This window comes from Homarus americanus, unplaced genomic scaffold (assembly GCF_018991925.1).
Source record: "Homarus americanus isolate GMGI-L3 unplaced genomic scaffold, GMGI_Hamer_2.0 scaffold37666, whole genome shotgun sequence".
NCBI lineage: Eukaryota > Metazoa > Arthropoda > Malacostraca > Decapoda > Nephropidae > Homarus > Homarus americanus.
The window spans coordinates 1-58,854 of NW_024750399.1; the positions used below are offsets into that span (position 1 = coordinate 1).

Here is a 58,854-nt window from a genome sequence, read left to right on the forward strand (position 1 = left end):
TGTTGCTGCGTTCGGTGCGTATTGCTGACAGCAGTGAACCTGACTCAAACGACGGTCTACATATAGTTTGAGAATGTAACAGTTGAAGAATGACATACCACCAGCATTTGTTTTGGGTGTCGTTGATATGTGTTCTGTCATTGATTTATAGAAATTTGTTAAAATAGGTATATAACAATGTCTCAATGTATATGTGAAAATTTGTACTTCTCATAATGTCCTGCTCTCTTCATAATGTCCTGCTCTCTTCATAATGTTTCTGCTCTCTTCATAATGTTCTGCTCTCTTCTTAATGTCCTGCTCTCTTCATAATGTTCTGCTCTCTTCATAATGTCCTGCTCTCCTCATAATGTCCTGCTCTCTTCATAATGTTCTGCTCTCTTCAAAATGTTCGCCTCTTCACAATGTTTCTGCTCTCTTCGCAATGTCCTGCTCTCTTTCGCAATGTCCTGCTCTCTTCTTAATGTCCTGCTCTCTTTCACAATGTCCTGCTCTCTTCATGTCTGTCTCTTCTGTGTTCTTGCTCTCTTCATATGTTCTGCTCTCTTCATGGTTAATGTTCTGCTCTTCGCAATGTTCTGCTCTCTTCATAATGTCCCTGCTCTCTTGTTTTTTATGTTCTGCTCTCTTCATGTCTGCTCTCTTCATATGTTCTTGCTCTCTTCTATTTCTGCTCTCTTCCTTAATGTTTCTACTCTCTTCATACAATGTCCTGCTCTCTTCATAATGTCCTTCTCTTCATAATGTTCTGCTCTCTTCATAATGTTCTGCTCTCTTCATAATGTCTGCTCTCTTCTGTCATTTTTTCTGTTCTGCTCTCTTCATAATGTCCTGCTCTCTTCCATAATGTTCTGCTCTCTTCATCATGTTCTGCTCTCTTCATATTCCTGCTCTCTTCATTGTTTTAATGTCCTCTCTTCATGTTCTGCTCTCTTCATAATGTCCTGCTCTCTTCATGTCTGCTCTCTTCTGTGTTGCTCTCTTCTTAATGTCCTGCTCTCTTCATAATGTTCTGCTCTCTTCATAATGTTCTGCTCTCTTCTCCGCAATGTTCTCTTTCATAATGTTCTGCTCTCTTCAATGTCCTGCTCTCTTCATAATGTCCTGCTCTCTTCTAATGTCTCTGCTCTCTTCGAATGTTCTGCTCTCTTCATAATGTTCTGCTCTCTTCATATGTTCTGTCTCTTCATAATGTCCTGCTCTCTTCGCAATGTCCTGCTCTCTTCATAATGTTCTGCTCTCTTCATAATGTCCTGCTCTCTTCATGTCCTGCTCTCTTCTGTGTTCTGCTCTCTTCACAATGTTCTGCTCTCTTCCTGTGCCTGCTCTCTTCATAATGTTCTGCTCTCTTCTCAATGTTCTGCTCTCTTCATAATGTCCTGCTCTTCATAATGTTCTGCTCTCTTCCATAATGTTCTGCTCTCTTAATGTCCTGTCTCTCTTCATAATGTTCTGCTCTCTTCATAATGTTCTGCTTTCTTCATAATGTTTCTGCTCTCTTCTGTGTCCTGCTCTCTTCCTGTGTCCTGCTCTCTTCATAATGTTCTGCTCTCTTCATAATGTTCTGCTCTCTTCACAATGTTCTGCTCTCTTCTTAATGTTCTGCTCTCTTCTAATGTCCTGCTCTCTTCATAATGTTCTGCTCTCTTCATAATGTTCTGCTCTCAATGTCCTGCTCTCTTCATAATGTTCTGCTCTCTTCATAATGTTCACTCTCTTCATAATGTTCTGCTCTCTTCTGTCATCCTGCTCTTCAATGTCCTGCTCTCTTCTCAGTGTCCTGCTTTCTCTTCACAATGTCCTGCTCTCTTCCTAATGTTTCCTGTTCTGCTCTCTTTATGTCCTGCTCTCTTCATGTGTTCTGCTCTCTTCTGTGTTCTGCTCTCTTCATTGTCCTGCTCTCTTCATAATGTCCTGCTCTTCATAATGTCCTGCTCTCTTCCTTAATGTTCTGCTCTTCTCCAATGTCCTGCTCTCTTCATAATGTTTCTGCTCTCTTCATAATGTTCTTACTCTCTTTTAATGTTCTGCTCTCTTCTGTCTTCCTGCTCTCTTCATAATGTCCCAGCTCTCTTGCAATGTCCTGCTCTCTTTCTTATGTTCTGCTCTCTTCTGTGTCTGCTCTCTTCATATTCTGCTCTCTTCTGTCCTGCTCTCTTCAACAATGTCCTGCTCTCTTCTTAATGTCCTGCTCTCTTCACTAATGTCCTGCTCTCTTAATCCTGCTCTCTTCATAATGTCCTGCTCTCTTCATAATGTTCTGCTCTCTTCACAATGTCTTCTCCTCTTCATGTCTGCTCTCTTCATAATGTCCTGCTCTCTTCGTAATGTCTGCTCTCTTCATAATGTCCTGCTCTCTTCGTATGTCCTGCTCTCCTCATAATGTTCTGCTCTCTTCATAATGTTCTGCTCTCTTCATAATGTTGCTCTCTTCATTGTTCTGCTCTCTTCGCATGTCCTCTCTTCGCAATGTCCTGCTCTCTTCTGTGTCCTGCTCTCTTCATAATGTTCTTTCTCTTCTGTCCTGCTCTCTTCATAATGTTTCTGCTCTCTTCATAATGTTCTGCTCTCTTCACTGTTCGTAATGTCCTGCTCTCTTCATAATGTTCTTGCTCTCTTTATAATGTCCTTCTCTCTTCATAATGTTCTGCTCTCTTCATAATGTCCTGCTCTCTTCATAATGTCCTGCTCTCTTCATAATGTTCTACTCTCTTCCTTAATGTTCTTGCTCTCTTCTAATATTTGCTTTCCTTTCATAATGTATCTTTGTCCTGCTCTCTTCATAATGTCCAGCTCTCTTCATAATGTCCTGCTCTTCATAATGTCTGCTCTCTTCATAATGTTCTGCTCTCTTCATGTGTCCAGCTCTCTTCATAATGTCCTTCTCTCTTCTGTGTCCTGCTCTCTTCATAATGTCCTGCTCTCTTCACCATGTTCTGCTCTCTTCCTGTGTCTGCTCTCTTCATAATGTCCTGCTCTCTTCATATGTCCTGCTCTCTTCACGTTATAATGTCTGCTCTCTTCATAATGCCTCCTCTTTGTGTCCTGCTCTCTTCTATGTGTCCTGCTCTCTTCTATGTCCTGCTCTCTTCATAATGTCCTGCTCTCTTCATAATGTCTGCTCTCCTCCTGTGTCTGCTCTCTTCATAATGTCCTGCTCTCTTCACAATGTTCTGCTCTCTTCCTTGTGTCTGCTCTCTTCTGTGTCTGTCTTTCTTGTTCCTCTCTCTTAATGTCCTGCTCTCTTCTCAATGTCCTGCTCTCTTCATAATGTCCTCTCTCTTCTGTGTCCTGCTCTCCTCATAATGTTCTGCTCTCTTCGTGTTCTGCTCTCTTCCGTAATGTCCTGCTCTCTTCATAATGTCTGCTCACTTCATAATGTTCTGCTCTCTTCATAATGTTCTGCTCTCTTCATAATGTCTGCTCTCTTCATAATGTTCTGCTCTCTTCATAATGTCCTGCTCTCTTCATGTTCTGCTCTCTTCTGTTTAATGTCTGCTCTCTTCATAATGTCCTGCTCTCCTCTGTGTCTGCTCTCTTCATAATGTTCTGCTCTTCATAATGTCCTCTCTTCACTAATGTTTGTCCTGCTCTCTTCACCAATGTCCTGCTCTCTTCATAATGTCCTGCTCTCTTCATGTGTCCTGCTCTCTTCGCAATATCTGCTCTCTTCATGTCCTGCTCTCTTCCTTAATGTCCTGCTCTCTTCCTGTCCTGCTCTCTTCTGTGTCCCGCTCTTCATAATGTCCTGCTCTCTTCATAATGTCCCTCTCTTCCATCATCCTGCTCTCTTCATAATGTCCTGCTCTCTTCTGTCTTAAATGTCGCTCTCTTCATAATGTCCTGCTCTCTTCATGTCTGCTCTCTTCATAATGTCCTGCTCTTTTGTCTGCTCTCCTCTTAATGTCCTGCTCTCTTCATAATGTCTGCTCTCTTCCTAATGTCCTGCTCTCTTCATAATGTTCTGCTCTCTTCATAATGTCCTGCTCTCTTCATAATGTCCTGCTCTCTTCATAATGTCCTGCTCTCTTCTGTCATCCTGCTCTCTTCATAATGTTCTGCTCTCTTCATAATGTCCTGCTCTCTTGTGTCCTCTCTTCTGTGTTCTGCTCTCTTCATAATGTCCTGCTCTCTTCACCAATGTCCTGCTCTCTTCTTAATGTTTCTGCTCTCTTCATAATGTCCTGCTCTCTTCATGATGTCCTGCTCTCTTCATTGTCCTGCTCTCTTCTTTTTCATATTATTTTCAATGTCCTGCTCTCTTCGCAATGTCCTGCTCTCTTCTAATGTCCTGCTCTCTTCATAATGTTCTGCTCTCTTCATAATGTCCTGCTCTCTTCATAATGTTCTGCTCTCTTCATAATGTCCTGCTCTCTTCCAATGTCCCTCTCTTCACAATGTCTGCTCTCTTCATAATGTCCTGCTCTCCTCATAATGTCCTGCTCTCTTCTGTATGTCCTGCTCTCTTCATAATGTCCTGCTCTCTTCATAATGTCTCTCTCTTCAATGTCCTGCTCTCTTCGTAATGTCCTGCTCTCTTTATAATGTCTCTCTCTTCATGTTCTGCTCTCTTCACATGTTCTGCTCTCTTCTGTGTCTGCTCTCTTCATGTGTTCTGCTCTCTTCATAATGTTCTGCTCTCTTCATAATGTCCTCTCTTCATAATGTTCTGTCTCTTCATAATGTCCTGCTCTCTTCCTAATGTCCTGCTCTCTTCTGTGTTTCTCTTCATCTGTCCTGCTTTCTCATAATATTTCTTGCTCTCTTCTCCTGCTCTCTTCCATAATGTCCTGCTTTCCTCATAATGTTCTGCTCTCTTCATAATGTTCTGCTCTCTTCTGTGTTCTGCTCTCTTCATAATGTCCTGCTCTCTTCCATGTTCTGCTCTCTTCATAATGTCTGCTCTCTTTGTCTGCTCTCCTTCATGTGTTCTGCTCTCTTCACCAATGTCCTGCTCTCTCGTAATGTTCTCTTCTGTGTTCTTCTCTCTTCCTGTGTTCTGCTCTCTTCACCAATGTCTGCTCTCTTCTGTCTGCTCTCTTCATATGTCCTGCTCTCTTCTGTCTGCTCTTCGAATGTTCTGCTCTCTTCATAATGTTCTGCTCTCTTTCATAATGTCCTGCTCTCTTCATAATGTTCTGTCTCTCTTCATAATGTCTGCTCTCTTCGCAATGTCCTGCTCTCTTCATAATGTCTGCTCTCTTTCATGTCCTTTTGTCTTCATGTGTCCTGCTCTCTTCGCAATGTTCTGCTCCTCTTCGTAATGTTCTGTTCTTCACCAATGTTCTGCTCTCTTCATCATGTCATACTCTCTTCATAATGTCCTGCTCTTCATAATGTCCTTATATAATACTTAATGTTCTGCTCTCTTCATTAATGTCCTGCTCTCTTCTGTCATTCTGCTCTCTTCATAAATGTCCTGCTCTATTTCATGTGTCCTGCTCTCTTCATAATGTCCTGCTCTCTTCTATAAGTCTCCTGCTCTCACTCCATAATGTCCTGCTCTCTTCTGTCATCACTCTTCCATAATGCTGTCTCTTCATTATCTTGCTCTCTTCATAATGTCTGCTCTCTTCCTTAATCTTACTGCTCTCTTCCTGTGTCTATCTCTCTTCGCATGTCCTGCTCTCTTCATAATGTCTCTTCTCCTCTTAATGTCCTGCTCTCTTCATGTCTCTGCTCTCTTGCAATATTCTGCTCTTCATATGCTGCTCTCTTCATAATGTCCCTGCTCTCTTCACATGTCCTGCTCTCTTCACAATGTCCTGCTCTCTTCCATGTTCTGCTCTCTTCACTAATGTCCTGCTCTCTTCACAATGTCCTGCTCTCTTCATAATGTCCTGCTCTCTTCATAATGTTCTGCTCTCTTCATAATGTCCTGCTCTCTTCATAATGTCTTCTCTTCATAATGTCCTGCTCTCTTTTAATGTTCTTTCTCTTCATAATGTCTATCTCTTCATAATGTTCTGCTCTCTTCATAATGTTCTGCTCTCTTCCTATGTCCTGCTCTCTTCATGTCTCTGCTCTCTTCATAATGTCAGCTCTGCCGTAATGTCCTGCTCTCTTCACTAATGTCAGCTCTCTTCATAATGTCCTGCTCTCTTCACTATTGTCCTGCTCTCTTCGTAATGTCCTGCTCCTTCATAATGTCCTGCTCTTCATGTCACCTGCTCTCTTCATAATGTCCTCCTTCATAATGTCTAGCTCTCTTCTGTGTTTCTGCTCTCTTCCGCAATGTCCTGCTCTCTTCATAATGTCTGCTCTTCTTCACAATGTCCTGCTCTCTTCATGTCCTGCTCTCCTCTTAATGTCCTGCTCTCTTGCTGCTTGTCTCTTCATAATGTCTGCTCTCTTCATAATGTCCTGCTGCTTCCTTAATGTCCTGCTCTCATGTGTCCCTCTCTTCATAATGTCTGCTCTCCTCATAATGCCTCTCTTGCATGTCCTGCTCTCTTCATTATTCTGCTCTCTTCATAATGTCCTGCTCTCTTCTCATAATGTCCTGCTCTCTTCTGCTTGTGTTCTGCTCTCTACTGTTCTGCTCTCTTCCTTGTCCTGCTCTTCCTTGTGCTATATCTCTTCATAATGTCCTGCTCTCTATACTGTCCTGCTCTCTTCATAATGTTCTGCTCTCTTCATAATGTCTGCTCTCTTCATGTCTGTCTGCCTCTCTCATAATGTCCTCTCTCTTCATAATGTCCTGCTCCTCCTTAATGTCTATTTAATGTCCTGCTCTCTTCATAATGTCCTGCTCCTGCTGTGCTCCTGCTCTCATAATGTCTCTGCTCCCTCCATAATGTTCTGCTCTCTTCACTTGTGTCCTGCTCTCTTGTGTCTCCTCTTCATAATGTCCTGCTCTCTTCCATAATGTCCTGCTCTCTTCTGTATTTCTGCTCTCTTCTTGTGTCCTGCCTCTCTTCATAATGTCCTGCTCTCTTCACTTATGTCCTGTCTCTTCATAATGTCCTGCTCTCTTCTAATGTTCTGCTCTCTTCATAATGTCCTGCTCTCTTCATAATGTCCTGCTCTCTTCATAATGTCTGCTCTTTCACTTCTCTCTTTATGTCTTGTTTTTCTCTCTTCATAATGTCCCTCTCTTTATGTCTGTCTCTTCTGTGTCCTGCTCTTCATCAATGTCCTGCTCTCTTCACTATGTCTGCTCTTCATAATGTCCTGCTCTCATTCCATGTCCTGCTCTCTTCATAATGTTCCTGTCTCCTCTGTCATAACTCTCTTCATAATGTCCTGCTCTCTTCATAATGTCCTGCTCTTCACCCAATGTCCTGCTCTCTTTCATAATGTCCTTCTCTCTTCATAATGTCCTGCTCTCTTCATAATGTCCTGCTCTCTTCGCAATGTTCTGCTCTCTTCATAATGTCCTGCTCTCCTCATAATGTCCTGCTCTCTTCATGTCTTCTGCTCTCTTCATAATGTCCTGCTCTTTCTTAATTTTTTTTTGTTTTTTTTTTGTTTTTTGTTTTTTTGTGTCCTGCTCTCCTTAATGTCCTGCTCTCTTCTTTGTCCTGCTCTCCTCATAATGTCCTGCTCTCTTCATAATGTCCTGCTTCTCTTCATTATGTCCTGCTCTCTTCCATAATGTCCTGCTTCTTCTGTGTCCTGCTCTCTCCTTATTTTTCTCTTCTTAATGTCCTGCTCTCTTCTAATGTCTGCTCTCCTCATAATGTCTGCTCTCTTCATGTGTCTGCTCTCTTAATGTCAGCTCTCTTCCTCAATGCTCCTGCTCTCTTCATAATGTCCTACTCTTCTTAATGTCCTGCTCTCTTCTATGTCCTGCTCTCTTCATGTCCTGCTCTCTTCTCTATGTCCTGCTCTTCCCATGTCCATTTTCTTAATGTCCTCTCTCTCTTCATAATGTCCTGCTCTCTTCACCAATGTCCTGCTCTCCTCACATCTGTCTCTTCGAATGTCTGCTCTCCTCATGTGTCCTGCTCTCTTCATAATGTTCTGCTCTCTTCATAATGTCCTGCTCTTCATAATGTCCTGCTCTCTTCCTGTGTCCTGCTTCTCTTCATTAATGTCCTGCTCTCCCCTTTCCTTCTCCTCCTTGTGTCCTTTACTCTCTTCATAATGTTCTGCTCTCTTCATAATGTCCTGCTCTCTCCTTAATGTCCTGCTCTCCTCTGCTCTGCTCCTTTATGCCTCTCCTCTATAATGTCTCCTCCTCCTCATAATCCTGCTCCTCCATAATGTCCTGCTCTCTTCATAATATCCTGCTCTCTTCCCTTAATGTCCTGCTCTCTCATAATGTCCTGCTCTCTTCATAATGTCCTGCTCTCTTCTGTGTCCTGCTCTCTTCATAATGTCCTGCTCTCTTCCATAATGTCCTGCTCTCTTCATAATGTCCTGCTCTGTGTCCTGCTCTTTCATGCCTTTAATGTCCTGCTCTCTTCTGTCTCTGCTCTCCTCACTAATGTCCTGCTCTGTGTCTGCTCTCTTCTTAGTGCTCTCTTCGCCTGCTCTCTTCTCAATATTCTCTCCTCCATAATGTCCTGCTTCTCCTCCCCAATGTCCTGCTCTTCATAATGTTCTGCTTCTTCTGTCTCTTTTCGCAATGTTCTGCTCTCTCCTGTGTCCTGCTCTCTTCATAATGTCCTGCTCTCTTCATAATGTCTTTCTGTGTCCTGCTCTCTTCGTGTCCTGCTCTCTTCATCATGTCCTGCTCTCTTCATAATGTCCTGCTCTCTTCATAATGTCCTGCTCTCATAATGTCTCCTGCTCTCTTCATCATCTGCTCGTCCTGCTCTCTTCATAATGTCCTGCTCTCTTCATAATGTCCTGCTCTCTTCATTGTGTCAGCACTCTTCATAATGTCCTCCTCTCTTCATAATGTCCTCACTCTCTTCATAATGTCCTGCTCTCTTCATAATGTTCTGCTCTCCTCCTGTGTCCTGCTCTCTTCACATGTCCTGCTCTCTTCATGTGTCCTGCTCTCTTCATAATGTCCTGCTCTCTTCATAATGTCCCTACTTCATAATGTCCTGCTCTCTTCATATGTGTCCTGCTCACCTCACAATGTCCTGCTCTCTTCCTTAGTGTCAGCTCTCTTCGCAATGTCCTGCTCTCTTCCTATGTCCAGCTCTCTTCATAATGTCCTGCTCTCTTCATAATGTCCTGCTCTCTTCCTGTCCTGCTCTCTTCGCAATGTCAGCTCTCTTCATAATGTCCTGCTCTCTTCCATAATGTCTGCTCTCTCCTGCTGTGTCCTGCTCTCTTCATAATGTCCTGCTCTTCATAATGTCCTGCTCTCTTCATAATTCCTCATATGTCCTGCTCTCTTCATAATGTCCTGCTCTCATGTCCAGCTCTTCGCAATGTTCTTGCTCTCTTTCTCCAGCTCTCTTCGCTAATGTCCTGCTCTCTTCATATGTCGCTCTCTTCATAATGTCCTGCTCTCTTCATAATGTCCTGCTCTCTTAATGTCCAGTCTCTTCATAATGTCCTGCTCTTCATAATGTCCTGCTCTCTGTGTCCTGCTCTCTTCATGTGTTCTGCTCTCTTCATAATGTCCTGCTCTCCTCATAATGTCCTGCTCTCTTCATAATGTCCGCTCTCTTCATAATGTCCTGCTCTCTTCACTTATGTCCTGCTCTCCTCATAATGTCCTGCTTCTCTTCCTGTGTCCTGCTCTCCCTCGTAATGTCCTGCTCTCTTCATGTGTCCTGCTCTCTTCATAATGTCCTGCTCTCTTCCTTAATGTCCTGCTCTCTTCCTATGTCCTGCTCCTCTGTGTCCTGCTCTCTTCCACTAATGTCCAGCTCTCTTCATCAATGTCAGCTCTCTTCATAATGTCCTGCTCTCTTCATGTCCTGCTCTCCTCATAATGTCCTGCTCTTCTTTGCAATGCTTTCTCTTCATAATGTCTGCTCTCTTCACAATGTCACGCTCCTTCATTAATGTCCTGCTCTCATGTGTCCCTCTCTTCATAATGTCCGCTCTCTTCATAATGTCCTGCTCTCTCATTCCTTGCTCTCTTCATTATTCTGCTCTCTTCATAATGTCCTGCTCTCTTCATAATGTCCTGCTCTCTTCTGTTGTGTTCTTTGCTCTCTACTGTCCTGCTCTCTTCCATGTCCTGTTTCCTTTGCTTCTCTTCATAATGTCCTGCTCTTTATAATGTGTCTGCTCTCTTCATAATGTTCTGCTCTCTTCGCAATGTCTGCTCTCTTCTGTCTCTGCTCTCTTCTAATGTCTGTCTCTTCATAATGTCCTGCTCTCTTTCTGCTCTCTTTAATGTCTCTCCTCTCTTATTGCTCTTGTCTCCTCTTCTGTGTCTCTTCTCCTCTTCTATGTTCTGCTCTCTTCCATAATGTCCTGCTCTTTGTTTTCCTCTCTTTGTGTCCTGCTCTCTTCATAATGTCCTGCTCTCTTTACTTGTCCTGTCTCTTCATAATGTCCTGCTCTTTGTAATGTCCTGCTCTCTTCATAATGTCCTGCTCTCTTCATAATGTCCTGCTCTCTTCATATGTCTTTCTTTATAATGTTTTTGTTTTTTGTTCTCTTGTGTTCTTCTGTTCTGCTCTTCATAATGTCCTGCTCTCTTTGTCCTGCTCTCTTCATGTTTTTTTCATAATGTCCTGCTCTCTTCATAATGTCCTGCTCTCTTCATTGTTCTGCTCTCTTCATAATGTCCTGCTCTCTTCATAATGTCCTGCTCTTCATAATGTCCTGCTCTCTTCATAATGTTCTGCTCTCTTCATAATGTCCTGCTCTTTCATAATGTTCTGCTCTCTTCATGTTCTGCTCTCTTCATAATGTCTGCTCTGTTTTTTTTTTCTTTGTGTCTCTCTCTTCTATGTCTGCTTTTCTGTGTCCTTCTCCTTAATGTCCTGCTCTCTTCTGTGTCGCTTTCTAATGTCCTGCTCTCTTCATAATGTCCTGCTCTCTTCTGTCTGCTCTTTATGTCCATTCTCAATGTTCTGCTCTCTTCATAATGTCCTGCTCTTCATAATGTCACTGCTCTCTTCATAATGTCCTGCTCTCTTCATGTCCTGCTCTCTTCAATGTCCTGCTCTTGTTTCTTGTCCCTTCTCTTCATAATGTCCTGCTCTCTTCATCAATGTCCTGCTCTCTTTCTGCTCTCTTCAATGTCTGCTCTCCTCATGTGTCCTGCTCTCTTCATAATGTTCTGCTCTCTTCATAATGTCCTGCTCTTCATAATGTCCTGCTCTCTTACTTGTCCTGCTCTCTTCTTGTCTGCTCTCTTGTTTCTTCTCTTCATAATGTCCTGCTCTCTTCATAATGTCCTGCTCTCTTCATAATGTCCTGCTCTCTCTCTTGCTCTCTTCATAATGTCCTGCTCTCTTCATTAATGTCCTGCTCTCTCATAATGTCCTGCTCTCTTCATAATGTCCTGCCTCCTTATATGTCCTGCTCTTCTTCATAATGTCCTGCTCTTCTTCATAATGTCCAGCTCACCTCATAATGTCCTGCTCTCTCATATGTTCTGCTCTTCATAATGTCCTGCTCTCTTCATAATGTTGTTCATAGTCTCTTTCATATGTTCTGTTTCTATGTCCCTCTGTCCTCAATGTCCTGCTCCTCCTCATGTCCTGCCTCCTCATAATGTCCAGCTCTTCCATCATGTCCGTCTTCATGCATGTCCTGCCTCCATGTCCTGCCTCTTCATCATGTCCTGCTCTCTTCATAATGTCCTGCTCCTTTTTCTTCATAATGTCCGCTTTGTTCTGCTCTCTCATCATGTCCTGCTCTTCATAATGTCCTGCTCCTCCTATCATGTCCTGCCTCCTCATAATGTCCTGCTCTTCCATAATGTCCAGCTCTTCATAATGTTCTGCTTCATCATGTCCGTTCCTCTTCATATGTCCTGCTCCCCATCTGTCCTGCTCCCAAAAGTCCGCTCTCCTATGTCCAGCTCTCTTATCATGTCCTGCTCTCCTCATACTGTCCCGCTCTTCTCATCATGTCCTGCTCTTCCATCATGTCCTGCTCACTTCATAATGTCCAGCTCTCTCATAATGTCCAGCTCTTCATAATGTCCTGGTCTCTTCATAATGTCCTGCTCTCCTCATAATGTCCTGCCTCTTCATAATGTCCTGCCTCCTCATGTCCTGCTCTCTTCATAATGTCCAGCTCTCTTTATAATGTCCTGCTCTCTTCATAATGTCCTGCTCTCTTCATAATGTCCTGCTCTTCATAATGTCCTGCTCTCCTCATAATGTCCTGCTCTCTTCATATGTTCTGCTCTCCTATAATGTCCTGCCTCCCATAATGTCCGTCTCCACTTTATAATGTTCTGCTCTTCATATTGTCCAACCTCTTCATAATGTCCTGCTCCTTCATAATGTCCTGCTCTCTTCATAATGTCCTGCTCTCCCCATAATGTCCTGCTCACTTCATAATGTCCAGCTCCTTCATAATGTCCAGCTCTCTTCATAATGTCCTGCCTCTTCATAATGTCCTGCTCTTCATAATGTCCTGCTCTCCCTCAATGTCCTGTTTCCTCTCATGTCCTGCTCTCTTCATAATGTCCTGCTCTCCCTCATAATGTCCTGCTCTCCTCATAATGTCCTGCTCACTTCATATAATGTCTGCCCTTCTATAATGTCCTGCTCTCTCATAGTCCTGCTCTCCATAATGTCCTGCTTCCTCATATTGTCCTTTCTCTATAATGTCCTGCTCACTTTATAATGTCCTGCTCTCTTCATAATGTCCAGCTCTTCATAATGTCCTGCTCTCTTCATAATGTCCAGCTCTCTTCATAATGTCCTGCTCTCTTCATAATGTCCTGCTCTCCTCATAATGTCCAGCTCTCCTCATAATGTCCTGCTCTCTTCATAATGTCCTGCTCTCTTCATAATGTCCAGCTCTCTTCATAATGTCCTGCTCTCTTCATAATGTCCTGCTCTCTTCATAATGTCCTGCTCTCTTCATAATGTTCTGCTCTCTTCATAATGTCCTGCTCTCTTCATAATGTTCTGCTCACCTCATAATGTTCTGCTCTCTTCATAATGTCCTGCTCACCTCATAAAGGAGTGATCTAGGATTTAGGCCAAGTTGAAGTGTGTTTGTGTCCACCCTTTTGTTAGTGTTTATTGTTAACCTCTACTGTTCAGTCATCCTTCATCTTGTTGTTAAGGTTGTGGTCAGCTTGTACAAGTTAAATGTGGTTTAACACTTACTTGTCCTCAATCATCACTGTTATACTGTAATCAATATTTACTATACAGTGTCGTATCATATAGGAGAACAAGTCATGAATTTAATTGGCATTCTATTCTAACAGGTCAGAGGGAAGGCTTTATGTCACTCTTTAAACTTAACTAAGACCTTCATCTCAAGTTTAGAATGTGTCAGATAGCTTCTTCTACAGCTTTCTTGTAAAATCTGTTATGATCGTTTATTCAAGTGTGATGGAACTCTGCTAGCAACTGGATCCTACGACGGCTATGCAAGAATCTGGATGACCGACGGCCGGTTAGCGTCGACCTTGGGCCAGCATAAAGGTCCTATTTTTGCACTAAAGTGGAATAAAAAAGGCAACTATATCTTGAGTGCTGGAGTTGACAAGGTAACTGACATTTTTTTAACACACTGATACTTTACTTTTGTGTGCGTGCGTGAGAGAGAGATAATAACAATAACAATAATAATACTGTAATAATAATAATAATAACAATTAACGTTTTATTGAAAAAGTTAAGCAGCCCGAAGGCTGAAAATATACATTGGACATACATACTAGCACATTTTTTTTTTTAGGGCCTAGGGGGCAAAAATAAGTAATAATAATAATAATAATAATAAAGAACCATAAAGAAATACATAAATCCAAAAAGATCAAAGAGTGAGAAACAATATATGTATGTTGTGTTGTCAATGGTATATAAGAGAAACTGTTGAGACCCTGCAATTGTGTGTAAATGAGGCAGAAAGTCAGATCAGCAACCTGGGACTTGGTCACAATTTTTGTGGCGCCATATGGCAGCAGGGTCTACCATTAGACAACACATTATGCTTCCATTATCTTCCCAGGCGGTAGTACCTCCCTGTTTGGTAGCTGCCTATCTACCTTCTACCTATAGGTGGGTTGTTTAACAAAAGCTTTCATTATTAAAAGGAGAAGGAACACGAATTGAACATACGAATTATAGTTTACAGTTGATGGCCGGGGCTGGTCTCATGTCCTACTGTGTGACATGAAGGACCTCATGTGGTCATGGAGATGCTGGGTGGTGTGGTGTGGTGTCACAGTACCTCCCTCTCTGCAAAGTGGTGTTGTGTTATGGTCAGGTGTAAAGCCAACCAACGGTTGTTCCCAGGGTGGACTGATTAACACTGCCTGGTCAGGGAGATGGTGGTGGGTTCCCAAGGGTGCTGATCTCTGAGTGTGGATCTCACTGATGGGTCACAGCTCACACTGGTACTGTCTGGTGCAAAATTTACTGGCTTAAACACTGTTCATCACTGATTCCACTTCTTTCAAAAACGAAATTATCACTTTTGGCAAGATTATGTTGATATCCTGGTGGTGAGGATGGATTGAGGAGAGGGACTTGGGAAATGGTAGGTCGAGGGGCAGCTCCGCAGCAGGACTGGGCGCCCCATAGGTCTTACCTTCCAGTGGTCGGGGGGTGTAATAATTAACAGTTTATTGAAAGAGCATGGCAGCCGGAAGGCTGAAAATATATACAGTGGTCCCTCGGTTAACGAGCACAATCCGTTCCAACAGGTTGCTCGTTAACCGAAAAACTCGTTAACCGAAACCGTTATTTCAATGGGTTTTTGGGTAATTGGTTCCAGCTCACCGAAAATTGCCTAAATTCAACAAAAAAGGTAGAAAAGTAAACTTACTTTGAGGTGTGTATGTAGAAGGCTCCTGGATGATGATGATGATGATGATGGGAATTAGAATGGGGGTGGAGGAGAAGGGAGAAGAGAAGGCATTGGGGTGGAAGAGAAGTCACCCCATGGCGCCATTTCACCCATAAAATTTTAGTTCTCTTGGTGTAATTCAAGATTATTTTCTTTAAATCAATACTGCACTGCATTATATATTGTCAATATGTAAAATAAATTTCAAAATGACCAATAATTTGCTTGGAAACACAGAAAAAAAGCGTTTAGTTGAAGAGAATCTCAAGCAATATGTTACCTCCACTGAAAAGAGAGAGAGACTAACGCCTGTCTGGTGTGTTAACAGGCTGGATGGCGCGCCAGAAACTAGTTTCTTTACCTTCAATTATGTTCAGTAATTGTTAAAATGACTAAAAAAGTTAATATTAAACTTTTAAAATTATTGAATAGTATAAACTTCTTGATATTTACTAAAATAGTAAGGAATTTAAGCCCTAAAACCGATTACTGTATTGGCGGACTAATACTACAGCTGGTGGACCGCCAAATGCAAGCGAAAACATGTTGAAGTCGGCTCGTAAAAAACTCGTTAATCGAGGGATTGCTCGTTAACCGAAGTTAAGAATCTTATGGAAGGTAAATCGTTAACTGAAATCTCGTTAACCGAGGCGCTCGTTAACCGAGGGATCACTGTAGTTACATAACTGGGGAATGGGTCAGTTGATTGACCAATAATATACTGTACAAGTAACTTAAGTGATACAAATATGATATATAATAACTAGGTGGGGAGAAGCTCAAACCACGGGGCATCTCAACACAGTGACAGTGCAAAAAGGTAAGATTGACTGGGTGTGAATACACTGGTTGATTACAAGTTATTGATATTTTTTACAATGGTTGGGACTGGGCTTTTCTTATAGTAATCAGTTCGTGCTCGTATAGACTTGATGCAGTTGTGGTGTCGAACAGCAATTCTCGGACGAGGGACCTCAGGTGGTAGTAGGAGCCGGTGTCGAGGATGGTGCAGAAGCTTCTCACCAAATTTACAGATGAGGTCGTGGTGATGGTCAGAGAGAGCTGAGAGGGTCAGTGTGTTGAGCGCTTCTTGATATGTGGAGTAGGAAGGGGAGAGAATAATCTCGCGTGCCCTCTTCTGCAGTTTTTCTAGGTGTTTACGTTGTGTGGCATTTAGGGAGGAAGACCAGGCAGGGGAGGCATAGGTGAGCTTGGGAAGTATGAATGTTGAGTAAACACTGAGGAGCTCGGGGGCAGGAACTCCGAGGGACTTGGCGGAGGAGGTGGAGACGGACACTGGAGGATTTGACAAGTTCACTGACGTGTGTTTTCCAATTTAGTTTGTTGTGTATGGTGACGCCGAGGAGCTTAGTGGAATCTACAACCTGGAGTGTGTTGGGGCCTAAAGCAATGGAAGGGGGTGGGACAATGTCGGAGGGGAGGTTGATGTGCATAACCATGGCTCTTGGTATGGTTGATGGTGAGTCTGGTGAAGTGGTTATTGGTGGCCCAGTTTTGGAGACTTCAATAAATCTTGGAGGGCGGTATAGTCGGGAGCAGAATTGTTGACACTGATCCCAATGGTGGAATTGTTGACATGTTTCCAGAGAGAGAGAGAGAGCATAAATCAGGAGTTGTTTATTATTTTAACAATAGATGGGGTGGTGCTATTCTTATATCTATCGGCTGCAAAGAGACCTGTAGCGGTTGTGGTCATTGAGATAAAAGGCGCCGTCTCTCTGTTGCATAAGTCTTTTGATCCGAGGTGTGATCCAGGGCAAGTCAGCTGGGTGTGATCTGACGGACTTCTCGGGGAAGAAGTGGTGGTAAGAGTCTGTGGTAGTGTTGGTATAATTTATCCATTTGGTGTCCACGTCATCCACATTAAGTACTTCAGTCCAGGGATGGTGAACTATCCACTGCCCGAAGAGACGCACTGCAGAGTCAGTAATCGGCCTGTAGGTCTTGATGTAGGGTCTCTGTACTTGAGTGGGAGTGGCAGCAGGGGACCAGAGCACTGATAAGTGTGTGCTACACCCTATAGGAGGCATTGGTTAGATAAGGTCAAGGGTATTTTGACCGTGTGTGGGGAAGTTCACAACTTGTGATAGTAACAACTGGTCCTGGATATCAGTGGTGTCAATTTCATTGTAATCCCTGCATAATACTAGCTTGACACATGGGTTCCTAACTCTGAGGTGGTAATGAGGTGATTAATAAGAGTGTCTGGTGGGTGAGCGAGGCTGATGGTATGACACACAGATTATGATAGAAGCAGTGTGGCGCGGGTGGGCACGTGGCACAACACGCCCCCATAATGCCTCCACATCTGCTGGGACTTGAATATCCAGGCGTGACGGGCGTAGGTCATCTTGACAGAAGAGGGCAACGCCCCCTCCGCGTCTATGTGAACGAAGGTGATGAAAGAGTTGGCATCCCTCAATATGACACGTTTCAGGAACAATTTGCCAAGCCTCACATATGGCTACGACGTTGGCAGCGACTGACCGAACTGTGGTTGCCAGCTCGTCAAACTTGTTAGCTAGGGATGTGACGTCGGAGAGCGATCAAGGCGGGAGATCATACCATATCCATGGGACTTCAGTGTAATGGTACTGTCTGTCAGGGGTGGGTGTCTGGTTTCCTAGTGGAGGTTGTGGTCCTAGTGGGCTTTTGTTTGTGACGCCCCTGTCACCGGCTGCACGCATCGAATATGTTCAGTGACTCGAGTCGAGCGATAACACTGCCATCAGGATAACCGTTCCCACGCTTTAGATGGTACAGGGAGCGCCGGGAGTAAGTGATTGGTGGCCATCTGTTGATATCTGTTGTTGTGGATGGACGGAAGTGTTTTTTCCCGTGGCCATAAACTCACTGGCGGCACTTTGAGGGCCACTGACACTGGTGGACATCTGTTAACATTTGTCAATCGTAAACACCGCGTGTCCTTGTTTCTGGCACTTGGGGTCGCTGGCACATGTGTGTGTGTGTAAGTGTGGCTACGCGTGTGTGTGTGTGGCTACATATGTGTTTGTGTGTGGCTTCACATGTATGCGTGTGTGTGTAAGTGTGGCTACACGTGTGTGTGTGTGTGTGTGTGTAAAAGTTTGGCTATACATGTGTGTAAGTGTGGCTACACGTGTGTGTGTGTGTGTGTGTGTAAGTTTGGCTATACATGTGTGTAAGTGTGGCTACATGTGGCTGTATGTACACATGTAAATTTGTATGTGTCTTCTAGTCATTCAGTCCACCACACTTGGTCATTATCTCCCGGTCTTGTTAGTACAGTACTAAAGCTTGTACAGTACAGTAGGTGCTAAAGAAACTTATAAACTGCAGCTGCTCTTCAAAAGTCCAAACATCAATAATGTGGAAACTTAAAGATATGAGTAAACATTAAGTGTGACATATTTAACTACAGTACTCTGTTAATTTGCCACACACCTGCTTGTTGACTGAGCTGCCAAGTATTGTAGCTGGCTGCAGAGGTAAATAAGGAAAGCTCTCTTCACTTAGTGTGCTACTTTGTTTATTCATATTATAGTATACTGTACTGTATTAATTTAACCTTCAGTTAACCCAAAATTTCTTTAGTCTCAAACATTTCTGATTTTAGTAGTGCCTCTTGTGGTAATACTGTTGTCAGGTGTTGAGTGTTTTATTAGTAGTCAATGTCACCTACCAGAGATGGTTGAGAATGATTGGTTCAAATAATATTATATTTATTTAAAAGCTAAAGTTATAAGAAATTTATTTGTGATCAGTTATGGTCCCATTTTGAGAATGTTTAAGTCCTATGAATAATGAGTGTTTTGTTGTGAAGAAGTTGTACCATCTGTCCTCCAACTGTTGCTCTCAGTTTGTGTAACCCTTGGGTGAGCTGGTCCAGGAACATGACTGGAGAGGCCAACACCAGCCTACATAATCTTGCTGGGCCCAAGACTGAACATCTGCCTTGGGTTGGTTAGGAACCCTGAACACTACACTGCCACCTGAGCTATACCCATACTGTCTATCTGCCTACTGTCTTGGCTCTTTGAATACATTACTGTACTGTACTGTATAGATGTGGGTTGGGTCAAGGAAAATGCTAAATAATGATATTAAAGGTGTAGAAATTCACAAATTGCCGAGATAACAAGTTGAACATTTTATGCACAGTGTGTCTTAGGTTACAAGGAATCTCTAAATAGGGAGTTTGTGTACAGTAACCCCCAAAAATGTTCAGCAATTTCATGTCCCCTGATATGTAAAAGCCCCTCAAGTTTTTAGCAAATTGGTGAAATAACTGATTTTAGGATATATAAGTGACACCCGATAACCGACACTCCCGTTGACCGCCGATTGGCACAACCGCCGATTACATATAGGGAAAATACCCCGCAAGTTTTGTAGATACCCTGGAGATCCAACGATCGGCAGAGCTGGTGTGGTGCAAATTCTTGCCACCAGAGGCGTGTTAAACACTGCCTCTGACTCATTCCGCCATCTTTGTTTTTGTTTACACTTACTGTGTGTCTCTGACTTTGTGTTTTTTTGTTATTTCTGACTTAGTGTATCACTCAGTCATACTTAAACACCCCAGTGATAGTTCCTCTTGTGCTGGGCAGCTTGATGTGATGTAATAAGGCATAATAAGAATGAACCACCAAAGAGTGGTAGAGACTTGAACTTGTCACCCTAGACCATCTCTACCATCCTCAACACAGGTAAATGATAGTCTCAATTTATGCTTTACATTACTTATTTAAGGCTTATTATGTTTGGTTTATTTTCTTGCTTGACAGTGTACAGTACAGAGATATATCAAGGGTAGATGGGAGTTTTGGAGGGTGGCCGGTCCTTAACACCCTGAATATGTTATGTTCTTATGGGATTAATTGTCTTGATAACCGTTGATTCACTAACCAACAATTTTTCCTAGTCCGTATATGAGTTAGTTATCGGGGTATTCCTGTACAGGCATCCACAGATTACAGAAGGATTCTGTTCCTTAAAATTTTTCCTTGTTGCAAAATTCCATAATGCAGAACAAGTTTTCTCATTGACTCCCATTATATAAGTTGAGGGGCATTCCTCTGGAAAAAATAGACATTTTTAAACGCATTCAAAGATTCATTCATGATGTAACGTATTAAATGCACAAAACATGCACATTTAACTTACCAGAAATGGTGTTTAGTGCTGAGTGAGGTGAGGTGAGGTGGTGCACTTGGAGTTACTGGGAGGGAGACAGTGGGTCACTCCTGCCTCCCCCTGCATATCATCATCATCTGCCTCAGTTGCTGCAGGCTGTGGTCTTGGGGCAAAAAATTTGTCTAAATTGTTTAGTGTTGACGGTGCATTTTATCATTGTACAGCTTCTCGTAGCCACCGAGGAGGTTCTCCTTGTTTCTTGTCAATTTGAGGCTACATTCATGATTGGGATCATTAGTAGCAAAGATTTTTAAAGTTCCTCCATAAGACTAAACCATTTAGCCAGCAGCTTGCTCCTGTTCCATCAACATCACATCCTCACTGGACAGATCTTCTCTGTGTGACTCTAGCAACTCAACCACACCATCTTGATCCACTTCCTCAATCCCTGCACCATTTACCAGTTTTACAATTTCTTATTGAACTTCATTTGCTGTTTCAATTTGGAGATAACCTTGAAAGTCATGGATGTATTCTGGCCAGATCTTTTTCCACACATCATTCATTGTTGTTATTTTCAGCTCGTCCCAGGATTCGGCAACGTTTTCCACAGTGTTCATGATGTTAAATTCTTCCAAAAATCCCTGACTGATTGTTGATCCTCCTAGTCAATTGCTACTATGAGTTGTTTAAATGTTCTATGTAAATAGTAGGCCTTAAAGCTGGCACTCACACGTTGTCCCATTGGCTGTAACAAGGCAGTTGTGTTCTTGGGCATATATTCCACTCTGACATTTGTAGAAAGTTGATTTAGGTTAATTTGGTGGCTGGAAGCATTATCTAACAGGAGTAGAGCCTTGCTGGAAATATTTCTACTGTCACTGTACCTTTCTACTACTGGAAAAAATAATTTGTGAACCAATCTTGGAACAGGCTGGCAGTCATTCATGCCTTCCTATTAGAACGTCATATCACTGTTAGTTTAGGTTTGGTTTGGTGTAGCCCTTGACAGCCTTTGGGATTTTCAGAGTGGTGCACAAGCAAGGGCTTTAACTTCATAACTCCAGCAGCATTACCTTGCAACAGAAGCATTAGATGACCATTTGAAGCCTTGTATCCTGGTGCTGACTATTCTTTGCTTGAAATAAATGTCCTGGCAGGCATGTGCTTCCAAAACAGGCCAGTTTCATTGACATTGTACACTTGTTCTGGCGTGTAGCCATCTGTTTCAATAATTGCCTTCAGTTTTGCAGCTTCAGTATCAGCACTGGCTGCTTCAGTGACCATCTTAATATTATGCAAATTTAGGCATTTTTTTACCTTTCAAACCACCTTTACTGGCATGAAAAAGTTGAGCATCAGAATTTGCACCTTGTTCCTTAACTAAATCATCATACAAACTTTTTGCTTTTTCCTGAATGATCAAAGTGTTTATGACACATTTTGTTTAGTTTGATCCTCAATCCACACACTCAGGAGGCATTCCATATTAAGTATCACATCACTTTGATGAAAGTACAATGTACAGGCAGTTAAAGGAGTAGCAGCTTTTGGCGACGTAGCTGAGTTTTTCTCCCCCATCAAACCTCCTCAGCACATCAAGTTTTATTTCTTAACGTCACTCCTCTACGTGATCTTTCACTACCACTTGCGTGCGCTTCATGGCCTCTTTCCACTCATCTTGAATAGGAATACCCAGTAATACAGTCCTAAACACAGGGGCAAAATTTAACAGAGTGGTGAATGAATAAACTGACCAAAACCGTTGCTATTGTTGTCGGTCCGTAAGTGTCTTGTAGCTACCACCTAGAATCTACACACAATAAATTTGACCAATTCCGGTCAAAATTTTGGTTATAAATTGTTTCCTCCCTCCCCCCCTCTTTTTTGTGTGTGTGGGGGGAGCTGTTCCCAATATTTTTGGTCATAATTTTCAAATTCTGTAAGCACGAATTTCTGTAACTCTGGTTTTTGTAATGCAGAGTTCCATAACGTGGGGATGCCTGTATGTTGTTATCTTACATAGGGACCCAGATCATGGGAAGGAATAAGTTTATTGTGATACAGTATTATTTTTGTGATACTTTTTTTTCCAAATAATTTTTGGAACACCAATTAAACTCAGATATTGTCGCTTACTGTAAAGTTCTTTGGTGATAGACTACTGTACAGGAAATGTTTGAAGCATACTGGCATGTTGTGGGTCAATGACCTGTACCCGGGTGGGCTGTTCCCCGTAAAAAAAAAAATAAATAAATACAAAATAAGAAAATAATATTGTATAACCTTACAGGCTGTTGTGCACAGCGCGTACACAGCACAAATAAGAAACATTAACAGCACTTTGAGTAAACATTGATAAATGTAATCCATTGTCACTGACTGGTGTAAGTATCATATTGTGAGTAATAAAGCAGACAAAGATATAATGAACTAAGTTTGTAGAAGATATTATTTCTGGATAATTAAAATGTGTTTTATTATCTTTAAAGTGACTCAGCAGCACCAGTGTTTACATCTTAGACAGATTTAGTTTCACCCATGGAAAAAATCATAAAATATAAAGAAAAACTTATTTCTTGAGGTAAGAAAACATTTATACAGTACAGAGAACTGTTCTCAAGTTGGTGGTAATTGTTCAAACCCGTCATCCAGTATTGTGGATTCGTTCGCATTAATCGACCGGCCAAGCATGGCGGCGCTCATTCCTTCCTTTAACTTCTCTAATAATTGAACTTTCTTGGTAAGAGTCATCACTGACTTGTGCCTTTTGTGTGTCACTGCTGTAGCATCACTAGAACTTGGCAGTCTTTTAAGGACAGTTTCACACCTAAAACACAAGAGTTTGGAGCACAACAGAGAGATGCCACGGTGCAGACAATGGTTGAGAGGAGACACTATGGGTGCATGTTGGGGTGACTTACAGTTCTTCCACAGAGGATCGTGAATGGTCCACGATCTGCTTACTGTGAATAGTCAAAACATTGAATGGCAAACCCACAAGAAACAAGGGTTTGCTGTACAATATATATATATTTTTTTTTGCAGGCAATGTTTCTATTATACTTTTTGTCGCTTACTAATAAGTCACGTATTTTATCATCTCAGACTACGATCATCTGGGATGCATCCTCAGGACACTGCACGCAACAGTTTGCCTTCCACTCGGCTCCCGCCTTAGATGTAGATTGGCAAACAAACACATCATTTGCCAGTTGTTCTACTGACCAGTGCATACATGTTTGTCAGCTGGGTCAGGATAAGCCAATAAAATCCTTCCAGGGACACACCAATGAAGTCAACGCCATCAAGTGGGACCCACAGGGTAATCTTCTTGCTTCGTGTTCTGACGACATGACTCTCAAGGTGAGATCAAATAATTATCTCGTTTATAAAAGATTAAAATCCCCATCATTACACCGTGTTGAAATATTTTGTTTAAAAATCTTTTATTTGTTAAGTTGTGTAGAGAACAGATAGTCCTGTGAATAAATTTTTGTTCATGGCCTGATGGCCCCCAAAATCCCTCCATTTGAAATCTAGTAAAAAAAAAAAAAAATAATAGAGCTCCTCCCCGGCTTACGACGGGGTTAGGGACCCAAATCCAGGTCGTAAGTCGAAAATGCTTAAATAATACATAGAAAATCTAAAATGGGTGTCTCTTTTTCTTCTCAGCACCACAAAACTCTCACTTTTAAGCTTGCCAGCCATTTAAAGTGAATTACAAACGAAAATTTTGTCAGTACACAGCGCAATCACTGACGTTGGGACTCGAAAATACGTAATTTGACAAAATTTTGGTACGATTGAGGCGGTCGTATGTCCTGGTGGTCGTAAGTCAAGTAGTTCGTAAGTCGGGGAGGAGCTGTATACTGTATTTATTTAACTAAACACAATTATTTTAATACAAAAATAGTTTTTTAATTTAATTACAACAAACCCCCGATATAACAAGCTAATTGGGGGAAGGCCGGTTCATTGCAGCCTAAAGTCCATTATATCCAGATCCTGAATAATAACAGACTCTAAATATCCCATCAAAATTTCTGAATTATATATATATCATTACTAAACCATATTTTTCATTACCAAACAGACTTTTCATAACTAAATTTGCTTGAAATTGGTACATTATTGAAATGGAAACCAACCAACTGAGCTTTCTGGGTCACAGTGGGAACCTGCTCACCAAGTGTGCTGACCCTGGTTCACTACAGCCTCAGTTGCGAACTTTGAATATTTGATTGGGAAAAAAAATTACAGTAGTAATAGAGGTTCCCATGTGAGTAAATTTGAAAATTGCATGTAGTTGGGACAGTTTGTTTATAAAGGTAACTATTAGGGTGTGTCAATTTTGTCAACATGTTAAAAATCAAATTTGGTAGTCAAAATATTGTGCCTCTTTATGTCTAAACTTGAGATTAGCAAACAAAAATGAATTGAAATAACCCTCACCTACATCAATTATACCTTAAAGTTTCAAATATCAGTATTTCAACAAATTAATGAGACTTGATTTGAATTATTCACTTGATATTAACTAATCTCATGTAAGCATATGGATTATGGAGTATTTTATGGTTCTATAGCTTGTGTACAATATGCATGTCAGAACATGAACATGAACAGGCTCTCCGTGTGGGACAGTTTAATTCTTGTTTTGACTTGTACCAAGCGTGAGGATAAGGCGCCCGGCTCACTCTCCTTCTAGATATCATAGACGGTGGTTTGCTCTCATTGCACTTGCACCTACTCTACCAGACGAATTCTACATTTTAATTATTGTAAGTAGGGCATATTGATTGTCGCAGTTACTTATATCATTGTATAAAACATTATGTTCTAAGAAATTATTATGTTATTTCTGTTACAGCATTTTTGATAAACAAATTGATATTTTTTGAAACAACAATTGAATTATGAAACATTGAAATATTTTTCTATTTGTCAGATAGTGTGAAGATGTCAAAATTGAAGACAAGAAGTCAGTTGTCAACCCACTTGAGCCTGCTAGTTGGTAAAGGGAAGGAGCTTCCTGTATCAGAACTTCCAACAGTGAGAGACATGCTAAGATTAGGGTTACTCCTTCGAGAAAAAAATGCAAAGGACAGAAGGAACTATACAGATAAAGAACTCATAAATGACATGATAGTCCCTCTTCTGCATCAATGGACAAAAGCTAATGCACTATTCAAACCACCTGTGATTAATCAGTGTCGAACTATTGAGCTAAAACTAACGAAATTATGGCACAAAGCAGTTGAAACATCACTTGGTAAAGGAAACTTGGCCAGGAAAAATGAATTTCTGCACACACTTGATACTCTGTTTGACATTTTGACCTGCAAGTGCTCCATACAATTATGTTCTGAATCCAACTGTTCTCACTCAGGTAAGAGAGAAAATAATTCCCACATTGATTGTGGTTGTCCTCGTGAAAAGAAGATCCCTGTTTTAGAGCTTGAATTTATAAAGGCACAGAGGACAAAGGCAGAAGGCCAAGGAAGTATGCAAATGGGTTCAATAGATTATTCAGAAACAAAGAAGCAGATTGCTAATGCCAAGAAGAGAGAACAAATCCGAGAGAGGGAACAAAAGAAGAAAATGAAGAGTGAAGAAGCCATCCAAAGAGAGGAAGAGCTGTGTCAAGATGTTTATCACTTCTTTGATAGTTCTTCTGATGAACAGGAAGCAACATCAGATGATAGTTCCAAAGAGCCATCTGAACCTTTACCAAAGAAAATGAAATACAACACAAGAAATATTTCAAACATTGCTTTAGCTAGTATTCGCCACCATGCTGGACTTCGTGAGGCTGCAGAAATTGCAACTGCCGCTTGGATAGATGCAGGCCTCATCAGCCGAGAGGATGTATCTTTGGTGATAGATCATAATAAAATTAGAAGAGCACAAGAAAAAATAATGAAGGAAATATCTGATCAGCATGAAAAAGATTTAAGCGAGGGAGGGCTCTCCTGTCTTTTGTTTGATGGAAGAATAGATGACACAAAAGTTTTGCTAGAAGTAGAGGGAGTGAACAGAAAGTTTCCAGGTCTCATCAAAGAAGAACACTACTCTGTCTGTTCTGAGCCTGGTGGTCGGTTTTTGTTTCACTTTGCTCCCGAAACTGAAGTAGAAGGGAAGAAACATGCAGAGGTCATTGTTGATCATATTTTATGTTGGGTTCAGGAGAGAGGACTTGGCAGTTCACTGCAGGCTGTTGGTGGAGATTCAACTGCAGTGAACACCGGATGGCAGGGGGTGTAATGACGCATTTAGAGAAAAAACTAGGAAGAAGACTTGTTTGGATTGTATGTGATTTACATACAGGCGAGCTACCTCTTCGTCATCTCATCCAGGAACTTGATGGTCCTACAAAGAGCACCAACAAGTGGTCAGGTCCCCTTGGCATCATGCTGGATGAAGCAACACAACTAGAAATAAATACAACCTTTCCAAAGGTCGAAGTTGGCCCTCCCCTTCCGGCGTTGTCTGAAGGAGTCATCAAAGATCTCAGCACAGATCAATCCTATGCTTATCGTATTGCCCAAGCAATAAGATCAGGAGAAGTGCCTCAGTCATTGGCTCTCTTGGAGATTGGACCTGTCAGTCACAGCCGTTGGTTAACTACAGCTCTTCGTTTCTGCAGGATTTGGATTTCCAAACACGAATTGAAGGGCAAAGTGCTGAAGAATTGGAGGTTAATTGTTGAATTTATTATTGGAGTTTATCTTCCCCAGTGGTTTAGTGTGAAACTTAATCCTATGTGGGTGGATGGGCCCAATCACCTTTTGTTTCAATTGCAGCTAGTAAGAACACAGAGGAAGGTAGTGAGGGACATCGTGTTACCTGTGGCAAGAAGGTCCGCTTGGTATGCTCGATCAGAAGCAGTTTTGCAAGCAATGCTTTGCAGTCAATGTACCAATCTCCGAACCGAGGCTGTAGAAGTCATTCTAAAGATTAGAGGAACGCTAATAGATGACGACCAGTTGGGAGACTGTTCGCTTCATTCAAGAAAAGTTCCCCCAATAAACGTCAATGCCACCAAATTGTCAGAATTGGTTGACTTGAGTTTGGAAGTCTTAGAGCCACCATTGACAACAAGTCTAACTAGCCAAGAATTGAGAAACCTTAAAGAGACTCCAATGCAGGTGCCGAAGTGGCCTTCCCACACTCAAAGTGTTGAGAGATGTGTGAAAATGGTCACAGAAGCAGCGGGCCATGTTTACAGCCACGAGAGGCGAGAAGGTTACATCAAAGCACAAATAGCAAGCAGACTACTGATGACAAGAAACCAAAGCAAAGAGAGTATGAAGGCATTGGTTACTTTCAAATAGACTACAGATAATAAAATATAATAATTTGAAACTTGAAACAGTAACATGTGTGCAAACGCTGGTTATGTTATAAATTCACAAATATGTACATTTAAAAATCCATTTGATGTAGGTAGGACTTATTATAAAAAAAAATTTATGCCAGAATATTGTTTTGCATGCTTAAAGACTACAATAAATTGCTACCAAATTACTCGATTTTCAATTTAGCCAGTTCACCCCCTAAATTGACACACCCTAGTAACTATGCAGTAGTTAGGACTTGTTACCTCTTGTAACTATGATTTTATAATGTTAAGACTTGCTAAAACATATTATTTAAGAGAAGTGTTTTATTACAGATTTGGTCAGGATACATGTGTTACGACCTACAAGCGCACAGTAAAGAGATCTACACCATCAAATGGTCACCAACTGGACCTGGTACTAATAACCCAAGTATGAACCTCATCCTTGCCAGGTAATTATGCTATATTTTGTCAATTACATGAACTAACTTTTTTTGATGTATCTTGTCTAAAGACTGCCTGTATGTTATGGCTATATGTTACATAACTTAAGATGAACAATAAACATTGGCATCCTGTTAATGAAGAGTAATTACAAGGAATGAGCTTCAAGTACTGTACTAGAGTACATGGTTAATCCTCAGTGTAGGTATTCTCTGGGATGTCTTCCTCAAAAGTTAATGGTTATGGGGCGGTGGAGATAACACTGTTTTGTTTGAACAATAAGAGAGCTCAATGAGTATGCTTCAGATTTTTGTCTTCAGTCTATATACAGTCTGCGCGGAATATTAAAACCTCGATAGGGCCGACGAACTAAGTTCTCGCAAAAATAAGATCATATGTTGTGAAGGCTGTCCTGGGATGCGAGATGTCAAAATGCTTGGTTTTCTGGCAAGTGGTGACATTTGGCAACTGAGAACACGTCACAGCTTGTAGTCAGTGCGCCTCTGGCAACTGTGAGGGGAAGATTTATTGGGCTGTTTCCCGCACCATGTGGCCGTGTTTTGTCTAGTTTAAGGTGCATTAACCCGACATACTAGCCATCAGAGATGTCCAGGAGGGTTACTACAAGAGACGATATTGCAGCAGTGATTGCATTGTACAAAGCGAACCATATACTGAGAGAAATTTCGGCTCAGACTGGTTTGGCATTACGAGTTGTTCAAAATCTTGTCAAACGTTTCCGTGACCTTGGAGAGGACGAGTTACCAGCTCCATTACCTAACTCTGGGAGGCCTAAATTATTGTCTCCACGGACACTTAAGGTTATTTCTCGACAAGTTCGGTCCAATCCCTCACTCACAGCACGTGAAGTGAAAGAGAGAAACCCCCGTCTTCTGAGTCACATCTCGTTGTGTTGTGTTCAACAAGCCCTGCACGATGACCTGGGATTTAAGAGCTTTCATGCCCGCCGTAAACCTCTGTTGACAAAGAGACAAGGAAAATAGAGTGAAATTTTGCAAGAAATATGAAGTGTGAGATTTAGAGACATGGAGGAGTGTATTGTGGTCCGACGAGGGTACGTTTTCTGTGACTGGGAGTAATGGAGGGAGGGTGTACCGCCCGCCCCACTCAGACGCGCGCCTCCCACAATACACTGTAAAGACTGTTAAGCACCCTGCCTCGCTTATGGTTTGGGCTTCCTTTACATATTATGGTGTTGGTGAACTAGTAATCCTCCCTAAGAACCAGATGAAGAATCAGTACAACTATCTTGAACTGCTCAATGATTTCTTACCTGAATCATTTGATAAAGCTAAGGCAAGCCTTTTCATGCAGGACGGTGCCCCATGCCACACTGCTAAAAGTGTCATACAGTGGCTCAAAGACTGTGAGGTACCTTTCTTTAATGACTGGCCTGGCAGTAGCTCAGATCTTAAACCAGTGGAAAATTTGTGGTTCATTGTTAAACGTCGTCTGCGCGACGCTGACACATTATCAATCCCGAAGCTAGAGGCAGCCATCAAGGATACCTGGGCTAACTTGCCACCTGACCTCTTGCAAAACCTTGCTGACAGTGTTCCTCAAAGGCTAAAAGACTGTGAAGCGCAGAGGAAACACCACAAAGTATTAGTTGAAGTGGTAAGTGTTACTTGACTTTATTTATATAACATAATCGTAAATATGCATATTTTTTCAGCACACGATCTCACATTCCGCGCAGACTGTACTTAAAAGTCTCTCCATTTCTTCCATACTCTGCCCCTGCCTTGGCAAACTTTATTTGCACTTAACAGAATTGTAGACTGAGCACTTTCTGGAGGAGCTCCAAGACCAAAAGTGGTTAGGTTTTGCAAGCAAGAAAATGACATTCTTAATCCTCCACCAACTCTGTTATTGACATTTGACTGTTTTGAAATTCCAGCCTCTTATCACAGTTGCCTGGATCTCCATTAAGGTGAAACCATACATCCCAAACCCTAGACGATGCTGCCATTGTCAGATGTATGGCCGTGTCAGCCACACTTGTTGTAAGTTAGAGCAGGGTCTTACTGTGGTGAGGGTCACAAATGTCTGGGTCTGATCTGTTGTTTTCACTGTAGTGAGGTGCACCTCTAGCCTCTGTAGTGAGGTGCACCTCTGGCCTCTGTAGTGAGGTGCACCTGGCCTCTGTAGTGAGGTGCACCTGGCCTCTTATAGTGAATGTGACCGGCTCTGAATTGAGAAAGAGAAACCTGTACTGAAGATCCACACAAGAGACAAAGTGAGCTTTGCTGAAGCCAGAAGTACAGCACTGAAATATGTCTCAAGTCATGGGGATACCTATGCACAGGTTCTGTCCTGACCACAAGGCTTGGTTAACTGTTGCTATGACAATGCCCCAAGAATCATCTGTACTTCTATTAAGTTCAGCTCCCACACCCAACTCTATACCACCAATCCTCGTTCTTCTCTCATAGTGGCTGAGGTTCACATGGATGAGGCGGGCACATCTGCTACTCTTCATCTTTCCTCCATCCAGCCATCCTGGTACTACAAAAATTTCAGCAAAATGCCACCAAAGGTCCTCAGAGTCTCTGGAGATAGACAGTTCTTCAGTCAAGGTAACTTCAGAACCCATTTCTGAGTCCCAGACACTCCAACAGATGTCAGCTCAGGTTGGCGCCGCCTCCTTAGATATGCCTGGGATTTCAGCTCGGCTCAAGCGGGTGAATCAGGGTTCCTTGATCTGAGATTTCCTACAGTGGATTACCCATATGCAGAACATCAGCTTCAACCCCAGATCGGGTAAGCTGTTGCATTTTCTTCAGTTCCAAGCAAGGAATCGAACAATGAAATTCCAGGCAATCATGTTTCATTTACACCATTACAACAGCCAATCATCATCGAGAGTAATGTTTACAAGATTATGGCGGCAACTATGTCTCGACAAGTTTTTACGGAGGAGGGAAATCTATCCTTGCACATCATAAGTTACTTTTGTTTCTATAATTCCAATCAAATTATAATGATTTATGCCACTGTGTTACAATGTGGCTGTGTTTTTATAAGATAACTAAGAAATTCATAGAGGAAGAACAATTGCATACAAGATGTAGATATAATCTGGGACAGGTGTCCATATTTATAACCAAAGCAAGATGAATCAATGCAGGGTGCAGTAACCTGGTTAGGTTAGGTTCGGTTAGGTTAGGTTTCCATCTGTTCTTTTAACCCCACATTTCCCCTGATTAGTAATGTTAAGAAAAGACTCCTTTATTAATACATTAAAATGAAAATGCACTCGGCATTGATTCAGTTATATTGAAAATACAGGGTGGCCTCCAAATTCGTGGGGGTTAGGTTCTCAAGGTGGACGCGAATAACATTTGCGGACGGGGAGGGGGGTGCATTTTTACTTGTGTACAAAGAATGTATATTCCCTTAATGTGTTTGTCCTTCAGACAATTCTTTATTTTATCTGTATTATTGTGTGTGTGTAGAGAAATTAGCTGATGAATGGGAGGTAGAGGTGAACCATGGCCAACAGGTCTTTCAGGTAGATGCTATCACTCTTATTGTTACCATCCCATACCATACATTATCATAATATTACATCATAACCACCATTGTTGCCATCACTGCACCACCATCAAATTCATTGTTGTGTAGATATCCCATCCTAGTCTCCACTTAATACTCATACTGAGTCTTCATTGATTAACAGTGCTTCATTTGACTCTACTGTACGGCTGTGGGATGTGGAGCGTGGAGCCTGCATACACACCCTTACTAGACACTCCGAACCAGTATATTCTGTGGCCTTTTCTCCTGATGGCAAGTTCCTAGCATCTGGGAGCTTTGATAAATGTGTCCACATATGGTCAACTCAGGTACGTAATCTCAGTTTAAGTGGGAAGCTTTCAAACAGTCTACAGGCTTGTCATGGTACACAACAAACAGTGAACAAGAAATACTGTGGAGGTGTTTACTTATGGAAGACATATTATGTTTATACCTATACTGTGTGGTATTTCCTCTCTGTCACACACACACACACACACTTACTTTTTGTTTTAAGATTATTGTCAATAACTATGTACAAGGCTTACAAAACATTACACCACAGATTTGTCATTAATACCTGGCTGAACAAAGATGGAAATTATCCCCAAAAATAGTCATGGAGAGAACAGTAATGTGTGTGTGAGTGAAATGCTGAGAAGGATGTCAAGAGGTGAACAAGCGCTCCACTCGTGGCTTATGGAAGGTTGAAGTGCAGTAAATGAACTAATTTTCATTGGCTCATGGGAGCATCAAAGCACCTTTTTGGTTCTAATAATAGTCACACCACCTACATACTTAGGATTTACCTATACAAACAATGCATCCAGTAGCAGAGATGAGCCCCCCTCCCTCCCACACTGCTCCTCCCTCCTACACTTCTCCCTCCCTCCCACACTGCTCCTCCCTCCTACACTTCTCCCTCCCTCCTACACTGCTCCCTCCCTCCTACACTGCTCCCTCCCTCCTACACTGCTCCCTCCCTCCTACACTGCTCCCTCCCTCCTACACTGCTCCCTCCCTCCCACACTGCTCCTCCTCCCACACTGCCCCCTCCCTCCCCACACTGCCCCCTCCCTCCCACACTGCCCCTCCCTCCTACACTGCCCTCCTCCCACACTGCTCCTCCCTCCTACAATGCTCCTCCCCACACTGCTCCCCCTCCCTCCTACACTGCTCCTCCTCCTACAATGCCCTCCCACACTGTCTCCCTCCCACACTGCTCCTCCTCCCACACTGCCTCCCTCCTACACTGCTCCTCCTCCCACACTGCCCTCCTCCCACACCGCTCCCTCCCTCCCACAATGCTCCTCCTCCCCACACTGCCCTCCCTCCCACACTGCTCCTCCCTCCTACACTGCTCCCTCCCTCCTACACTGCTCCTCCCTCCCACACTGCCCCTCCCTCCTACACTGCTCCTCCCTCCTGCCAATGCTCCTCCTCCCACACTGCTCCCTCCTCTCCCACACTGCCCTCCCTCCTACACTGCTCCCTCCCTCCCACACTGCTCCTCCCTCCTACACTGCTCCTCCTCCTACACTGCTCCTCCCTCCTCCCACACTGCTCCTCCTCCTCCCACACTGCTCCTCCCTCCCACTGCTCCTCCCTCCCACACTGCTTCTCCTCCCACACTGCTCCCCCTCCCTCCCACACTGCTCCCTCCCTCCCACACTGCTCCCTCCCTCTCCCACACTGCTCTCTCCCTCCCACACTGCCCCCTCCCTCCCACACTGCTTCCTCCCTCCCACACTCCCTCCCTCCCCACACTGCTCCTCCCTCCCCACACTCTCCTCCTCCCACACTCTCCCTCCCTCTCACACTTCTCCCTTCCCACACTGCTCTCTCTCCCACACTGCTCTCCTCCCACACTGCTCCTCCCTCTCACACTACTCCCTCCTTCCCCACACTGCTCTCCTCCCACACTGCTCCCTCCCTCCCACACTGCTCCCTCCCTCCTACACTGCTCCCTCCCTCCCACACTTCTCCCGCCCTCCTACACACTTCCTTCCTCCCCTCTACACTGTGTATTGTTATAGTAACCTAAGTACTACAATATAAGTGAATAACATTAGTAAAATGAACCGAGAGGGACGGAAAATACCTCCCCTGACCTTGAGTGTGCCACGTGTAGCAAAATACAGCCTTGTGTTTATTTCATAAATACTTTTTCTTTCATGTGTTATGTTGCTACATACATATTATTAATAATTTTATTTGCATGAAGAAAATAAGTTCATTATGTATCCTGTATATACATGGCTGCAAGACTGACCGGAAGTACAGTGGTCCCTCGGTTAACGAGCACAATCCGTTACAGTAGGTTGCTCGTTAACCGAAACCATTTTTTCAATGGGTTTTTGGGTAATTGGTTCCAGCTCACCAAAAATTGCCTAAATTCAACACAAAAGGTAGAAAAGTACACTTACTTTGAGGTGTGTATGTAGAAGGCTCCTGGATGATGATGATGATGATGGGAATTAGAATTAGGGTGGAGGAGAAGGAAGAAGAGAAGGTATTGGGGTTGAAGAGAAGTCACCCCATGGTGCTATTTCACCCATAAAATTTTAGTTCTCTTGGTGTAATTCAAGATTATTTTCTTTAAATCAACACTGCACTGCATTATATATTGTCAATATGTAAAATACATTTGAAAATGACCAATAATTTGTTTGGAAACACAGAAAAAAAGCGTTTAGTTGAAGAGAGTCTCAAGCAATATGTTACCTCCACTGAAAAGAGAGAGAGAGACTAAAGCCTGTTTGTGTGTTAACAGGCTGGATGGCGCGCCAGAAACTAGTTTCTTTACCTTCAATTATGTTCAATATTTGTTAAAATGACTACAAAATGTTAATATTAAACTTTTAAAATTATTTAATAGTATAAACTTCTTGATATTTACTAAAATAGTAAGGAATTTAAGCCCTAAAACCGATTACTGTATTGGCGGACTAATACTACAGCTGGTGGACCGGCAAATGCAAGCGAAAACATGTTGAGGTCGGCTTGTAAAAAACTCAGTTAATCGAGGGATTGCTCGTTAACCGAAGCTAAGAATCTTATGGAATGTAAATCGTTAACCGAAATCTCGTTAACCGAGGCGCTCGTTAACCGAGGGATCACTGTACTGTAATAGGACTGGGAGCCAATAGGCTTGGCAGTACTGCACCAGCTCAGGATTTAAATGCTGTGCACGGCAGGAAAATATTTATAAGAAGGGAGTGACACTCTTGATGATGTACACTGTTGTTATATATCTTGCACTTTATTGCATTTTCAAATATGTATACTGTAATGAAGACTATATTATGATAGTTATTACTACACAGAGGCTGTGTAATGTTAGCTATAGGGTGTAACCTACACCTGGTTGAGAGGCAGGTAACTCTCTTCAGTAAACAAGAGACCCAGTAACATTTATTCTGCAGTAATTCTCACAAGATTTTCTTGCTCTCTGCCAGCCACTTGTAATATTAATGCGTTGTTTATTTTACAGTCGGGACAACTCGTCCACAGCTACAAAGGAACTGGAGGCATATTTGAGGTGTGTTGGAACTCTCGGGGAGACAAAGTGGGAGCATCTGCATCAGATGGAAGTGTCTTTGTTCTGGACTTGCGTAAATAACTGCAATTTATGTGCATTACCTTGGACTTGATTTATTACTGATTCTGATGACTGTGACTGTCATCACAAAACTTGGCTGTTGCAACACTGAACTGCAATTAGTGTCTATGAATACACAAAGAAAATAGAATATAAAGAAAAAATATTGATATTAGTGACATCAGTATTGTGATGGATCGGGAGGTTTTTAATGGTTTGATTCATTTATAGTTGAAATAACTTATGTCTTTTAAATTGTGAATATCAGGAAGGTTTTATTGTGTGCCTGGGAATGGTCGATTTGTGTTTATTTTATGTAACAATGATTCTCAGTGAATTAGTTATCATTGTTAAATGTTGCTACACTGTGTGTAGTTCAAGTACTGTACTTACCCACAACCACCATAATATACTGTACCTGGGTTAACTTGATACACCAATAACAGCCATCTAAATTCCTCCCACAGCTGTCAGGTTCCTGAGAGACAAGAACTGTCAGACCAGAGCTGTCAGCTTCCTGTCAGACCAAAACTGTCAGCTTCCTGTCAGACCAGAACTGTCAGCTTCCTGTCAGACCAGAACTGTCAGCTTCCTGTCAGACCAGAGCTGTCAGCTTCCTGTCAGACTAGAGCTGTCAGCTTACTGTCAGACTAGAGCTGTCAGCATACTGTCAGACTAGAGCTGTCAGCATACTGTCAGACTAGAGGTTTCAACATTACACTGGGTGGAGAGGATGGTGTACAGCTTGACACTCTTGTTTAGTGTCTGTTTCTTGTTTTACTGTTATATCCTGGTAAGAGAGCCAGCTTTACCTTCACTTAGTTGTGAACAGAACAAATTTACATCCGAGTGTAGAATGTCGGTTCACAAAATGAAAATAAAAGAAGACCAGTGTATGGTCAATCAGTACCTGTTATTTCAGCCAAGACCTATGAAGCTTGTGGTGCGACAGACAGCAGTAGTGTTACACTGAAGTGGCCACTCCGCATTAAGGCTCATAACACCGAAGAAAAAAAAGTGTAAAGTGTGTCAGAGTTTCATTGAGTTTAAATGTATCGTGGATTTGAAAGGAATAATCTCGTAATTATTTATAAATACTGTATTAGACAAGTTGTGTAATATGTATCTTTGTCATCAGTGATATTTTCTTAGGTTAAATATACAAGAAACTGAAATACTTGCCTGATTCAACTAACTCTATTGTATTTCACACTAAGATTTTTTGTTAGGACTTCATGGCATTATATTTCAGGAATATTATCCCTAAAAGTGCAAATTTCCCGAGATAGTGTGAGGTTTGGGACGTTCATTCCTGTGGTTGTGGCAATTGACTGCTGTGAGCTAATTTTTGGGCTTCAATATTATTTTCCAAATTCATGTAGGAAATATTTCTTAAATTTTAACAAAGGCTCAATAACAAAATATTGTCACAAATTTATGTATAATTTACTTTATAATTCCTTAATCTAATAATCTTTATCTTTGTACCTACAATTATTTTAGAATGAAGAAAGTTTTTTTTTTTGTCCTTCTGAAACCTATTCAGTTAGTCTTGTAAAGTTTATATTTATGTAATGTGATGTTGTCCCAACTATATACAGAAAAGCAGGTGGAACACATTGGGCAGGTGGGACACATAAAGCAGGTGGGACACATAAAGCAGGTGGGACACATTGGGCAGGTGGGACACATAAAGCAGGTGGAACACATAAAGCAGGTGGGACACATTGGCAGGTGGGACACATAAAGCAGGTAACACATAAAGCAGGTGGGACACATAAAGCAGGTGGGACACATTGGGCAGGTGGAACACATAAAGTAGGTGGGACACATAAAGCAGGTGGGACACATAAAGGGTGGGGACACAGGTGGGACACATACATTGAGCAGGTGAACACATTGAGCAGGTGGAACACATTAAGCAGGTGGGACACATAAAGCAGGTGGGACACATTAAGCAGTTGGGACACATTACAGGTGGGACACATTGAGCAGGTGGGACACATGCAGGTGGAACACATTGAGCAGGTGGAACACATAAAAAAGTGGGACACATTGAGCAGGTGGGACACATTGGGCAGGTGGGACACATAAGCAGGTGGGACACATTGAGCAGGTGGAACACATTGAGCAGGTGGAACACATTAAGCAGGTGGGACACATTGAGCAGGTGGGACACATTAAGCAGGTGGGACACATTGAGCAGGTGGAACACATAAAGCAGGGGGACACATAAAGCAGGTGGGACACATTGAGCAGGTGGGACACATAAAGCAGGTGGGACACATAAAGCAGGTGGGACACATTGGGCAGGTGGGACACATAAAGCAGGTGGAACACAAAAGCAGGTGGGACACATTGGGCAGGTGGAACACATAAAGCAGGTGGGACACATTATGCAGGTGGGACACATAAAGTAGGTGGGACAAAAAGCAGGTGGGACACATAAAGCAGGTGGGACACATTGAGCAGGTGGGACACATACAGGTGGGACACATTGGGACACATTGAGCAGGTGGAACACATTGAGCAGGTGGAACACATTAAGCAGGTGGGACACATTAAGCAGGTGGGACACATTGAGCAGGTTGGGACACATTGAGCAGGTGGGACACATTGAGGACACATAAAGCAGGTGGGACATAAAGCAGGTGGGACACATTGGGCAGGTGGGACACATAGCAGGTGGAACACATAAAGCAGGTGGACACATTGCAGGTGGAACACATAAAGCAGGTGGGACACATTATGCAGGTGGGACACATAAAGTGGGTGGGACACATAAAGCAGGTGGGACACATAAAGCAGGTGGGACACATAAAGCAGGTGGGACACATTGAGCAGGTGGGACACATAAGCAGGTGGGACACATTGGGACACATTGAGCAGGTGGAACACATCACAGCACAGGGTGGGACACATTGAGCAGGTGGAACACATAAAGCAGGGGGGACAGCAGGTGGGACACATTGAGCAGGTGGGACACATGGGACACATTAAGCAGGTGGAACACATTGGGCAGGTGGGACACATAAAGCAGGTGGGACACATAAAGCAGGTGGAACACATTGAGCAGGTGGGACACATTAAGCAGGTGGACACATTGGGCAGGTGGGACACATAAAGCAGGTGGGACACATAAAGCAGGTGGACACAAGGTGGTGGGACACATTAAGCAGGTGGGACACATTGAGCAGGTGGGACACATTGAGGTGGGACAGAGCAGGTGGGACACATTGAGCAGGTGGGAACACATTAAGCAGGTGGGACACATTGAGCAGGTGGGACACATTGAGCAGGTGGGACACATTGAGCAGGTGGGACACATAAAGCAGGTGGAATACATTAATTAGGTGGGACACATAAAGCTGGTGGGACACACTAAGTAGGTGGGACACATTAATCAGATGGGACACATAAAGCTGGTGGGACACATTAAGCAGGTGGAATACATTAATTAGGTGGGATGCAAAGCAGGTGGAATGCATAAAGCAGGTGGGACACATAAATCCATAAAAAATTAACTATAAAAATAAACATAGATAAATTATCATGTTCTCTGGGGCTTACTGTAAAGACCCGGGCATTGTACTACACAAGACTAGAGAGAGAGAAGTAATACAGCTCCTCCCCGACTTATGGCGGGGTTAGGGACCGACATCCAGGTCGTAAGTCGGAAATGCTTAAATAATACATAGAAAATCTAAAATGGGGGTCTCTTTTTCTTCTCAGCACCACAAAACACTCACTTTTAAGCTTGCCAGCCATTTTAAAGGGAATTATAGGATGAAAATTTTGTCTGTGTACTGACTTTGGGACTCAAAAATACGCAATTTGACAAAATTTTGGTACGACCGAGGCAGGTCGTAAGTGCGGGTGGACGTAAGTCGAGTAGGTCGTAAGTCGGGGAGGAGTTGTATATAACTTAACCTTGTCATAAGCATGGGTTTGTGTGTTAATGAGGATATTCTTTCAGTTGCTCCCCACCACCTTACTCTCTTTGTCCCCCTTGACACAGAGTGGATAACAATATCAACATGGCTGAGAGCCAATTGAGAGCCTGAGCTATTTTAGTGGCACCTGATATATACTGTACATTTATCTCAAGGAAATATTATGTAACATTTAGTATCATCTGGAATAGTACATGTAACATGGTGTTAGTAAGAACATATGAGAATGTTACCACGATTATCACTTCTTTTATTTTTTTACATTTATATTATAAGTACATAAATATTTTACAGTGGCATTGATACACATTAATCTGATAAGTGAGGGAAGCAGTACAACATGGGTTATATTAAGGTGAAACAAGAGGACAGAAACAGTCAGGATCATGTCTTGTTGGCAAATATATAATTATTGCAATGGTCATTTCTATCTATCCATGTGACAATATATTTTATTATGGTTTTGGTGGTACAATAAAGGTAAGAGTATAAAGTAAGTGTTACAAAAACATTAATACACAATAGATATTTTTTAAGAGATGATTTAAGGGAAGGGAGCATAGTCTTTGCTTGGATGATATTTTATGGAGGTCTGGGACTGAGAGGAGTGCATGGGGGGTGGTCTTAGTAGCTCTGGGTGTCTTAAGTTGAATCTCTGGTTATCCTGGAACTGGAAATAATTTTGTCATTCAATTGGTTGATAGATTTTTAAACAAATAGAGCACAGCAGTAGGTATTAATATCCTTGAATTTTAACATTTTCAGTTTAGCAATATGTTTGTTAGTGTGATAAGTTTTTTCAAGTAGGTCATTGTCTGCACAACTCTCCTCTGTGCAGTGACTAGGGGCTGTGTTTTTGTGGAGCCAGAGGCCCCCCCATGGTGTGTGACAGTGTATCAAGTGTTGGTAAATAAGACCATAATAGATTTCTTTCATTGCTGTGAGAGTGAGTCACTGTCGAGTGTGATACCGCACTGTTTATTGAGTTTACTGTGACTGCCCTGTATGTGGTTTCTCCAGTTTAGTTTATCAACAACAGTAACCCCAATGAATTTAGTATTTTGTTCACGCTTGAGTACTGTATTACCAGGGTGCGGGTGACCAAATTTGGAGGTAAATTTTTTTTTTAGATCAGTTTATTACATATTACCCAGGTCCTGACTTTAGTCAATTTATTGTTCAGTTCTCATCAAGGAATGGAGATATGAATTGCTGGCACAGAGATTAATATTGTCTGCAAATAAGTTGTTTTTTATGAGTGTGTTGGAGTGGACTATGTCATATATGTACAACAAAAACAGTACTGGACTGAGAATGGAGCCTTGAGGGATGGCATACAAGATTAGTGAGGAGTCAAATTGGTGATTATTATAGCAGACATACTGTTTCCTATTGGACAGATATGAGGTAAGCCAATTGTGGGATAAGCCCCTAATGTCGTAATGTTCAAGCTTTGACAGGAGGATGGTATGGTCGACAGTATCAAAGGAATATACCAACTGTGAACTGACTATCACCAAAGGAGTTTAAGATGTCATTAGTAAAGGATAGCAGGGCACTCCCAGTTGACCTTCTAGCTCTAAATCCAAACTGAGTGTCTGTAAGAATGTTATTGACACTGCAGAAGGAATTTAGTCTACTACATGCTAGCTTCTCCAGTATCTTACTAAAGGCTGCTAGGACTCATATGGGGCAGTGATTCTTGAAAAGACCTATATCACCAGATTTTTATATGTTGGGTGAACTTTGGCAGTTTTCAGTTTATCCAGAAAGACACCACTAGTGAAGGAGGAGTTACAGATGTGGGCTACTTTCTTAATGACGCTCATTGGTATATTGTCATCGCCTGCTGCTGCATCTTTGTACAATTTTGTGATAGTCAATAATTCATCTGCCAGGACAAGAAATAAGAAACTCATTTTCCTGTCTTTTTTAGGTAGGCTCTAAATTCCTCATGGTGATTAGGGATGCTCTCTGCAAGATTTTTGCTAACTTTGATAAAATGATCATTGAAGTGGTTGGTGCTGAGGGAGGGTGTGTAACATAGAAGGGTCACACTTCCCTGTAAATACACTGCACGCTCACCTCTATCTGCATGGCTTCTTCCATGGCCACCAAACCACTAGTTGCCAACGAGAAAACACAGACAGGAGTTGGTTCCTAATTGGTGGAAAACCTTGTCGGCTTTTGAGGGGCAAGTGATGTCTCTTCTGAGCACCCAGACCCTAGCAGGTCAGCTCTCACCACCATCTGCACCAGGACCTTGTTGCTCTGTCATGGAGTGATCCACTGTTCCAGCACTAACCTGTACACAAGGAATCTACTGGCCATCTAGTTGTAATGTGTATTAGTACAGCTGAGTACATTATTTTTCACCTTTGTATATATGTTTTTGTGTTTATTTAGGTTAGGTATAGTTTTTAAAAATCACTTGCATATTTTTTGCGTCCTTTTGCTTAGGTAGTCCCCGACTTACAACGGGGTTAGGGACCCAAATCCAGGTCGTAAGTCCGACAGATATAAAAAAAAAAAATACAATGAAATACAGTACAGCAAAAGTAATAAATAATGAGGAATGGATACAGTGTGACTGAGCACTTACATTTAATGTAGTCAGCTGAATGCACACGGGCCCCCCATAATTTTCTAATTATACATGGAGACTACATTAACTGGAAGAAGCAGAGGAGACCGGGCTGGGTGGGTCATCAATGTCGCTTTCTTCAGACAGGTTTATGTATGGTGGAAACTTGCTGGTTGAAGGTATTGGATCATCTTGAGGGAGTGAAGAGGCATCACTGCTGGGGCGTGATGAGACAGCACTGGGGGACTTCTTGAAATAGATGTCCAATTTAGACTGCACAGTTTGCTTTTTATTTTCATTATAAATTTCTCTGTAGCAAGCAAGTGCATCTTGGATCATTCTGTCAACTTTGGCATAACACTCATAATTTTGATCCATGCCATCAAACATTTGCATCCCTTTATTAATTGTAGCAAATGCCTCTGCCATTTGCTTCACTGAAAACCTTTTGGGGGGTGCAGGTCCTCCTTCTACATTTAGTCTGGCTTCTTCCTCTGCATCTTTGTGTGCTTCCAGTTCGATGAGATCTTCGTTACTGAGCTCTTCTGCTACACTTTCAACCAACTGTTCAACATCTTCATTATTAATTTCTAACTGAAGCTGTTTACCTAACTCCATTATCTTGTTACTAATATCCGAAATAACTTCATTTTCATTAAATCCTCTAAAACTGCACGTGTCATTTGAAAAAAAAAAATTGTTCACGACTTTTTTTTTTTTATTTATTTATTTATTTTTTTTTTTATTGGGCACTCCCCTACATCCTTGTGTAAGGTGAAGCGTTTACAGCGCCCAACAGGGAAGCTTGCTAAGTTCATGCTTGCATTTATGTCTCATGAGTTAAGGGCATAGAAGCCTGAAGAGTCAGTGGTTTAGGTCATCAAGTTATTGGAAGCTCCAACAACTCCCTGAATACGAATTCGCAACTTTCGACTTACAACAGGTACCTACTTTACTGCTAGGTGAACAGGGACTAACTGGGGGCTAGGAAGTAAGTCCAAACAACTTCCACCGGCCCGGGAATCGAACCCGTGACATCTCGCTTGCGAGGCAAGAACTGTACCACTTCTACCACCGATCCCCGTTGGTCACGATTGCGGCGGTCGTATGTCCCGACGGTCGTAAGGTCAGAGCAGGTCGTAAGTGCGGATAGACGTAAGTTGGGGACTACCTGTACTGTGTTGGGAACTGTCATGTCAACCATGAGTGTGGTATCAATTATTCAGTAATGTCAAATAATGCTGTAATAACTAAACCTACAGTGAAACATAAGTAGAAAAGTTTACAATACAAACAGATTAAGTAGGTACCTGTTGTAAATCGAAAGTTGCGAATTCGAATTCAGGGACAAATTGTTGGAGCTTCCAATAACTTGATGACATAAACCATTGACTTCAGGCTTCTATGCCCTTGACTCTTCAGGCTTCTACGCCCTTAACTCATGAGACATAAAGGCAAGCATGAACTTAGCATGCTTCCCTGTTGGACACTGTAAACGCTTCTGCGCTTCACCTTACACAAAGCTGTAGGGGGGTGCCCAATAAAAAATAAATAAATAAATACAAACAGATTGTCACTTATGTAATTGGAAATGAGTTTTACAAGGTATTATAACTAAATCATATCAACCAAAGAGGCCCTAGACACCCACAGGTAAAGAAATTATTTAAATTTTTAGATTAAAATATAAATAAAAGTTACAAGTAAAGTAACTTAGACATTTGCCTTCTTGATTGCTCAGTTTACGTAATAGGTGCCATGGGTTGACTGCTCCTGTTGGGTGGTAGTAATGGGCGAGGGCTAGGCTCATGGGTCGCAATGTATTCAATGATACAAATTATGAGGGAGAATAAAAGGTAATATTGCAGTGATAATGATAGCACAAAAAGATTATTTATTGCAATGAAATTGAGTATAGGAACACTTTAATAAAACACAAGCACATGAATCACTCCTTGGGGAATTCTACCCTATTCTGGGGCAGAATCCTACCATATTCTGGGACGGAATCCTACCGTCTTCTGGGCCAGAATCTTACCGTATCCTGAGGTGGAATACTACCGTATTCTGAGTCGCAATCCTACCGTCTCCTGGAGCGGAATCCTACCGTATTTTAGGCGGAATCCTACCCTTTTCTAGGGCGGAATCCTACCATATTCTGGGACGGAATCCTACCGTCTTCTGGGGCGGAATCCTACCGTATTCTGAGTCGGAATCCTACCGTCTCCTGGAACGGAATCCTACCGTATTCTGAGGCGGAGTCCTACCGTATTCTGAGGCGGAATCCTACCGTCTCCTGGAGTGGAATCCTACCGTATTATGAGGCAGAATCCTACCGTAAATCAGACAAATAAATTATTGGGTCCTATAAGAAGGTCGTTCAGATATCTAGACGGTCTGTCCCTCGTAACGATCTTCAAGAGTGAAGTGCTTCCCCATCTGGAGTACTGTCACCCCATCTGGTCCCCGAGATATGCTAGGGACTGTCAGTTGATTGAAAATGTCCAAAGGAGGGCCACCAGACTGGTGCCTGCACTTTGACACCTCAACTATTCTGAGATTGGAGCGCCTGAACTTGCGTAGGTTACACTATCGACGGGCAAGGGGCGACCTAATTGAGGTGTATAAGCATCTCAAGGGGCACTACTCAGTCGAGTGTCCTTACTTGGAGCTGGTGTACGCACGCAAGTCCAGAAAACTGTGAGGACAAACTTTTTCGGAGTGAGAGTTGTGAACTCTTGGAACAATCTACCAGAGAGAGTGGTGATGGCACCGAGTGTGAACTCTTTCAAGACTAGACTTGACCAACACTGGAGCAGGTTCAGGTACATTTAGGAGCCAGTACATGCCCAGTACTTGCCAACAGTGCGTAACAGAGACGTAACCGATCGCCCAAGCGGCTAATGAGCCAATCACTGGTGAAGAGGATGCAAGTAAAAGTAAACGTGTACACTGATCTTTTACTTTTACTTTTATCCTCTTCGCCACTGATCGGCTTGTTAGCCGCTTGGGCGATCAGTCACGTCTCTGATTACTTTTCCTTTTCATTTATCTTCTTCACCAAAAGATCGGCTCGCTAGCCTCCCGGGCGATCGGTCACGTCTCTGTCACGCACTGTTGGCAAATACTGGGCATGCACTGGCTCCTGAATGTACCTGAACCAGCTCCAGTGTTGGTCAAGTCTTGTCTTGAAAGAGCTCACACTCGGTGCCGTCACAGCACACACTGGTAGATTGTTCCAAGAGTTTACAATCCTCACATCGAAAAAGTTTGCCATCACAGTTTTCTGGACTTGCGGCTTCTTCAATCTTGAGCTGTGACCCCTTGTGGGGCGAGCGTCTGCCAGCTCCAAGTAAGGACACTCAACTGAGTAGTGCCCCCTGAGATGTTTATACACCTCAACTAGGTCACCCCTTGCCCGTCTGTAGTATAAGCTAGGCAAGTTCAGGCGCTCCAATCTCTCGGGGTAGCTGAGGTGCCGAAGTGCAGGCACCAGTCTGGTGGCCCACCTTTGAACATTTTCAACCAACTGACTGTCCCTAGCATATCTCGGGGACCAGACGGGGTGACAGTACTCCAGATGGGGAAGCACTTCACTCCTGAATATCGTTACGAGGGACGGACCGTCTAGATATCTGAACGACCTTCTTATAAGACCCAATAATTTATTTGCCTGATTTACCTTCTTCTCGCAATGGCCCGAGAACTTTAGCTCATTGTCAACATACACACCTAGGTCCTTCTCACATATAGTCTCAACTAGCGCAGTTTCTTCATCCCGTTGGGACATATGATACTCCTCCTTACCGTTGGTACACCCCAGGTGCATCCTCTTAAGCCCCGTCCACACAATCGAGCAGTGCCCGGCGGGAACACGTTAAATGCCCGTTATTAGGCAAAATTGGCGGGCAAACCATCTGAGCGCCCGTGCCCGTCGTTGAGCGAAATCATGGTCCGCCTGCCTGGTGGTTTGCTGCCGGATATGGAGCGACGACTCTGTATTATGTAATGAGGACATTCGTGTGTGTTCTTCGTTCCTGCCGCTCTCCTCACTCTAGTCCCATAGCTTCCTGTCTATGCATATCATAATTCTGACATTATTCAATGAATTTTTATGTACTACAAATCTCACCTGCAAGTAATCTTCCTTGAGTACTCCAGACATGGCTTGACAAGTTGCAGGTATTATGGGAGACAAACTTTGTTTTGATATTCTCGTTCTTTACTGAAGTGACGTGTAGATGCACCTCTGCAGATGTACTCTCCCTCATATTGATATCCTGTTTTTTTATATATGGTTCCACTTTTGCAAGAAGTTTGTAAAAGGTGTTGGGTCCATTCTCATGTAATTGGTGAAGTCTTGCTCAAGTCCATCTTGCAGTTCACGTAAAATCGTGGCATGACTTCCCAATACTTTTCTTCGACCTAACCACTCTGCACCATTCCCTTTTCTGCAGTTGGTTCTTGTTTTTGCACATAGCAGCAATTATTATAGTACACAACGCTATGCTCTTCGCTTTAACTGTTCAGCGATTATTCCTGCAGCACACCAAGGTGATCGTACCTCACCCGCCACTGCCAACCACCTACTAGCTACCGGCACCCGACTATGACTGCTGCCAACCACCCCCGTGTGTACAACAACACACAGGCTTTGCTTGTGTGTTGTTGTACACACGGGCAAAGCCCTCCGGGCACTGCTCGATCGTGTGGACGGGGCTTTACACTTCGTGACATTGAATCTCAGCACCCATTTCCTCGGCCATTCCTGGAGCCCACAGAGGTCCTTCTGCAGCTCTTCACAGTCCGCTTGGTTCTTAATTTCCCGAAATAACTTGGCGGCATCGGCAAACATTTGTATGGAGGAGTGTACAACTTCAGGCATGTCATTTATGAAACAAACAAACAACAGCGGGCCCAATACACTGCGTATTTTCAAGGTGTCGGTGACTGTAAGTGCCAGACTTGTGAATATGTGTGTTCCAGTGGCACGATATCGTCGCACCGACCTGTTTCGGCTGAAGTCTGGTGCTGGCTATCCTCCACCCTACACCATCACTCTACTAAAGGCGCTGAGTATCTTCCACAACCGCGACTGCAGACGGGGTCGCCGCATTCCCAGACGAATCCCTATCATCACACCGAGCAAGCATAGGAAAGTCAAGCCAGTACTTGAATGACAGTGTACTCGCTATGTAGTGCCGCGACTATGGTACAGCCTACCATCCCTACTGCTGTCCAATGTCACATCTTTATGCAACAAGGTGGAGGTCAGTGTCACAGTGAAGTCAGTTGGTGCAGGTATTGTGGCGATTTCCGAGGCGTGGCAAATTGTTCCTGAGATCTGTGCCATAGAAAACTATGAGTTATTTCACCACCTTAGAAAGGACAGGAGAGGTGGGGGTGTAGTGCTGTACTGTCGCAGTGACCTCAAACCATCACCCCTGGGTGTTAATGTACCTGAAGATGTAGAAGCCTTGTGGGTTCAGGTCACTCCCACCTCCCACCCCTGCCAGCTTGCCTCCCTCATGGTCTGTGTATGCTATCATCCCCCCGCGCACCAACAGCCAATGTACTGATTACTCATATTATAGACACTGCTGACTCCCTGAGATCCAGATTTCCATGTGCTAAACCAGTGATATGCGGTGACTTCAATGAGTTAGACATCAGTGACATCACCCATCACCTCCACCTTACACAAATAGTAGACTTTCCCACACATGGCAATGCCACCCTTGACCTCATTATGACTGATCTCGGTATCCACTACCTTCCCCCCCAGCCGCTGCCTCCCATGGGACGCAGCCCCCACCTGTCCCTGCTGTGGTCACCTACCCCCACCTTCTCACCACCGCCAGTTGCCACCAGGACTTGCCGACCCACCCCTGACTCTGCAATGCGGCGTTTTGGACAATGGATAACCCGGTATCCCTGGACTGAAGTGATCATGGTAGACGATGTGCAGAACAAGTGGGATAATTACCTGGACACTATCACCAAAGCCTATCACCACTTCTTTCCAGCCAAAACACTGAGGATCCACCCCGATGATGTCCCGTGGATTACGCCCCGCATAAAAAGACTTATTGAGCAGCTTAACGAGGCATACTACACCAACAACCGCCTGTACAAAAGTCTACGTAACCAGGTCATCAGGGAAATCAAGTCTGCCAAGAAGACTTATTATCCCAGGAAAGTGTACGGCCTCAAGGAAGTCGGCATCAGTCAGTGGTACTCCAAGGTAAAAGATCTCTGTGGTCTCAACCGTCAGTCTCCCACACTTCCTTTCATCTCACATTTACCTCGTGAGGAGGCAGCTGAGATAATTAATAACCATTTTGCTACCATATGTCATACCTTACCCAGTCTTGACCTCACTCTCCTCCCAGCTTACTTACCTTCCCCCTCCCCCCCTTCCAGTGTCCAACCATATGAAATCGCCAACAAACTCCTGAAATTTAAATCCAAACGCTCCACGACCCCAATTGACCTCCCAATCAAAATATACAAGGAGTTTGCAGTCAAACTTGCCACCCCCCCTCTGTTCTATTATTAATGCATCCCTCAGACAAAGCAAATGCCCTAATGAATGGAAAACCGCATTTGTCACCCCCATCCCCATATACTGCCAGATTCTGGGGTCACTAAATCTAAGGGGATGACTTAACTCTAATCTTAATTTCTAAGGGTCGCTGCCACCAGACCCCCTCTGGACAGCATGTAGCTCGTTAGGTAGCGTGCAGAGTGGACTAGGCATTGGGTTAGGTTTTTCATTGACCAGATCGATAAGGGTAAAGAAGGGTGAAACCATAACATGCCTTAATTGATTTATTCCTTATAAAACATACTGGTAAAAAACTTATACATGAATTGACCTTCCTCAGAAGAACAATGGAAATGTGGTTACCCAGATGGGCCCCAGACTCTTACATTGATGGCGTGTCATCCACCTACTTATTGCATAACAATCTGTGACCACCTTACCTCGGTGGTTCCTTCTTACACTATCCCTTAACACATCAGACTGCTCCACCTGTATGGAATATAGCACCGTCGGTTATCATACATAGTAGCACCATCTCAACACACCTGTTACACTCCATACCTGCAAGTATGGGACTCCTTGTGACTTTTAGGTATACATAACAGGCACCTCGTTCGCACACCGCCCTCGGTGGGTAAAGACGAGGGCTTCACCCAGAGACATACCAGCACTATTTCTACGCCTGGTATTATAGGTCGCTCCAAGTGACGACCGCAGAGTTTCTCACGGTCTCCTTATTTGTGACTATTCATTTGGAGTGGTGCGCTGGAAATCCACCGGTTCACAGTGGATTGGCATATCAGGGAGTAGTCCCCACCTGTTGTGACGCTCAAAGGGATAATGGCGGCCGGGCGGCACGGCCCTCCGACTGCATGGACCCTGAGGTGACGGTAGAACGAGGAAGACTGAGAAATAATGCCTGACGGGCGGTTATCCCACCCCTTAACACATTCCTATTACACTTATATATCCGGCAAAGCTTTAAACTGTAATAACTTCTATTTATCAACCTTAATTATAGGGCGGGATATAGCCCGCTAGGACACTGACCTGAGGTGACGGTAGAACGAGGAAGACTGAGGGCATTGCCCCGCCGCTCCTCATCACGTAGGCCTACAGTTTCCAATCTTTAATCTGCACTTTTGTTTCTTATGGTTCTCACCTGAACACTTTTCGGTATATTGTCACTCATGCCTTATAAACACATATTTTAATCCTAAATTACACACTAAGGTAAGGTCTTGGTTTGCTAGTTCTTGGGTAAATTCATGGGGTTATTATATCAACGTGGCATCCTAGGCGGGTACATGACGCGCCTTGAAACAAAGGCTGAATGTTCATGGCGGGGTTGTATCAACTTCACTTAAAACTGTAATGAGGGATCCTCCTCTCACACATTGCACTATTTGAACACAGACATAAGATTCTCTGATCACTGTACCTGTCGTGGGTATATGTCACGTGAGGATACGAGGTGTATTAAGTTCATACCGACGCATATAAGATATTTCCTTTCAAGTATAGTTTCTGGATCACTTCCAACACCTCACATAGTTCTGATACATTTATCCTTTTTCCAGATCATGGTTCTCATGTATTTTCATATGATATCTGTGGAAGTTATGTTCGCTACACGCTCACAGACGTAAATAGTATGACCTTCAAACCCTGATCTACACTTAGTCTTACAGTACACTAGTCCGGCTCAACTGGACTTTAACATTCATCTTATGTATACCCTGAGTTCTCCTTAATGCTATGAATACATACACTTAATATGATATAACTGTACCTGGGTACAATACAACACATGGTCTAGGAACATTGAGTAGGTGAGTTGTCCTTTATCAATGTTTCCCGTTTTCTGAGGTTCTACAAGCGCGGTGCATTTGAATGTTATATAGCGTCATATGAATTAAATGGGGTTTTTAGGAATGACAATGATGTGCGCAGTACACCCAAGGTCGCCACCCCACAGTCCCCTAACGACCTCAGGCCAGTTGCCATTACCCCCATGCCCAGTCTACTTTGTGAGAACTTTGTTTTTGAGTGGGCATCTGCCAGTATCTATCAGTCAATTGATCCACAGCAATTTGGCAATATGAGGACCTCCTCTACATCACACTGCTTGGTGAGCTTTCTGGATTTTCTGCACAAAAACTTGCAGAGGCGTAAGACATCACTGGCCGTTGCCCTTGTGGGCTTCAGGAAGGCCTTTGACCTTGTTGATCACTGCACCGTTGTCAACAAGGCTATTGCACTAGGGCTGCCCACCAACCTGGTCTCATGGTTCACTGATTTCTTGAGTGGACATCGCCAGGCAGTGAGGTATCAGGGCTTGGTCTCCACATTCCAACACCTCACCTGCAGTGTTCCCCAGGGGACCAAGATGGGACCACTGTGCTTCCTCATCCTGATCAGCGACGCTCTAATGGACACTCCTCACAGGTGGAAGTACGTGGATGACTGCACTGTGGGGGTTTCAGTGGACAACACCGTACCAGACTACTCATCGCTACAAGGCACACTGGACAGGCTACAGGCATGGAATACGGAGAACAAGGTCACCATCAACCACACCAAAACCTTAGTCATGCACATCAATACTGCCACCACTCCAGTGCAAGCCCCAGCAGTCACAGTGGGTGCCCATCCTCTCCAGCTGGTGAAGTCTGCCAAACTCCTGGGTGTAACTATAGACAACAAACTTGACTGGAAGGCCCATGTAAATAACACAGTCAAGGCAGCCTCGTACCATTTCTACATGCTACGACGACTTAGGTCACTTGGGACACCCACGCCAGAGCTGAGGACCATCTACAACGCCTTTATTCTCCCCAAACTAACGTATGCGTCACCAGCCTGGTCGTCTTCTCTCAACTCCACCCAACAACGTCAGCTAGAGAAGGTACAGAAAAGGGCCTGCAGAATCATGCTCGGCACAGAATACTCCGGCTACACCAACGCTCTCTCCACCCTGGAAATGCCATCCCTCAGTGACCTCCACCACCAAGCACTGGAAAGGTTTGGCAGTGGGCTACTGCACCACCTTCGTCATCGCCACCTCCTGCCACCCGCAGCCCCCCACCCAATTCGCGCAGTCCGCCACTACAACAAAATTCAGCCCATAAGAGCCTGCACCGATAGATATAAGAACAGCACCATCCCATCTATTGTTAAAATAATAAACAACTCCTGATTTATGTACTGTACAGCCCTGTAAATATATTCAATGCATATTATATCATTATGTCTAAATCAAATGTACTTCTGTATATTTTCAGCCACCGGCTGCAACTCTATTAATAAACCGTTTATTATTATTATTATTATTATTATAAAGTCTTCTATCCACGCTAGGACATTTCCCCGAATTCTGTACCCTTCCAGCTTGATTTTCAGCCTTTCGAGGGGTACACTGTCGAAAGCCTTGGCAAAATCTAGGTAAATATTGTCGATATTACCACCCCGTTCCAGAATATGGGTCCAATTATCCAATACCTTGAGCATTTCTGTTAAGCAGGAGCGCCCCGGCATAAAACCGTGTTGGCAATCTTTTACAAGGTTGTTTCGTATTAGATGTTCCATTGCGGCATCTCTGATAATACTCTCAAGTACTTTACATATCATGCTGGTCAGGCTCACCGGTCTATAGTTGTTTGTGGAGTAACGATCGCCCTTCTTGAAGATAGGACTCACATAAGCCACTTTCCATTCACTGGGGACCATTTGTTCATCCAGGCATAAACAAAACAGGATCTTCAGGGGCTCTGCAAGCTCGTTGCTCAACTCTCTTCGCACTCTTGGATGCACTATGTCGGATCCGGGACTCTTATGGACCTTTAGCCTGGACAGTTTATTTATAATACCCTCTTCTGTGAACACAATGTGAGTCAGTGTTGTGTCGAACCGTCTGTCCTCAAACGCAGGAAGGTTAGTTGCATCCTCTCTTGTGAACACCGAGGAAAAGAAGCTGTTCAATGCCTCAGCTTTATCCTGGTCAGAATCTGCGTAACTACCACCCACCAGCCTCAGGTCTGATAGTCCTACTCGCGTTTTCAATTTCGACTTTGCATAGCGGTAAAACGCCTTTGGGTTTGACTTGACCTCGCTTGCAACCAGCCTCTGGAATTCCTTTTCCACAGATCGTCGGGAAATTACCGGAGACTGGCGGGACAGCCAGTGGTAATTCGACAACACTTGTGAGGTATTTACTACTCCTGTACATACGACTCTAGCTGTTGGTAACCAGTGGTGGAAGCTGGGTAAGCGGAGGAAGGTTGTAACGATATTGTATTACGATTCTAATGTTCTGTAATTCTTGTTACAGTCTTTTATCCCGAGGATGTTATAATACCTCCTGTGAACACTGTTCACTCTGCTGACCACCGTCCGACTACCCGGTGCCTGTGAAGGTGAAGCACAATTCGCCTCCTACTCCCATTACGAGGAACTGGAACACTATACAGCAGGACCTGAACTCCTATCGTTAACTTTATTAAAATTGCACTCATGGTGTTAATCATGTAAACTTGTAAGTACATACTGTACATGTACATGTGTTATATTGTCTTAGTTCATATTATTCGTACCCTCCATGTTGCTAATGAATTGGATGTGAAAGTGATTAAAGGGTTATAACGTCTAAAGGAACATACTACAACCGTACCGGTCACCTCCTGTAGCCGTCACACCAGCACTCACTGCTCACATTGAAATTTAATGTGTGACAGTATAATACTAGGCTTCATTGGAAAAGGTTTTCTTTTGCCCTGCACTTGCTTTTAGATCAGGAAACTGGATATAGTTAAGACTAGCAACAACTGTTTCATTAATTTATTTGATAAACTATAATACAGTATTTCTCACTGACAATATTTATATATGAAAATTAATTACTATTTTTTCTAACAATGAACCAACAAGCCAAACCAAATCTAACCTAACTTGACCTAATGACCTTAGGTTATGTTGTTTCTGTCGTTGTCCTAATTTGGTAATTTGAGCAAGTAACTTTAGATTCGTTAAAATTTCAGTATTGATGATATTCTATGTAATAAAACTTTTGGAACAAAGAAAAAAAATATCTTATTAGAACATAAATTATTATTATTTTTTATTATGGCATTAGATATTGACAAATAAATATAAAATGCATTACAGTAATCACAAGAGTAATCACCATCAGGACAATAAGAATAACTTTTGCTGTAAAATACTGGCGTAAAAGAAAAACAATTACGGTAATTATACTACTTATTAAAACTAAGAAACAGCTTAGGCACCGAACCAGTTATTGGAGATTCACCACATGAGTTTTCTATGAGGTGCTGTACTGTGGCAGACTCTTCCACCGTGCTTGGGAACACGAGGGCAGGCACTGATTACTATGCTAAAAAAAAATCTGGTCTCACTCAGTGGCACACAGGGCTAATTATTTATTTTGAATGTACTCATAATATTTGGCATTATGGAGGAATGTTTATGCATTACAGGTACTTTAACATTGGTTGTATTAAAATTTCCTCAATAAAGCCTCTAAAGTACAACTAAAACAGCCACAACCTTATTGACCTATTAGCATATATATTATATAATGTGACTCACAGCTTTGTGAAAATATCTGAAAACAGTTTGTACCAATTTTCATGATGGCTATTTTATCATTAATGTTACTATATTCTTCCTTTTTTTTTAGTACAGTGTTCTCATACTCTCCTTTAATATACTATAATACAGTAATATTGTAGTATGAACATTGATGTAATTTACAATACAGTACCTCAGAAATATACTGGGAATATGTGTTGCCTTTAAGAGGACAAGTAACATTTTATTACACTAATAAATAAATTATAAGGTCACAGATATTTTTCCGTTGTGTCACGCAGAACTTGGCAGATAAGAAATTTCGTTTCCAAACAAAATCTCAAAGCTTGTGTTGTCACAAGGATTAGTGAAAATGGTACTTACTATATGTGAATTTATCGAGATGTCACACACACACATCATGTACAATATTTAAGTACAATACAACCATAGTTCAGATTTTTCTAGTAATGGTACAACAAGTAACATAACGAGCAAGTTTTATCCAGTTCATAAGGATAACCCCTGCAAAGTACTTTACAGTTGCTGATCAAATGGGCTCGATTTCTAAGAAACCTCAACCAAATTTGACCTAATCCTTATAACTGGGTGTCTAGTAAGACTGAGCCCTAATCCTGATGGTTAGGTTGAGGAGTAAGGCCCATTTGACCGATCGTCCTTTGCAGCATCCTGTGGACTGTCAACTATAAGGATGTACGGAATATACAGTACACGTGCTGGTGGTACTTTTATGATGTAGCCTTACAACATGAAATTCCAAGTGCAGTCCAGTAACACACGTTTATTTTAAATGTGATTTTTACACATAAGAGGCGAATAAAAATACCCAGTTAAGAAATTATCCAATAGATATGACTACAGTATTGTAACCCAAAGTATCGCCAGCGGATACATTTTAATAGATACTCAAGAGCATATCAAATAATCACACCACCACACTTGATTGAAGTATTTGCTATTTTTGTAAGTATCTTGACGATCATCTACAAAATCCCACGCATTAATATCATTTATTTCTGGTCCAAAAGGCAATAGTAACAATATTGTTGTTTTCAGAATTCTGTGCACACTATTGACATAAATTTCAATTACGATTGTGTATATCCTTGAAGCCAAATGAGATATAATCTACTTTGAGAACAAAGTGCATCAAACAACTAAGATAGTAGGTCGTTCACATACCTAGACGGTCTGTCCCTCATAACGCTCTTCATAAGTAAGGTGCTTCCTCGTTTGGAGTACTACCACCCCCGTCTGTCCCTGACAAATGCTAAAGTATGCCTAATGATCCAAAACATGCAAAGAAGGGCCATCAGACCGGTGCCTGCACTTTGACACCTCATTTTCCCGGAAACATTAGAGTTAGACCGCTTGCAGTTGACTAGCTTAATAGAAGTTTATAAACATCTCCGAGGGCATTATTCTGTCTCATGTTCATACCTGGAGTTGGCGGATGCTGCCCCACTAGGGGTCACACCTTATGGTCGAAGAAGTCACAAGATCAAAAAGTTGTGAGGGCAAACTACAGGTATTAGCAGTGAGAGTTGTGAATTCTTGGAACAATCTGCCGGTGAGTGTTGTGACGGCACTAAGTGTGAGCTCATTCAAGACCAGACTTGACCAACACTGGAGCAGATACAGATACATTCTGTAGCCAGTATATGTCCAGAAATTGCTAACAGTGTGTAAAAGAGACGTGACCGACTGCTCAAGTAGCGAATAAACCGATCAGTGGCGAAGAAGATAAAGGTATCGTTTGCTCATTTGATGGAAATATTACCATGCAGTACTTGGGGATTCTTGGAGATTTGGATAATTTGATAATTGACTAATCAATATGGTAATAGAATTTACTGATATATTGGTTAGATGTAATAGTTAAATATACTTTGATTCTGTCACACTTACAATTATATGAACTTCTGGCATTGAATTGTCTTTTCACATGTTTGGGTCTTCTAACCAAGAAATATAAGAAAACATTTCCTTACATATCAAGATGTCTGAAATTCTATGACTAGTTAGTGTTTCTTAACAATGGCATTGAGTTGCACAATGTCAAAGACAGAAGGGAACAGAAGTTTGAGTAAATTCTGTTTTTAAGAGCTGTTGAATATTTGAGAAAGTCTATTCTGCAAATTTCCAAGATGTACTAATGATTTGAGAAAGCCTGTCTTGTAGCTGTGAGTTGGGAATACAAGATGGTAGAAGTGAGAAGTGTTGTACAATGAAGTAAGGTTAAAAGAGAAACAGATATAACACAGCCTATGAATTATGTGGAGGACCTTGAAGCTGTACATGAGATAAGGCAAGTAGTATTGGACTGGACCTTCTCTAGTATTGAAACATCGGATGATTTATTCCATATATGACTTAATACTGTAGTACATATCCAGTAGTGAAAACAAATTTCTTTCGATATAAAATAGGGAGTCATATAGCTCTGTACTACAAAATATACACAAATTAATCTAGGAATGATTCATGATAACCAACCTTTTTCTCTCAATAATTTTTCTAGAGATAAGAATATTGTAAGTATTTTCTTTAGTAACTCTCATTTACTTGATGATCTGAATCTCATCTTAATGTCAGCCTTGGCATATGGACATGGGACTCCAAATTTTCTACACTAGAATTAAATATAACCGAGTTAGTTGTTTACATACCATTGATTCAGCATGTAGATATTTCCACTTTCTACACTAAAATAGAATTCTACAGTAGATAATAATATATGGTCAGGGCCTACAAAGTAGCATATCATAATTGGTTTTAAGATTGCACAGATGACTCCACGAAGACATATGTGGCAGAAGCATGGAGACCATTTTAAAGCTCGGGATAAACATATCAATCTGATTTTTTTTTCCTAAAGCAAGCGAAATATTTATTTTATGATGTGACATTCCAATTCCATCATCAGTAGACTTGATGCTGTCATTAAACTGTATCTGACCAACAGTCTTGTAGACGCTTCGAAAACTATGTCTTAATTTTCAGAGTGCACAGTAGATGCAGCTTGCGATAAAAGTTGAGGATGATTCCTGACAATATCTTGCAACTCTTGCAAGATAGGGGGGAACTAGTTCAAAGGATCACTTCTGATCTTCTTCTATACACCGTAGGCGATGGTTTCTGTGTGTAAACAACATGTAAATAAGTATTATCTCAATAGAAATGAATCGTCATACAGTACATTGTTTCATGCAAATCATTAATATTCCTGCAAGAGGAAAATTCACTTACAATTCCCTCTTAACACTTGAGCCATCTAGTAGACTACAGTGCAAGAGCACCATTCAAAAACATCCAAAACTTGAATGTCTTTGCATTTCTGATTCCCACCAATACAGTACCGTACAGTATTAACATTCCCAAAGATCACCCCAGTTTATCATGTGCCACCAAATTTGTTATTGTTCTACCATGTTGAATTTGAAGTGACCCTCTATGCTTTTCCCAATTACCAATAACTTAATTATTTTAGTGATTTTTGGCGTCTAACTAGCTAGTTCACAGTCGGAATATTCCTAGACCTCTCTAAAGCCTTTGATACTATCGACCATACCATCCTCCTGTCAAAGCTTGAACATTACGGCGTTAGGGGCTTATCCCACAATTGATTTACCTCATATCTGTGTAACAGGAAGCAGTATGTCTGCTATAATAATCATTAATATGACTCCTCACCTATTTTGCAAGGCGTTCCTCAAGGCTCCATTCTCGGTCCTGTACTGTTTTTGTTGTACATAAACGATATAGTCCACTCCAGCACACTCATAAAATACAACTTATTTGCAGACGAAAGTAATCGCTATGCCAGTCACTCAAATCTCCGTTCCTTCATGAGAAATATGAACAGTGAATTGACTAAAGTCAGGACCTGGGTAATATGTAATAAACTGACCTTAAACCTCGAAAAAACCCACTACATAATCTTTCACAGAAGAAATAATTTACCTCCAGATTTGGACCCCCTGTACCTTGGTAATACAGTCCTCAAACGTGAACAAAATACTAAATTCCTTGGAGTTATTGTTGATGAGAAACTTAACTGGAGAAACCACAGACAAGCCATTCACAATAAACTCAATAAACAGTGCGGTATCCTGTGTCACACTCGCCAGTCATGCACTCTTGCAGCAGTGATAGAAATGCAATAAGACCTCTACACTCATTACTTACACTTCAGATAAAACTGTCTCTGTTTGCCTTATTTCAGTACATTAATGCTGTTTTTCTGAAGGCATGCGGTCCGGACTAAGTACCCCTAGGTCTCTCTTTCTGAAAGTCAAGACTTCTCTAAGTTAGTGTTGTTAAGCCTGTATTTGTTTTGACGTGTTGTTCTTCCCCATCTTAAAATGTTTACTTACTGGTGTTGAATTTCATTTGCCATTTTCAGCCTCCTTTAATTTATTTAAATCCTCTGTAGTGCATTTGCTTCCTACCCATAATTAATTTGCCGCCCTATTTTTGAACCTTTCATCCATAAGCTTGCTTATGTCTGCTGATCCCAGTATCTAGATCGTTTATGTGAATTATGAACAAGGTAGGCCTAATTTTGACCCTGAAACCCATTTACCTGGCCCCACTCAATTTAACACCACCCCTCATTGACCCTCTGTGTTCTCAATTTGAGCAATGATTTTATCAATTTAAAACTTTCCCCCGATACCATGAGCTTTAACTTTCAAGGCCTCGATGCGGTACTCTGTCAATGCTTTGCTAAAAATTAACAATGGCATCGTAATTTTCGTCGCTATCTACTACCTCGAATAACACTGAAAAGGCGATCAGCAGATTTGTTGAACAAGATTTTCCTTTGCCAGCCCATGTTGATGACAAATTCATTGCTTTTTACCCTAAATGCGATCAGATACTATTGCTATGAGTAGTTAAAAAGAAATTTCCCCCACTGATATTGACTGATCAGCCGGTAATTTTGGCCTTTGATGCTCTGTCTCCCTTTTGAATATTTCGTTTTGTGGTTTACTTTTAATTATTACGCCTTCCGTGTGATTTTCAATATTCGCCGGGTCCATATCATTTCCCTACACTCTTTTTTTTTGAACTGAGAAAATTTCATCCGACCCTGTGGATTTTGTCTTCTTTAATTTATTTATCCTGTTAAAGGCATCCTCACACTGATAGTAGATATTCTTTAATTTCTTTTCTTGCCTACTAGTATGATTCCACCTCTAATTTCCTCGTGAATTTCTTCTGTAACTGATAAAAAGT

The 58,854-nt window shown here is 42.3% G+C and overlaps 1 protein-coding gene across 1 annotated transcript; it reads left to right on the plus strand.

Moving 5' to 3' along the window:
- Nucleotides 1-13,351: 13,351 nt before the first annotated feature.
- On the plus strand, nucleotides 13,352-36,432 carry LOC121854062 (F-box-like/WD repeat-containing protein ebi; the record flags this gene model as incomplete). The annotated part of the gene is made up of 5 exons (XM_042348452.1): nucleotides 13,352-13,549; nucleotides 23,098-23,355; nucleotides 27,668-27,786; nucleotides 31,482-31,647; nucleotides 34,812-36,432. Coding segments are annotated over 5 exons (870 nt in total), but the record flags the coding sequence as incomplete, so codon positions are not given.
- Between the last annotated feature and the right edge of the window lie 22,422 nt (nucleotides 36,433-58,854).